The 61,269-nt window shown below is 38.9% G+C and overlaps 3 protein-coding genes across 5 annotated transcripts; 2 read left to right on the top strand and 1 right to left on the bottom strand.

Annotated features, from left to right (window-relative positions):
* The first annotated feature begins 18,171 nt into the window (after positions 1-18,171).
* Positions 18,172-20,085, top strand: LOC109133694 (uncharacterized). Its single transcript, XM_019247341.2, has one exon. It carries the CDS (start codon positions 18,172-18,174, stop codon positions 20,083-20,085), a length of 1,914 nt encoding a protein of 637 aa, XP_019102886.2.
* A 7,230-nt stretch (positions 20,086-27,315) lies between these two features.
* Positions 27,316-29,828, bottom strand: LOC104883312 (protein MAINTENANCE OF MERISTEMS). The gene is made up of 7 exons (XM_010667804.4): positions 29,545-29,828; positions 28,798-29,469; positions 28,561-28,716; positions 28,147-28,473; positions 27,931-28,074; positions 27,783-27,863; positions 27,316-27,704 (listed from the first exon to the last, which is right to left on the bottom strand). Exons 2-7 carry the CDS (start codon positions 29,383-29,385, stop codon positions 27,357-27,359), a joined length of 1,644 nt encoding a protein of 547 aa, XP_010666106.2. The 5' UTR covers positions 29,386-29,469; positions 29,545-29,828; the 3' UTR covers positions 27,316-27,356.
* A 22,151-nt stretch (positions 29,829-51,979) lies between these two features.
* LOC104883314 (uncharacterized) lies at positions 51,980-57,440 on the top strand. Of its 3 annotated transcripts, XM_010667806.4 has the most exons (8): positions 51,980-52,194; positions 52,259-52,366; positions 52,904-52,963; positions 53,585-53,638; positions 53,743-53,913; positions 54,813-54,947; positions 55,360-55,456; positions 55,671-57,440. In XM_010667806.4, the coding sequence occupies exons 4-8, from the start codon at positions 53,590-53,592 to the stop codon at positions 55,675-55,677; spliced, it is 459 nt and encodes a 152-aa protein (XP_010666108.1). In that variant the 5' UTR covers positions 51,980-52,194; positions 52,259-52,366; positions 52,904-52,963; positions 53,585-53,589; the 3' UTR covers positions 55,678-57,440. The 3 variants fall into 3 exon arrangements, with proteins under 3 accessions (XP_010666108.1, XP_048492506.1, XP_048492505.1); XM_048636549.2 differs by having other exon boundaries at positions 51,980-52,366; positions 54,828-54,947; XM_048636548.2 differs by having other exon boundaries at positions 51,980-52,366.
* The last annotated feature ends 3,829 nt before the right edge of the window (positions 57,441-61,269 follow it).

Genomic DNA, 61,269 nt, shown 5'->3' with positions numbered 1-61,269 from the left:
AAGGCTGGCGGAGGGTGTGAAGGGCTGGGGTGGGATGGGGGTGGCAGGGGTGGGATTTTTTTCAAAAAAAAAAAATTTAAGCAAGAAGGGCTACGCTTTTCTCAACAAGTGCAGCCTTCTAATCAAGAAGGGTTGCGCTTGTTGAGAAAAGCGCAGCCTTTCATGCTTAGAAGGGTTGCGCTTGTTGAAAAAAGTGCAGCCCTTCTTGCTTAGAAGGGCTGCACTTTTTGAAAAAGCGCAGCCCTTCAAAGTAGGAGGGCTCATGAAGGCTGCAGCCCTTCAAGCTTAGAAGGGTTGCGCTTGTTGAAAAAAGCGCAGCCCTTCATGCTTAGAAGGGTTGCGCTTGTTGAAAAAAGTGCAGCCCTTCTTGCTTAGAAGGGCTGCACTTTTTGAAAAAGCGCAGCCCTTCAAAGTAGGAGGGCTCATGAAGGCTGCAGCCCTTCAAGCTTAGAAGGGTTGCGCTTGTTGAAAAAAGCGCAGCCCTTCAAGCTTAGAAGGGTTGTGCTTTTACCTAAAAAACGCAGCCCTTCTAAGCTTGAAGGGCTGCACTTTTTAGGTAAAAGTGCGGCCCTTCGTTGTGAAGGGTTGCGTTTGAAAAGTGCAACCCTACTTAGAAAGTGAAAGGCTGCTATTGAAAGGGCTGCTGTCAAAAAGCGGAGCCCTAAGGGCCTTTTTTAGCGCAACCCTTCCTTATTTTTCCACTAGTGTATATATATATACATATATACATATATATATACATATATATACATATATATATATACATATACATATATATATATGTATATATATACATACATATATATGTATACATATATATGTATATATATATATGTATATATATGTATATATATATATGTATATATATATATATGTATATATATATATGTATATACATATGTATAGAGTCTAGCACCTTAAAACAGAGTTAGATCTTGGCATAGTCCATTCAAGTCCAGTTTGAGGGTAAAGACAGAGATCCCCGTGATAGGCTGAAGGAGGCAAGAAGTTAAACAAATCCTCCTACCTCCACATCCACATCCACAAAAGGCTCATGTCTCGTGATCCTTCACCGTCAACAAAAAAAAAGCCCAATCCTTTACCTTCTTGGCCCAACTGAAAAAGCATCCAACACCACCACCATCAAAGCCTCGTATCTAATCCACTTGCTACAACGTGAGTCACCCCAAGGCGCGGATCGTTGATCCGTGCGGTCTTCTATAGCTTTATTCATAGAGTCCTAGTCCTAGCTAATCTTTTCCTTTCTTTTTTGTTTTGAGTCTATGTCATCTAGGATGTAATGTCTTCCATTTCAATTTCAATAAAATAAGCCTTTTCATTTTCAATTTCAATAAAATAAGCCTTTTCATTTTCAATTTCAATTTCCCTTTTTTCTAATTCAATGATGAGACTCTTACCACTCAATGACCTCAAAAAAAAAAAAACAAAAAAAATCAAAATCAAAAATTCAAAAAATAAAATGGACATACTCGAGAGGCCCTCTTCCATAGCTCCACAAAATAAATCCCTTCCCTCCATTCACCTTAAACAAAAATAAAAAATCCATTGCAACCCCTTTGAGCTTATTGCCCATTTTTTTTACCCACATCAAAATACCCTTCAATGACAAGCGAAGTTCAAAGCGAATTCAAAGCCTCCAAAAGAAATGCCAAAGTCAACTTCAAAATCAAGTGAAATCAAAACCTCCAATTCAAAGTTCTAAAATCAAAAGCTTGTCAAAGTTCAATTCAAAATCAAAGTACAATTCAAGCCTCACACCCTCAAACCTTAGCCTACATTACAACCTCAAAAGTCCTCTCAAAATGAGCATTGTCCATCACCTTCACACACGACCTCAGGAACTACGATCCGTCTGATTCTGCAAGGATACGTAGGTAGCCTCACCTCGAGGTCCGACCAAATTAATAAAAACAAAACGAGGCTCAATGAGTGGCTTGATTCTCTTCTCAGTCTAGAACCCGACATAGACTCATACTTGAACCCGCATCATTAGCCAACCTCACATCTAGCCACATCTTTGACCCTTAGTCACAAATTTGACCCTTTTTATTTCTCGAACCATAGCCTATTCTTTGGCCACCTTCAAGGACTCATTGACTAAACCCCAAGAAGTAAAGCCACCCGACCTTTAGGGTTAGTACATCTCGTTGGGGGACTCATCCATGCAATCTACAAAAATGATCCACCTACCATTAGACTTGTCTCCTCCACATTGTCTCTAAGCCTTACCTTTTCAAAGAAATCAGCCAACTACACTATCTCCGAGTCTCGCTGGGGGGCTCGCCGTCATCATGGTCCCTTATTTTCCAGTTGGGGGCTTCTTGTCTCCTAAGGCCCTATTACGTGTTCAAGTCTGTCGAAACTCCACTTATGGACCTTATCTCTTTCAAGTCAAAGTCAATGACCCGTCAATGTCAAGTCAAGTCATGTTCAAATCAAGTCACGAGTCACGTCCGAGTCAATCCATAGCAATCCATGTCATCTTTCTACAGTCACTCCTCAATTAGCACATTTCCATAGGCCCGCTTCTATCAATACTCTTTACTAGGATTAGATCCCAGTATCGTCCTTTCACGTCTTGAACCAGACCTAGACAAGACCCCTTTCAAAATCAAAGACCCTTTCAAATTTCAGAGGTTCAAGCTTACAGAAGGAAATTCAAATTCAAAGACCCTTTCAAATTCCGGAGGTTCAGGCTTACCAAAGGAAATTCAAATTCAAAGACCCTTTCAAATTCCGGAGGTTCAGGCTTACCAAAGGAAATTCAAATTCAAGGACCCTTTCAAATTCCGGAGGTTTAGGCTTACCAAAGGAAATTCAAATTCAAAGACCCTTTCAAATTCAAAGACTCTTTCAAATTTCGGAGGTTCAGGCTTACCAAAGGAAATTCAAATTCAAAGACCCTTTCAAATTCAAAAACTCTTTCAAATTCCGGAGGTTCAGGCTTACCAAAGGAAATTCAAATTCAAAGACTCTTTCAAATTCCGGAGGTTCAGGCTTACCAAAGGGAATTCAAATTCAAAGACCCTTTCAAATTCCAGAGGTTCAGGCTTACCAAAGGAAATTCAAATTCAAAGACCCTTTCAAATTCAAAGACTCTTTCAAATTCCGGAGGTTCAGGCTTACCAAAGGAAATTCAAATTCAAAGACCCTTTCAAATTCCGGAAGTTCAGGCTTACGAAAGGAAATTCAAAGTTAAAGACTCTTTCAAATTCCGGAGGTTCAGGCTTACTAAAGAAAATTCAAAGACCCTTTCAAATTCAAATTCAAGATGCCGCTAGCATTAGGCCAGAACAATGCCCCTTTCAAATTCAAATTCAAGATGCCTCTAGCATTAGGCAAGAACAATGCCCCTTTTTCAATTTCAAAGTCACAAGTTACAAGTCAACATTGCATGCAAATCTCTCTAGGCATAAAAACAGACATATGCCGTTGTCAGAGTAGTCCTTAATCCCGAGTTAGGGCTATCATTTTCAAGTAACCATTCTTCCCGAAAAGCCAAGGCCAGCCGTTTGGAGAAAATCGCCCAAGGATCCAAGCACTTCCGAGGGAGCAAAACCGCATGGGGCGCGGTAACAGGTAAAACTAACCATTGTTTTGCAGGTACCGGCGTAAAAGGGTAACTTAAGTTCGCAGAACGTCTTGAGCTATCCTCCGTCCCGAATCGAATACTTTGACTTTCGTCTTACGAGAACAAAGCTTCTCTCCAGACTTAGCCAAAGTGGGGGCTTCTGTAGACACCTAAAAGTGTCTCCCCAAATTGAATAGCCGGTGATGAAAAGTACGACATTCCGAAATAGATGTTAATTCCGAAAGTTGCGACAAAATCCATAAACCACATCCATTTGCACAAGTTGAATTAAATTTGAGTTTGAAATCATACGCCGAGAGCCCAATAATAGGCGGAAAATATTTATTTTAATTATTTTTTATTTTTAGGCCATGTTTATTAGCAAAATGATTTTTTGTAATTATTTCTAAAGGTATTTTCTTAGATTTTTCATTCTCATCTTATTCCTCTCATTTTTCTGAGTTCGCCAATATTTTTAAATTATTTTTCTGATTTTTCTATGATTTTCTATGATTTTTAGAAGTTTGCGAAATAATTTTCAAAACAAATAAATTCTGAAAATCTAAGAGAAATCCAAAAAATTCGGGAATGATCCGGAATATTCTAGAAGGGTAGTCTTGATCTCCAAGGAAACCTAAATCCAGATCTAGGATATTCTCGTACCATAGGATAGATCTAGAAAATACAGATACAAATTCTCAAACAAAGATAGATAAAAGGGATAAAAGATATATCTGATAGGCAATAATAACTATCTATCTTTCTCATAAAGTATAACTATTTATCCTTCCCCAAAACGCCTATAAATACAGGCTCTCGGTGCTTATTTGATCATTAACTACAATCAACTACAATCAACAATCATCCACAACAGTACAAAAATCTCTCACACAAATAACTCACAAAATCCAAGGTTCTCGAGTTCGTCGCAACTTTCGGAGTCGTATCTTTGCGGATCCAGTTTTCTATATATTTTTGCTCTTAATTCTTGTGTATATTTTTATTCTCAATTATTGTATATAATATTCTTGATTTTTGTACATATGACTCTTTTAATTGCTTAAACAAGACCGGAATTTGCGTGAATCACATTAAAGTCACATTAATCATGGACAAACGGATTTTAGGCACCATATTAATTTGATTAATCCAAAGAGGTCACAAAATATAGGATAGGTAGTATTTCATGTATTAATAGCAACCTACTTTTTTTTAGTAATATTAGGTTAGTGCGCTTTCTAAGATCAAATCAATATGCTCTTTGAATTCAATTATTATGATTTATGGAACTACAATGAGACCGAGTAGAGGCCGCTACATGCGGGCGGATTGGGTCAAAGATCTAGTCCGTACCATGTCCCCGAACCCACGATATGGTTACTGGACCTAACAGTGGGGCCATTAGTTTGGCACCAACGTTTCGGGCGTCCGTGATTAACCTGTATAGGCACGGTGGCGATCCCCTCAATTCGACAACACACCCCAACGCATTCACATGCGGATTCCATGGCTCAAATCCATGACACTGAGACTGAGGCCAGCCCCTCCCTAGAGCGGGGGCGAAGCCTTACATATACACACGTACCGCGTTTCAGCAGCACAATAGCATCATGCATCAAAACTACGGATGGCCTGATTCCTTATGGGATAGGTAGGCAGCCTCGCCCTAAGGCTCGGCCACTATAACAAATACCCTACTTGTTTTGGATTTGCAAGTGAACAACAGTCAAGCGGCAATTGGACGAAGTTTTCTTTAACATGCTCAAAAGTAAAAAATGTATAAAAGTAATGAAAGTTTGTAATTTATTACTACTCGTAATTTAAATTGAGCAACCATTATACAAAAGGAAATTTCAAGCTCCAAGTTCACTTATTACAAGTAGAGGCGGCTCGCAGGCCAATCACTTTATTAACTCAAAAATAAACAAACATTAAATTAAACAAGAGTTGTGGAAAAAATCAATCACTCTTTCCCCTCCTCTTCTTGCTCCTTAACATCATCATTTTCTACACCCGAGCCCTAACCTTTAGGCTTCCTCACCCATTTGCGTCTCTTGGGTCTATCTTCCACTACAGCCTTCCCCTTTCCTTTCGCATCGCCTAACACCTCCTTAGGCCCAAGTCTTCTTTCAGCAACATTTGAGTCAATCCTCAAAGGAGGAAGTCTTTCAAGTCTACTCCAAACTGGCACCTTCTTAGGACCAAGTCTGTCCTTAGCGGAAACAACTCTAGACTTAGCAGCAGGGGTCTCAGTAGAGTCACAGTCCAGTCTTTTACTCCTAGCATGGTCCTTCTGCTTCGCACGTCTTGCCTTAGCACAACTCATCGTATCAGTGGCATTCATCCAGACACGGTATTCAGTAGAGATCTTGTGGTCACCTCGAGCAAGTGGGGTCACCTCAAGTGTAGAATGCCAGAATGCAAGCGCTTGTCCTCAGGCCGAACCGTGTCAATAACGGGAATAAGTTGAACTTTCCCAAATTGCCTCATCACCCTTGAAGGTAAATAGAAGGTCAACGTGGTCAAGCTAACCACACGCACATACGGAGACAAGTGAGTATGCACAATACTCCTACTACCCCACCAAGAGACGGTCCACCACACGAGAATGCCACAAGGATAAGAATCCACTCATGCTGAGATTTGTTGACATGGAACCTCTTACGGGAAAAGAATCCCTTAGCAGAATATTTGGCAGGATTCTGGGGCACCTCAACATGGCTCAAGCGCTCCATCAGCCAAATCTGTCAAAAATTGCAACATGTACAATATTTAGTCATCCTATTAATAAACAGGCAATAATATTTGTATAAATGCACTATATTGCAAATATTCAAGCACAAATATAGTACCTGCAGTAAAACGGGGCATTCGGACAAAGGCGGATGCGCATCCTTCTTAAGACGGTCAAGCGTCACAAATAACTCCCCCGTGCACAACGGCATAGGAGTATGGCTAGCCTCACATTGCTCAACAATAGAAATGATGCTAGCATGACCAACATTCAGCTTGCCATGAACAAATAGGAAGCGCGCAGACAAGCAAATCATAATTGCACGCCTACGGTAAATTCTACGGCAAGAAGAATCACTAGCAACATAGTCAACTAATGCAAGCAAGTCAATTTCCCGACCATGCACTATGCGTCGTGAAATAGTTGGACTAAGTCTCAAGTATCGCTCATATACGTCAACAAAGTAATCAGCGGTATTAGGAATACAAGAGAGACTTATAGCAGGCCAAGCAATAATAGCACCAAGTTCCCCAGGCAAAGGAACAATTTCCTTGTCCCGAAGGCGAAAACAATGCATCAACGGGTCCCACAGGCTAATAGCGGCATAGAGAAGGTTCGAGTTAAGGCTTACGTACCTTAAAGTCAAGAGAACATCGCAATTCAGCCTTGTAAGGTCCTCCTTCTTGCGAGCATCCAAGCCTCGAAGCAAGTCATTCAAAGCACTAGCAAAATCTCTCTCCATTTGATTTGTTGCAAAACTCTTTGTTGTAATGAATTAAATGAAAATTAAGCAATTTAAGAGAGGTTTTAATGCACTCTTGAGGTTGTAATAACAAATTAGGGTGAGCATGAAACTCTATTTATAAGCAATTCGGCCGCACAAACTTTCCAAAAGTCGAAAAATCGAGCAAATTGGCCAGATTCTGGGCGCAATTGCACCCAGCCTGGGCGTAATTATGCCCAGCTTTGGCCTGTTTTGCCCGATTTTGCTCCTATGCTTTGGTCCCATGCACTATGGCACGCAGTTCTTGGTTCATTCTTGGTCCTTCCCTGCATTTTCAAGGAGAAGTGAGCCAATATTTGCCTCAACAACGCAACGCAACACGCACAACAACGCAAAAGGATCAATGTCGTCATAGAAGTCTAAACACATGCATTAAGCATTGCATATAGCTAGCAAGTTGACTTTTGTAAGTCGTACTCCAAGCTCGGCACTACAAAATGAGCTATGTCTAGAGTCATACACAAATCTAGTCATATTTACACAAACACTCAAGTCTAGGCTAGAGTCGAGTCAAAGAGTCAGGTCAAGTAAGCAAAAGTCAACAAATAAGTCTAAGAGGGTCTAAACTAAGTTCTAAAATCAACCAATGCAAAGCTAGGGTCACCCCCTTCCCCTACAAGTTACAGGTACATCTACTTCTCGAGACATGTCGAAAAGTCGAGTGAAGCTAGCACTTGCAAAGCAGACTAATCTAGCAACTCGTCAAGGAAAGAAACTACGGAAGGGGTCCCTGGTACTGTGAACTTAGTCGAAGGTCTGGGCTGAGAACGAGAAGTCGAAGCACCGCTCGTGAACCTTGTGCCAGACAAGGTCGAAGACCTGCCCTGGTTGGGGGCTCGCCCCATCCTCGCATCACCATCATCATCAGCATCATCATCGTCGCTCTGACGAACCTGCAGAAGGGTTTCCAAGTGAGAACCGAGCTCCTATCCCCACAAAGGATTGAAATTACAGATTTCGTGCACTTACAGAGTCTATCAGCTGACAGTAGGAGTGTCTCCAAGCATCAATCACTCCTAGCAGTCTCACGACGCCTGCCCTAGACATCTATTTCACAAGTCAAGCAAGTCAGCACATGAGCAAACATTAGCGCGAAAAGGGTAAAGCCAAACATACAATGAATTCCCTACCTGACCAGCCCCAGGGGGAATCAAGTTCTGAGCATGCCTCGCAGCTAGAGGAGCAGGCTCAATGAACTCATCAGAGCCAGGAAAGATTCTCAAGTCAACAAAAGGAATCTCTCCGAGGTCATAGTCAGGTTGCACGAGCCAAGTCCAAGTTAGTGCACAACTGACTAAAGCAAATACAAAGAAAAGGGAATTAAGAAACAAGACTCATACCTCTGAGCAACTATGCTGCCTCACCACGCGCTCTCTAAGATACCAAACGGGCCCTTATGCCCCCTAGATGATGCATCATCTCTTGGTCAGCTCGGCCACGGCAGCAAGCCTCCTCGGCCTTGCATTTCCTACTCGCCTCCATGGGTGCCACTCAATTTACAAAGCAATGGAATTAGAGACACAAACTTCAAAAGCATACAAATGAAAAAGCAACGAAACTCACATCAGATTAGTTGGGTTCTCCTAGATTGTTGGACTGCGCCATTCCAGGTCGGAGTCTCTCGAGGGGTCCACCGCATCATTACAGGCCACTAAACAAGCTGCGCTTGAGGAGACAACCCGGGTATCAAGCCCATGCGTGGGAAGTACTCATACACCCAAGACTGCAATTAAAAAAGTCAGCCAACAGGAGGCGAATCAAATGCAAATAAAGCGGTAAAATACAAAAGTAAAATTACCTCAAGCACTCTCTAGCGCGGGAATTGTAGTGTCATCCATCTGACGACAACACTTCCTCATAGAATGTACCAAAGCACCATAGACTAATCCGTCCCAGTTAAAGGAGGAGACATCAGAAAGATCCTCCAGAGCAGGGAGGAAGCGTAGCTAAACTCTACCTCCCGTGCCCTTATCAAGACACAAAGCAGTATAGAGCATCACCAAAATGAAGATCCTAGTCGACTGCTCATCCGTGGTGCCCGCCAGCTCTAGACCACCCATGAGCACGCTTTGCAATGCCCTGTTTTCTATGCTCTCTACTCCTAGTTGAGGAACGATGAAGCCTAGCCAGTCATCCAATCAAGGATCGGTGATCTTAATCTCGTTATCCATAGGGACAAGCCTTTCCGTGAAGGAAAGTCCCGTAAGCATGGCAAAGTCATAGGGAGTCAAAGCCATTTCCCCCCATGGGAAGTGAAAGGTGTTTATGGTGTCCCAAAACCACTCCGTCAAGCCGAAGACCATGAGCTTAGGAACAAGTGAATACGACTGGCTGGTCATGCTAAAGATGAAATCATGAAAGCCACACTTGCCTAAGATGCTCCACACTCTAAGACGACGCTCGAAGAACTTGGAACGGAAGACGTCACCGACCGTATGAGAGGTTCCATATGACCGAATCTGGTAGTCACTCTGCACAAGAGATAACACGAGATTAGCAGGCAAATTACGATGAAGGCAACCAACAAAATGAGAGCAACATACCCATCCATCCTTCGGACGAATGGAGATGTGATATTCGGGGAAGCAGCGCAACTCCGAGCTATCCCAATCATTCACTTTCCATCTCTTGCGGGAACTAATCACTTTCCTCCCTCTCCGAATCGGCGTGCTATAGGCAAAACAAGGCAGAAGCTCTAAAAACAAACGGGCAGCATAACGGCTAAAAATGGACATCTCACATGCAAACAAAAGGCCCTAACGGGGCTCACACCTAGCCAACACAACCATGGTTAAGGGAAATGCACGATTTCCTAGTAATCGGAGCAATAGGCAAGCAACCAAAGGGTGAGAAAGAGCACTTCTTCTCCCCAGTGAATGCACATGGCTAATGGAATGCACAATTCCATTCATGAATTTTATATGCAACAAGGATTTCAAGAAGGTGTGTATATTCGCTTATGCACCATAATCCCCAATGAAGCAAGCAAATTACCATTAACAAGCATTTTTTTTCAAGCTTTAAGCTACTTACAATGGTGAAATCATACATGGGCATTCACGTTGTTGCAAATAGACATGGAAAAGCTTATTTTATCATCAACAAACAAGAATAAGCAAGGCATATGCACAATTCAACAAGACATGGGCATGGCAAGCTACTATTCATCATCTTCTTCATGGAGAAAGCTTACAATGACATAACTCATTCAAATTTGCACCAAAATTGATGAGACAAGTTGCAAAAGGCTCACAAAGACATAAGTAAGCAAAAGCATTCAACAATTTCAAGCATACACAAGCAAGGGAGAAAGCCCCAATTCAATTGGACAAATTGACAAGGCATATTCAAATGGCATGATTTTGTATAATAATTTGCAGCTTATAAGAGAATTTCAAGTTTAAAGTAGCATACTTACTTGAATTTGGAGTTTGATGAGCAAACAAAGCCTTTCCAAGCAATTCCCTTACGCAACAATGGAGTTTGGAGAGTATTTGAAAGAAGCAAAGCAAAGAACAAGTCACCAAATGAGGCAAAGTGGCCTTAAAAGGCCACAAATTCAGCCAAAAATGGTTGAATGCTGGGTGTAATTGCGCCCAGCTTCTGCCCATTTTAGCTCTTTCCGAGCCATTTTCCTTGGCCCACTTGTGTACGCGCGAAGCCCGTTGCATTCAAATGTCGTTGGTACTTCTCGGGAGCTCCAACCAACTTTCAAAGTCATGCACAATGACAAAAATGCCCCTAAGCAAGCAAAATGGGCCCGAAAGTCATCAAATCGCAACAAAAATGCACCTAAAAAGCAACAATAAGCCGTAAACGAATACAAAAGTCGAGACAAAGCAATAGCCACAATCAAGCGAAGGCCGAAAGCGGGTCAAATTCAAAGCACACATTCCCCGGTCGAAGCCACATCATCCTCAGCAAGCATACAAAGGCCAAGCGTTAGCCCGATTATGTTATACGCAATGCAAGCATCAACAAAAGACATTGCTATACGCAATCGTGGCTATACGCAACGTTACCTTCACTTCAATTCTCCCTGACGACTAGCCGAGATGAAATAGAGCAGATCAAGCAGGCACAAGCAGATTAAGCAGGAACCAGCAAAAAGACATTCGCTATACACGATCGTGGCTATATGCGGCGTTACCATCATTTTAATCTTCCCAGACGATAAGTCGAGATGGGATAAAGCAGATCAAGCAAGCACCAAGTCCAAACGGAGGCATCGATACAGACACTGACATAAGTTTCCCCCAGCAAGTCTAAACGGAGGCATCGATACGGACGCTCACAACATTTTCCCCAAGCAAGTCCAAACGGAGGCATCGATACGGACACTATTTCATCTTCCCCGGTGAGTCTAATCGGAGGCATCGATACAGACACCGCAACAGTTCCCCATGAAGTCCTAACGGAGGCATCGGAGTGGACATTGAAATAGAAATACCCTAGGGAGTCCTAACGGAGGCTTCAAGGCGGACAACCAAGATACCCTCACCAGTGGAATCAGAACCATAGGTGGAGACACTCACAAAAATCCCCAGTTGAATCAGAACCATAAGTGGAAGCACAACCAGTACTCACAAAAATCGCCAGTGGAATCAGAACCATAGGCGGAAGCACAATCGACCTCGCGAAAGCCCCGGTAGAATCAGAACCATAGGTGGTAACGCAAGCGAAAGCATTAGCAATAGAGACAAGCAAGCAAGCAACAGCAACCACAGGTGCAGGTAAAACTAACGCATTTGTTTTGCAGGTACCGGGTACTTTGGCTTTCGTTTTACGAGATTTTCTTCTCTACAAACTCAGCCAAAGTGGGAGCTTCTGTAGATACCTACATTTGTCCCTAGCCTAAGACGACCAATGATAAGACACCCCTTGCAACACATATGTCAAATTGAGAGAGCTAAGACCCTGACAGGCCCTAATAAAGGCAAATTTCCTTACACCGAGCATTTTTTCCAAGCACTTAGCACCTCAAAAAATAAGATTTAATTTCCAAACAATTTTAACTTATTTTTAAACATTTTTCTAGTTTTTTTCTGAATTTTTCTTAATTTTTCTAGGCATTTTTGCAATTTTTCTGAGTTTCCGACAATTTAATTAATTTCGCAATAATTAATTAAATTATCAACACAGCTGCAAAAATTACAAAATTTGAACAAAAAATACTACATTGTACAAGGAATTTTTACATATGTTTTCCATAATTTTTCAATTTATGGTTCAATATTTATGAATTTCTTAAGCAAAACACAAAACCGAGCGATACGGAAACTTCCGGAACCTCTCGGGGTCGTGGATTGCTGCCCAAGACAGTCCACATTCATCCCCCCAACCCCTCGTGCAAGTTAGCTTCCCGTGGAATTAACCGAGCTAAATAAGGAAAATTAGACCAGAAAAAGGGAGAAAAACATGGGCGTAATTACGCCCAGATTGGGCGCAATGACGCCCAGTTTTGGGCGTAATTACGCCCATTTTCCTTCCTTTTTTGGTCTTTTCCTATAAATACAAGCCTCCCTTGGCTCATTTCACAACTTTGGACGTTTGATGCACTTGCTATTCACTCTCTCACTCGTCCTCCTCTCTCCAAAACTCTCTCATACACTCACAAATACACATTCATACACTCAAATACACACAAACATTCATTCAAATACACACTTTTGCATTAGATCTAGGAGGTTCTAAGGGTTCTAATGCTCGATACGGGTTCCTAAGGGTCCAAAGCTACGTCATTGGTCTTCGACATCATGTTGCAAGGTAGGTTTGAGGCCAAAGTCTCAATTCTAAACACTCTTTTGCATGCTTGATTAGAAATTCAACTTTCTATGTAATTTTTCATGTAATATTGACTAACAAACTATTCGACATTCAAATTAAAAGCAACATTAAGGCATAACATTCAATTCCTCGTATGAGTGCTTGCATGCTTATCTCACACCATTAATATGCTGTAACAAAGACCAGCCAATTTCGTGTTTCACACCTAATAAGACAATTATGGACAACCGGCATTAAGCTCCTGGAATACGGAATTAACAACACATGCCATAACAAACTAGACACTATATGCATAGTATTCTGTTAAACAACCCGCCTAGTAACTTTGCATGCTTAGGGTTTAAAACGCAAATATGTTTGTTGTTGTCTTTTGGACAATGAACTCGTAACGACCGAGTAGAGGTCGCTAGATGCGGGGGGGGTGTTGTGCACTACTTCACCCTTACTCATGTCCCCTAATCAAGATCTGGTGCACTACCTAACATGGAGTCCTTCGCCATGCTTTATGCAATTATAGGCAAGGCTTAAACCGGGTTCCGCAGCTTCCCGAAAGAAGTGCGGTGGCGACTTCCTCTACTCGTTTCGAGTATAAACACACAACTGAAGGCATACTCACACTATGCAAAAGCAAGAATTCAATTCTGGCAAACAAACCGAGCCACCCATTAAATTGTACCCCCAGGAGTTGAGGGACCGGACTCGGTCCAGCTCGGTGACGCCCTGGCGCCCGTACATCTGTGTTCCCATCGCTTGAGGTCCCTCATAGGCATTACCCTGTGCATGTGACCCCTGCCCCCAGCGGTTACTCTGAGGAGGATGCATTTGGTAAGAATAAGCCTGGAGTTGATAACCCTAATTCCCAGTTTGTGGAAAGTGAGTGGGTTGTGGTGGTTCATGAGTAGCAGGATATGTACTTTGAGGAATAGGTCCATTAGTTGCAGTTTGAAAACCACCATTAGTGAGAAATACCCCTCCAGTTGCATAACTGTTTGCTCCAGTTGCATTCCCAGGTTGTTCCTGTGGGTGAAACGGTTCCCATTGACGTCGTCAAAGGGATTGAATTAGAAGCCAAAGGAACAGAAGAAGGTCCAGGATCACCATGACTATAGCCTGACTCATAGCCTAACCTTGGTCTTTCCTCTCTCCTCTGACTCCTTTTCCCTTCATTGGCATCTCGAAGAGGGATACTCCTTGATACTGTCTAGAAAGGCGGATGGACGTTAGTTCCCATCACAGTGCTTGTTCTAGGATAACCCAAGGGTGGTTCCTCCCTAGGATTTTCGACAGTTATTCCTGAACTTTTGGTGGTTAACAAATTCATCAACCGTTCATTCAGCTGATTATGCTTCTCCACTAAAGATTCCAACCGAGTAACTACCTCAGTAGCAACCGCCTTAGATAACGCCACGTTAGTAGCATTCAACGTCTCGTTGATATCCAATATAATCCTATCCACCTATTTGGTAGTGGGAGCCAACGTTCTGCAACTCGGCGGTTATCACCCTAGCAGTTTCATGTACCATACCTCGGTAGAGATTGTTGAACTGTTCCCTGTGGTTTTCCTTCAAATCTTCCAAAAGGCTTGTAATAATATCCACGTATCGTGTGTATATTGAATTGAGCAAACCCTTGGCTGAGGATAATTGATCTTCCCCCCTGTTTAGGTGCAAATCGTCCAGTCTTTGCGCTTGATGCTCGCTTTGCTCAAGAGGAACAAGATCTTCAACAAATTGTTGTTGCACAACAGTTTCTAAATTACCAAGATCTTCCAGTGGGTTTTCAAGATTTTTAATCGGATGAATTACCATCCTCTTGATTAGGTGTTAGTTTGGGTTGCAACCCGTTGAGTTAACTGAACTATTTTCAACCTGAATTGAAATAGCCTGAACTGAAAGTGACCCGTAACCTGAAAGTGACCTGAACTGTTTGTAACCTAAAAAATACTAACCTGAACTGAACTGAACCGAACCAAAATTAGCCTGAACTGAAGTTGACCTGTAGCCAAACCGCTAATACTATGAACAAACCTGAACTGAATCGAATTGTCACCAATAACCCATTGAAGAATTGAAAGTTAACTGAACCAAACTGTTATCAACCGGTTACATAATTAAACCCGAACTGAAATCAACCCAAACTATTTGAAACGTATTATCTAATTTTGTAATCACTTGCATAATTTGTCTAATTTACAATATATAGTTTATAACAATATAACCCTAAAATTAAACACTCAACAAACCAAACAATTCATATAGCTTCAATGTTAAAACATCTTATTAGATAAAGAGTTCTACCTTATGCTTCTAATCTTCACAACTAAGAACACGTTGTACTACAAGTAATAACCTACAAACTATTAAGTAAAGAAAATACCTAATACAAGAATATTAATAAATTAATATTTAATAAATTGAAATCATTCAAAAACATGATCAACATAGGAAAACGCGACAATATAATCAAGTTTGATAATAACCTGATTACAAACCGAGAGTAAACCGCTCGTCGGAGCTAACCGAACAACTCGATCTGTTTTCGAACTAAACTGATTTCGTCCCGACCGCTAACATCATGAGACCGAATTGAACTGCTCCCAAAAAAGAAGGAAACTGTTTGGCCCGTTACTGTAGACACCTAAAAATGTCTCCCCAAATTGAATAGCCAGTGAGGAAAAGTATGATACTTCGAATTAGAAGTCGACTTTGAAAGTTGCGACAAAATCCATAAACCACAAACCACGTCCATCAAACCATATCCATTTGCACCAGATGAATTAAAGTTGAGCTTGAAATTATACGCCGAGAGCATAAAAAAATAGGCGGAAATCACTTATTTTAATTATTTTCCATTTTTAGGCCTTTTTCTTTATTTTTAGGATTTTATATAATATTGTTCATAGGTCATTTTTCTGAGTCCGCCAGTATTTTTAGATTATTTTTCTGATTTTTCTATGATTTTTATAAGTTTGCGAAATGATTTTCAAAAATAAATAAAATTCAGAAATTCTAAGAAAAGTCTGAAAATACAAGAATAATCCGGAACATTCTAGAAAGCCAAAACTTAATCTCCAAGTAATTGGATTAAAAGATAAACCGGATAAAAGATAAATTCGAAACTGCATATTAGATCTAGGAAAAAACGAATAAAGAAAATGGAGGATAGATAGAACTTAATTAAGTATACGCTGAGTGACGTGGCAAGCCACGTCACTACCACCGTATATACGGTTGGTAGTGCCGTATATACGGCACATATGACCGTATATACGGTCATATGTACCGTATATACGGTTCTCCAAACTGTATATACGGTAATATACTGCTTATCTTTTTTTCAGTTTTATCTATCTTTCTTTCCCAAACGCCTATAAATACATGCTCTTGGTGCCTATTCGAGCATCAGTTTTCAATCAGCTTTTAATCAGTTACGATTCACAAGTTCTCCAAGGCTTAAGATAATTCAAAGCTCTCTTTAAACTCTCTCTCACACAAATTACTCACAAAAAACACAAATCGCTCGCGACATTCAAGCAAATCCAAGGTCCTCGAATCTATCGTAACTTACGGAGTCGCTTCCTTTGCGAATCTTGGTACACAATTCTGAGGCTATTCAATCAAACTCTCTCTTCCTTTATTTAAACTTTAATATTTTTATGCTTTTAAGTTTCAATCATATAAATATATTCGTTCGATATCGTTTTCGCTTTCCATAATTGATTTAATTGCAATTGTCAATGCTAACGATTTCTTTTGTTTTGATTAGTGACTCGATTGGAAGCATAGCTTTGAAATACTAACCTTTGTTTCTTTTGTGATTATAGCAATCCAAGGTAAGATTAATTTGGTAATTCGAGTTATCTAATATGACATATTGATCATTATTACGCATGTATTTCTGTTTATGCATGAGACACCTTTTGATTGCTTAAACAAGACTGGAAATTGTTAGATCACATTAAATTCAGATTAATCATAGAACGGATTTTAAGCGCCTTATTAATTTGATTAATTTGAAGTGATCACAACAATTAGGTTAGGTAGTGATATGTGCATAATAGAAACTCACATTTTGCTAGTAATTTAAGGTTAGAGCGCTACCTAAAGATGATATTGCTAAGTTGTTTGCATCCAATGATTATGATTGAATGGAATTACAATGAGACCAAGTAGAGGCCGCTACATGCGGGCGGATTGGGTCAAAGATTCTTTCCGTACCATGTCCTCGAACCCACGACTTGGTTAATGGATCAGACAGTGGGGCCATTGATTTGGCACCAATGTTTCGGGCGTCCGTGATTAACCTGTATAGGCACGGTGGCGATTCCCCACTCGACAACACTCCCCCAACGCACTCACGTGCGGGATTCGTGGCTTAAGCCCACGAACACACATCTCCGTGGACCCGGGCCCCGAGAGGGACCCGGACCGACGTCCACAAAATGGCGACTTCACTGGGGATAATCACCGTTAGGTGAAGTGGACAGACTTGAAAGTCTCATAATTCCATCATTATTTTCATTGGATTTTGCATGTTGTATGTGACCCTCTGAATAGGGTCGCGCCTTAGGTTCCTTGGTCTCAATATGGGCATGTTCTATGCTCGAGACTTCCTTAAAGGGGGATACTACCTTGGTTGCATGTGGTTAATGGATCACATGGCTAAGGCAAGTCATATCCCGCCCATGCCGCGTGTGCACGTGTTACTGGATGCGTGTACATAAGAGGTAACTCGGCCATACATCACTAATGGCTAGTGGTGAAATTGGACCCAGCTCTACCTTTAGGCATGGTATACTCTCAGACTTAACCAAGCCGACCGCTAGCACTATTAGGTCCGGACTTTAGGAGGACTTGAATTTGTGAATCATGATTGATATGTGCCTAGGACTTTTTAGCCTTGTACGTTAGGATTCATATGTATTGGACTTGACCCATCACACAAGCATATAGATCATGGCCATCTTTAGTTAGACATAGGATTGAACATGCATCATTCATATTTTGTAAAAGGCCATCATTTGCCACGAAAAAAAAGAGCGAAAAAAAAAAGAAAAAAAAGAAAAAAAACGAAAAAAAAGAGACGAAACAAAAGAAACGAAAAAAAAGAGACGAAAAAAAAAGACGAAAAAAAAAAGGAGAGAAAAAAATCGTGGAAAGGATGGCCATGCATTCATGTAGTTTTAATTCATGCATTTAGGAAGGTGGCCATGTTAGGACATCCATAGAGTCTTTCAGTCAAACGAAGCATCGTATTAATAGGAAGTCTTGCCGCATGACAGAGTTCAACATTGAGCGCCCTGCTTGGGTTCGTGACACAAATCAAAGGTTAGTTCGTAATCAAGTCGACCACTCAGACGATCTTCCTCCTCCTGAAGAAGAGTCAGAGACGACACTGTTCACCATGGATGACCCGAAACTCAAGGAACTCTACAAGACTGTTGAAAACCTAGCTACAATGGTCACCGACCTCTCTACTAAGGTCAACAATGGCGGAGGCGCTTCCTCTAGCGCTATGGTCAAAAGCATGGAAAAACGCATCAAGAAACACATGGATGGAGCTACTTACTATGAGAATCTGGACAATGAAATCTCGACTACAACTAAGCTTCCTGACAAGTTCTATGCAAATGATCTCTCGCAATTTCAGCCCACTGATGATCCACGCTTCCATCTCAAGGCCTTCAAGGCTACTCTGGGACTCAAAGGAATTGATTTAGCTCTGTACCAAAAGATCTTTCCGCTATCACTTGCTCCAATATGCCAAAAATGGTTCTTTTCCCTATCTGAAAAGGAAACCGAAACGTGGGAGGACGTAGCTATTGCTTTTATGAACCGTTACAAGGGAAACATTCGAACTCAAGCATCCATTCGTGAACTTGAAATTCTGAAGCAAGGAGAGAAAGAGGGGTTCACGGCTTTCCTCTCTAGATGGAGACAAGCAGCGGCACAACTAGTGCACACTCCACATGAATCAGAAATGGTTAAGATTTTCATATCAAATTTGCAACCAAGGTACAAGAATCACCTTCGATACATCGGCCTCGAGACTTTTGACAAGGTTTACCACATTGGCATAGCCATTGAGGATGACTTGTTGAAAGAAGGTGGTACCAATACCAAGCCCAAGTGGAGTAATAATAGGAAAGACAACTCTAATTCGTCAAATAATGTCTCCGCACTTCAGGCTTCCTCGGGCTACCCAAAGAATCAAAGCTTTAAGCGCCCAAGACGTGAGTACTATCCTTTGGGTATGACTTATGACCAAGCACTTGAACGTCTCCAAGGTCAGGGAAAAATCGCACCAATTGGCCCAACACCTGATCCAGAAAAACCATCGAAAAGATGGGATCCCTTGAAATATTGTAAGTATCACCGAGGAAGGGGTCACACAACTGAAGAATGCTACAAGTTAAGGGATCTAATCCAGGATATGATCGAAGATGGAAGGCTCCCACTTCCTCCTGGTGCAAAGAAGCCAAACATCACATCAAACCCTCTTACTACTCTCATGATTTCCCTTAATGAAGAGGAAGTGTTTGATCCTGCTACTCTCATTTGTCCAATAGGTCAAACAATTGATGTCCCATTGCTTCTCAATGACACTTTTGTTAATGGTCTATGGGGTGACGAAGATGAAGATGAATACCTTGAAAACGTCGCAACTCATCAAACCATGACAGGAGAAAATCTTGAAGAAGGATTAGGTGACCAAGACATCACTAAAACCCATGCTGATGTGCAGTTACTTACCAGAAGTGGGCGCGTACTCAACCCCACTCCGCAACCAAATGCTGATGACATTCCTATTATTCCACCACCAGAGGAGAATCCAATCATCAAGCAACTCAAGAAAACAAAGGCCGAATTGAATGTTTGGCAATTAATTGTCACTTATAGAAGTCATCGTGAAGCACTCCTCAAGGCACTTACTGATATTAATGTATCAAACGAAACAACTCCGGAAGAGTTAGTTAGCTTCGTGACTAGCCCCGCTGCTTCACCCTACTTAGTATTTTCTGATGATGATTTGCCTCCTGAAGGGCCCCACCACAACAAAGCCCTACACATTACTGTAACCTGCAGGCAATTCAACATACCCATGACTTTAGTAGACAATGGAGCCGCCGTCAATGTTTGTCCATTAAGGACTGCTCAAAAGCTCGGAATTTCGATCGAAGATCTTTAGGCGAATAGTTAAACCATCCGCGCTTACGACAATTCAAGGAGACAAGCATTGGGTCTCGTCTGGCTCAACATTGCTACCGGCCCAGTAGAGAAACGGACGAAATTCCATGTAATGGACATCAAGACCCCTTTCAATCTACTACTTGGACGTCCTTGGCTACACGAATTAGGAGCAGTTGCCTCAACCTATCATCAGAAGGTCAAATTTCTACTCCATGGCACTCCAGTAGTTATTGATGCTTCTCCTATGAAGATTCAAGCAATAGACAAGTCTACTTTACAAGTCCAACACGACAACGAAGAGGAAGAACTTTGGGGGTTTTCGGCTTCAATGATTGAAGAATCTTCTTATGATGCTAATCTTACTATCCATACTATACTCAGGAAACAAGGTTACTTCCCAGGAATGCCCTTAGGGTCCAACAAGAAATATCCTATCCTTCTCTTTGACTTGCCCCAAAAGAATGACAAGTTTGGATTGGGTTACTTACCCACCAAGGAAGAAATAAGGGAGCAAGCACTAAAATATGCCTCCTTAAAGAAGAATGAGCTAAATAATGAACCCTTGCTTCCCCCATATGAGCTCACTCTTAATGGACGTTTCGTGCGAGATGAGGAAAGGTTTCCAAGCTTTGGTTTCCCTGAACCTTTCCTAACTCTTGATGGAAAGAGGTATCCAGGACTCGAAATTTTTCAAGACTGTGATTTTATTGAAGACAGGGTTAACAATCCGGTCAAAAATACATCACCTGTCATCGATGGCATGGGAATGGGCGTACTTTTGGGCATGGAAAAGGAAGAAAATACAGATAACCAACAAGTGATGAGCTCGGGATCCTTCGACCAAATCAAGCTGATCACTCCAACTAGCAACGTTGTTAAAGGATGGCGCAAGACTCTGAAGATCACCACACCAGACGGCCGCAAGTTTCGATTCGTTGTAGGAGAAGGTCAAATGTACGATGAACATGAGTCTGAAAAAGAGTCTGAGTCTGAGTCTAGTCTTAAGCCTAGGGGGTCTAATGTTAGTAAGGTCAAGGACAGTCTTAGGTTTCCTATCGAGTCAAAAAATGCTCTCTCAGCCTCACCTGAGGCTTCTGTTTTTGATGCTATGATTTCTGAATATAATAAGACTATGCCTTTTGCTTACTCTTTTCCTTCTCTTGACTGCTTTAATTCCGAAACTATTGAAAATGAACAAAATGATAACGAACTCATAAATGCAATGGAAGAACATGAGCAAAGAAATCCCGTTATAGAAGACACCGAAGAGGTTGACATTTCAAACAACGGGGAACCACAAATGGTTAGAATAGGTCTCAGCCTTAGTGTTGTGGAAAGGACACAATTAATTGAGACGCTAAAAGAATACAGGGACGTGTTCGCGTGGTCTTACAAGGATATGCCGGGAATCGACCCAGAAATTGCCGAACACACCATACCACTAGTTCTAGGGGCAAAACCTGTCAAGCAAAAACTACGAAGAATGAAACCAGACATAGCGCTCAAGATCGAAGAAGAGGTAGTCAAGCAATTAGAAGCAGGCTTCATCAAAACCGTTCACTACCCGGAATGGATCGCCAATGTGGTGCCAGTTATGAAAAAGAATGGAAAAGTTCGAATGTGTGTAGATTTTTGCGATCTCAACAAAGCAAGCCCAAAGGATGACTACCCTTTGCCCCACATAGACATCCTGGTGGACAACACTGCCAATCACGCCTTGCTATCATTCATGGATGGGTACGCAGGGTACAATCAAGTAAAGATGGCCGAAAAAGACATGGAGAAAACGACCTTTATCACACCATGGGGAATATTTTGCTATACTGTCATACCTTTCGGTCTAAAGAATGCAGGAGCCACTTATCAACGCGCTGCTACTACCCTTTTGCATGACATGATGCACAAGGAAGTAGAAGTATATGTTGATGATATGATAGTAAAAGCAAAAGAACGAGAGGATCACGATGCTGTCCTAAGGAAATTCTTTGAAAGACTTCGAAAATATAAAGTGAGGCTCAATCCAAAGAAGTGCGCATTTGCAGTGACCTCAGGCAAGCTCCTTGGATATGTCATCAGCAGTAGGGGCATTGAGATCGATCCCTCAAAAATCCAAGCCATAATGTCTCTCAAGCCACCAGCCAATGAAAAGGAAATTCGTGGATTTTTGGGTCGCCTGCAGTACATTAGTCGGTTCATATCCAAACTCACTATGGTATGTGAACCCATCTTTCGCAAGCTCAAGAAAAACGAACCTACAGTATGGGATGATGATTGTCAACAAGCTTTTGACAAAGTGAAGGGGTACCTCTCAAACCCGCCTGTCCTCTTACCTCCTGTGCCAGATTTGCTGCTACGGCTCAACCTCACTGTCACACAAACTGCTGCAGGGGCTATGCTCGCTCAAGAAGTCGAAGGAAAGGAGAATGCAATATATTACTTGAGTAAGAAATTCCTAGAATATGAAACGAGATACTCAAGCACTGAAAAACTTTGTTTAGCACTGGTGTGGGCTATAAAGAAATTACGGCATTATCTTCTTACTCATACAGTTCACATTGTTTCAAAAGCCGATCCGTTGAAATATCTCTTGGAAAAACCCGCTATGAACGGACGATTATCTAGGTGGGTGGTGATGCTTTCAGAGTTCGATTTAAAGTATGTATCTCAAAAGGCCATCAAAGGAAGCATCGTTCCAGAATTTCTAGCTACCTCACCAGGCGAAGCAGAACCTGAAGACTTCGAATTTCCTGATGAAGATCTACTAATGACAGAAGACGGGGCATGGTCCTTATACTTTGATGGATCCTCCAATCAAAAAGGATGCGGCGTAGGCATACTTCTGGTATCACCAGAAGAAGAGCACACACCGATTTCCGTAAAGTTAGACTTCTATGTTACAAATAACGCTGCTGAATATGAAGCCTGTATAATACTAGAAGCAGCTGTAGCACTTGGAGTGGAAAAACTAAGAGTATACGGGGATTCATCTCTCATCATCAACCAAATTTCCGGAAAATGGAAAGTCAGGAGCGAAAGTTTGGCACCATACCAAGCACATCTAGAAACGATAGCTCAAAACATCAAGGAGGTAAAATATACATATCTTTGCCGAGAAGATAACCACTTCGCGGACGCTTTAGCTCGTTTAGCTTCAATGATTAGAATTCCGAGCTCATTAACTCACATGCCATTAGTCATCGAAAGACGACAAGCTCCAGCACACATTAATGCCATAGATGATGAAACGCAAAACCCTTCACCAACAGAAGAAGACAGGCCTTGATATTCACACATTTTAAAGTTCTTGCAAAATAATGAATACCCTCCCTACGCATCAAAGAAATCTCAAAAGGCCATAAGGCGCCTGGCCTCTCAGTTCGTTTTACAAGGAGGGGAACTATACAAGAAGGGCTATCATGGTCGCATGTTGACTTGCATCACACAATGGGACGCCAAAGCAGTCATGTTCCATGTACATGCAATAGTATGTGGCACACACATGAGCGGGAAAATGTTAGTAAGGAAGATCATCACACTTGGATACTTTTGGATGACAATGGAAAAAGATTGCCACGACTTCGTTAAACGATGTGACACTTGTCAAAAGAACGCGAACTTACAACATGTGCCACCGTAGCTACTTTACACCTTCACTTCTCCTTGGCCATTCTCAACTTGGGGAATTGACATAATTGGCAAGATCACACCTCCAGGGCAAGGTGGGCACGAGTTCATCCTAGTTGCCATTGACTACTTCACAAAATGGGTAGAAGCAGCCTCCTACGCAACACTACAGGCTAAACATGTGGCAAAATTCATTGAGACAAACATTATTTGTCGCTTTGGAGTACCACATGAAATCATTAGCGATAATGGCACACACTTCCAAAAAGAATGCGCCGATTTGCTCGCCAAGTATAAAATCCAACATCATAGGAGCCGTGGAAGCTGCAAACAAGAACAGAAAAACAATCATTGCAAAGATGACTGAGACTTACAAGGATTGGCCTCATAAGCTTCACTTCGCTCTTTGGGGATATCGAACTTCAATAAGGACTTCCACATGATATACCCCCTTCTCTTTGGTTTATGGAACCGAAGCTGTTCAAACAATTGAGCTAGAAATACCATCGCTTCGGGTCGTGTTGGAAAGCAAAGTCCCTGAAGCCGAATGGGCCCGCGCAAGGTATGATGAGTTGGTACTTTTGGACGAAAAACGTCTCTCTGCTTTGCATAATGTACACACATATCAACAGAGGATCACAAGACATTGCAATAAAGGCGTCAAACCTCGAAACATCAAAGCAGGCGATTTGGTCTTAAAAGCGTTAAGGAAGAATGTTCTAGATCCCCGCGGGAAATTTCGTCCGAATTGGGCCGGACCCTACATCGTCGAAAGTATCTTATCAGGAGGTGCAGTGCAATTGCAAGACATGAATGGCGATGAGTTTGCAAGCCTCACCAACTTAGATCAACTCAAGAAATACTACATCTAAGTGAATACCTAAGGGCGCCACAAAAAGGCTAGGCTTACTACTTTGCTAAAACGTTGTCTTAATGAACTACGAGAGGCCTGATTCCACATTGGATACGTAGGCAACTTCTTTGAAGTGCGGCCCCTTTAACAACAAAACCCCCATTTTCCCCTTTGGTTATATACACAAGATTTAATAGTTGTAATTATTTGCAAATTTGTAAATATTTATAAGGAAAAATTGACAATAGAGGTCTAAACTTTGGGCGATAATTTTTAAAAGGTTTGAACTATTGATTAACCTGTGTAGGTCCCAACTTTATGGGGTCTTAACTTTTAGCGGGCCTCGGTGACTTAAAACTAACGATTTTTTTTAAAATCTCACCTAGTTCCTACTTCCCTCCCTCAATTAACCCTTCTGGTGTGACCAAAGTTTTACAAGTTATAACCTATTAAGCCAGTTTCAAGTCACTACGGCCCGCTAAAAGTTAATACCCCCTAAAGTTGGGACCTACACAGGTTAATCAATAGTTCAGACCTTTTAAAAATTATCACCCAAAGTTGAGACCTCTATCGTCAATTTTTCCTATTTATAAATAATGGCAAATATATAAATGTTTATAAAGCAAATGAAATTCAACTACTCAATCTTAACAAATGAGTTCAAAGTAAAAACATGAATGATATGGCGCACAAACAATAAATTAAAGCAGTCAATCTTTCTTCTCCTTCTCACTTGAAACATCCTCATTCTTTTCAACATCACTTGCATTAGTCACTTTCTCATTTGAAGGAGTCTTCTTCACTCTCCACTTCTTCGACATGGTCTTCTTTGGCATAGTCTTCTTCGGTTTTTCCACATTAAGTAGACCCAATCGACTCCAAACGGGAGCAACCTTAGGACCGAGTCTGTCCTTGACTGTGCTAGCATTATTCCTTTCTGATCGCTTAGGGGTAGGTTCATATGAAGTTTCAGACTCTGAGGGTCGTTTTCTATTCAAGTCCTTTCTCTCCGCAACTCTGTACTCAGCACGAGCCGTTGCGTTGTTAGTTGACATCCACTTCTTGTAAAATCGAGAGGTCGTTGCATCGCAATCATCCAAGTCTAACACATCAAGCTTAGGTTGAGCCATCCAAAAGTCGCCCCATCGCTTCAGAGATCGGCTTACAATGGACTGATTGGCAGGTCTAATAGTATCACGATCCGGGATCACTTGCTTCCTACCATATTGTCTCATCAGTCTTGCAGGGAAGTAAGAAGTCAACGTCCATAATCCGCTAATCGTCAAGCCTTCTCGATCGTCAGAAGTCATCATTCTTTCAATGTGCCACCATGGGACGACCCAACGAATATGGAAATCTTTGTTCGCAAAGTATTGGGCCCATCCATCATCAGAGCGGGACGTATACAACCTTTTGCGAGTACAATAGCTCTTAGTGTTATAAGACTCCATGTTTTCGGGAGATGCAATCAAGGTCAAACGCTCCATCAACCATATCTGCCAATAACACGTAACACATTATAAAGCATATGAAAAACAGGAAATTACTACTTTAATTAACGAAATTAAAGAATGTGATATTACCTGCAATATATAAAGACAGCAAGTCATCGGAGCGCTCGGATCTTTCTTAAGATCGTCCAAAGCAAGCAACAATTCTCCGCAACAAAGCAAAGAAGGAGAACGCCCAACCTCACATTGTTCAACAATAGCAATAACAGGGGCGAAACCGTAATTTTCTGACTTGTGAGGGAAAAGATAATGACAAAACAAACAAAAGATGAGAGCCCTTCTCCTATGAGCCGAACTAATACGCCCCATCGTTCTGAAGTGGTTGATAAGTTTGAGTAAATTCACTTCATGGCCATGAACAAATTCAGAAATTTTACGGCTCTCAAGCCCCAAAAAGTTCTCAAAGAATTTAAAGAAAAATTCAGACAAGTTGGGGGAACATGGAGGAAGATCATTAGGCTAACCAATAATCGCACTAATCTCCTCGGGCAAAGGAGTAATTTCATTGTTATTAAAGCAAAAAGAGTGCGTTTGAGAATTCCAAAACTTTATTGCGGCGCACAAGAAGGACATGTCAAGCTGCACTAACCTTAAGTTCAAGAGGATACCGCAATGGTGATCACGAATCTCACCTTTGGAAGAGTTGGAGAGGTCGCGAATCCAAGAGTCAAGAGCAAAACTTACGTTACGAGCCATGACGAGTTTTAGAAGAAGCCTAGAGTGTTTATGCAAAGTGGGAAATAATCGCAAGGCTGCAAGTCTATTTATAAGAATAAAAAGTCGGTTTTTTGGACTTAAAAGATAGATATAAGCGGTTTGGAACAAAGATACGGAACAAGATAGATATAAACAGAGCAAGATAGGAAGCAGAGCAACCGTATATACGGATCAGTGGGTCGTATATACGGTTGCCCTTACCGTATATACGGCAGGCATAGCCGTATATACGGAAGGCCTAGCCGTATATACGGCTACTTCCCCTCTCTCCCACGTGTCAGATGACGTGGCTAGACAACTTGGCATTCTTTCGTCTGTTTTCTGCAGCAAATACGAGGGGTTTATACATGTTCCTACGCTCGTATACGCCATAACAAAAAGTGAGAATCTCATACGTCGCTCCAAACTACCAAGACAAGACCACGGCGGGTAGATTACAATGATACGATGCTACGTTTGACTCAAACTGTCGGTTGTGTTTCTTTGTTTTTTTTAGGGGAAGAGAGTCGATACCTCCTTTGCATCACAAAGTTCATTGCATAAAATTCACACGAAATCCATACATCACATAAAGTTTGCATACACATCACACACAACCCATAGAACTTTGTAAGTACAAGGCTGAAAAATGTCCAAAGAGTTCTCAGTCCCTTGATCACCACCAACACCTCCATGAGTACCGCCACCATAACCGTCCGGAGTCGGAAACATCGGCATCCACAGGTAATACATCGGCACGTGAGGCATCTGGCTAGTCGAAGCCCCGGAGGATGTGGGCATCATAGGAAATCCGGGAACGAACGGCTGAAAACCAGGATAAGGCGCAGGCGGAGACTGAAAGGAGGGCATGAACTGTGTCTGAGGTCGAGACTGAGGCACAGGTTGAGGCATGAACTGGGGCGCCGGTGTGAACTGTTCAAAATTCCAGATGAGAACAAGCAAACAAGAGTTCAAAACCATTCAAAATGAAGAACACAAAAGACTACTTACCGAACGAGCTCGCTGAGTACGAAGGTTCCATTTCAGAGAATCGACTAATCTGAGTATGCGCTCCGATCCAGCTCGGTTAAACTGAAAAATGACAAATGTTAATTCGGTAAAACGGACAAGTGTTGGGGTCAAGGCCAAAGAAACTTACTCCTGAGAAGTCTGGAGGCAAGGAACGGGTAGCATGCCATTCTGACTCCGGAGCCTCGTCCAAAAGCTCACGTACACGACCAGATGGACCCTCGTAACTGATCGTAAGGTCAGCAAAGGGAACCTCACCATCCGCAAAGTTGCTCTGCAGAAGACGTTCTGAGATACTTACTACAAGACAAAACATGTGGAAAATTCAAGTTGAGGAAGAGCATACCCTAGGACGGTCGACAAGCCTGACCGGTGGAACAAGGCGAGGGAGTAGCTCCTCCGCATAAGACGGGTCCTCAAGCAACAAGATCGCATAGCTAACAACCTCATATGAATCCTCGCCCAAGGCACTCTCAAGGTCTGAACTCATCATCAACGCAGGAGGATCCATAGGGACCACAAAGTAATCTCGAGCGTATTGCCTCACAACTCGCTCACCAAGATACAATACAGACGCGGCCGGAGTCTCGAACACTCGACGAGTGGCTGTCAACTCCCTCGCCCGGGCAATGCTGCGCGGAGCTTTGATGCCAGCAAAGGGACGAAAATGCACCTATGGTCAACAGACATGGGAAAGTCATAAAAAAAGGGGTCATACACAAAATCAAGTAAAGAACAATAAGCGCGTATGCAAGCTCACCTCAGCCTCTGTCATTTCCCTAATCTTTCTACGAGTTTTCGCCAGAGCATCTTGAGGCCTAAGATGAGCTCGAACATCCCAAAGCTTGGCAGCAGGATATTGTAGAGCCTTAGGAGGGCTGGGGGCTAAAGGACGCAAGTAAGAATAAGCCCACAGCTGCAGAAATGTTCCAAGAGAAGTCAGCAAGACAATCAATACAACCAAAAAATGCGAATTGAACATTGCATAAATGTATACCTCGATCACTCGCCACGGGCCCGAGATAGACACATTGACAGAATTGTCCAGCTGACGGCAAGTCTTCCTCATGCTCAAAAGCAACTGAGCATAACTCAAGCCTGCCCAGTTGTATTGCGCAGCCATGCCCAGGTCCGTCAAAGAAGCCAAATATCGAAGATGGCAACTAGTATCAACTCCGGCATCAGGGACTAGAAAGCTGTTCACCATCAACAAACAAATAATACGGGCTCGCTGCTCATCAGTCGTCTCAGGAATGCTAAACCCCTCCAACAAAGTACTAGGCCGAATAGTCTTAAGCCCTTTCGAAATGGTAGCAATAGGCCCTCTCAAGGCAATCAACTCCTCTGAACCTGTCACTAGGCTCTCATCAATAACGACAGGCTTATCGGTAAAGACTAATCCTGTCAACATTTGGAAGTCAAAGGGGGTAATGGTCATTTCACCCCAAGGGAAGTGAAACGTGTTGGTAGTATCCCAAAACCACTCCAACAGTGCCAAGACGAAGGGGTGAGGAGCCCTATCCCAAGTCAACGCCTTAAGAGCGTCCAAGAACCTGCCAAATCCGGCGCCCCTAACAAGTTTCATGAATCTTTCCTCCGACAAAACATCCTCGTCGAAGAAGTTTACCACCCCCTAGAGGTGACCGTACCCTCGCAACGTATAGTTGTCCTACGAAAACAAAGGAGTCTCGATAAACAACGTATATGCAAAACAGTTCAACAAAAACAAGAGAAAGACACTTACAATCCCAGAAAGAGGACGATTGGAGATATGGTTCTCCCTATAACACCATAATTGATCAGGAGACCAAGCAGGACATCTCCACTTGTTCCTACGTCTAGAGCAACGTGAAGCTTCCTCAGCTCCATGTACCATTGCAGGAGAATTCGACATCCTACAAGCATAAGGCCATTACATCAATGAGCCACACAAAGGTGTTAACAACAACCACGCAAGGCAAAAAGAGGGTGTCCATATCCCATTCTCATCCAAATACATTGCATAAATAACTTTAGAATAAAGTTCTAAGATTATTGTGTAATGAAAACCGATCAACAAAGGCATGCATAAACTCTCGAATTTAAGAAAGCTCAAAACATATACATTATGCATTTAGTTCTTGAACAAACTTTTTGAATTAAAGCATAGTGAAAATGTGCAAGACTAGAGCTTTGGCTTGAAGATGAACTTCTATCAATGGCTAAGAATCAATTCGACTCAAAGTAGGCATGATTATCATCCAAAGATACACTACTTTCAATCAAGGGCAAGCAAGAATCAAGCCAAAATCAAGCAAGGAAATTCGACATTCACCATCTCAAGCTAAGAGGAGTTGAGTTTCATGACAAAGGCTAGCATGAGCGCACAACAAGAACACAACAAACTCAAACAATAACAAGTGCAAACACAAGCCAATTCAACACAAATTTATCAAAAATCAAAAAGCCCCAAATTGACAAACCCTAGACCATATTTTCGCACAAATTGAGAGGGAATTAGAGATAAACATACCCAAATTGTGTGAGAAATCCTCAAGGGAATGAAAGAAAAAGCAAGGAAGTTGAATTCAAGAGAGATGTGGAGATGCTTGGATGAGAGGAATGCTCCAAAAAGCTTAACAATGCTCGCAACAAACAACAAATGAGCAAGGAGACTCGGCCAAGAGGAAATAAAGCACTCAAATACAGAGGATAAGCTACAAGAAGAGCCGTATATACGGCAAATTGAACCGTATATACGGACAATCAAACCGTATATACGGTTCAAGCAGTCGTATATACGAATGAAGCTGACTGGGCAGCCACGTCAGCTCAGCCTGAAACCACATCCTGCACCTCTCGCGCACGATTTCAACCTTCTAACGGCTATTCTATTTCGCGGGAATTCAAAACAAGCTTTTGAAATACTCACCAAATCGCCAAAACACCATTTTTCACAACAAAATTACCAAATTACCCCTTTCACACATACATGCCTATACGGCGTTCATCGCTATACGCGATTATTGCTATACACCACCATTTCTTTCACTCATACATGCCTATACGGCGTTCATCGCTATACGCAATTATTGCTATACACGATTATTGCTATACATTTTCACTCATACATGCCTATACGGCGTTCATCGCTATACGCAACTACTCATCATACACTCATACATGCCTATACGGCGTTCATCGCTATACGCGATTGTTGCTATACACAACTACTCATCATACACTCATACATGCCTATACGGCGTTCATCGCTATGCGCGATTGTTGCTATACGCGACTACTCATCGTACACTCATACATGCCTATACGGCGTTCATCGCTATGCGCGAATGTTGCTATACGCAACACTCTTCCCGACAAGCCAAGGTCAGCCATAGGGAAAGCCTCCTGAAGAACGACGCGCTTCTCAAGGAATCCACAAAGCCAAGATCAGCCAACGACGATTAGACCACAGCAGATGATCTTAACATGCAACAGTTGGACCGTTGCAGTCAACTTCAGCCCACAACAGTTAGACTGTTGTCAACAACCTCAACACGCAACAATTTGACCATTGAAGATAACCTTAACCTACAACGATTAGACCAACGTAGAAGATTTCCAGCTCACAACAGCTTGACCGTTGTGGACGACCATATTTCTCCTGAAAAGCCAAGGTCAGCCGTAAGGAGAAGATCGCCCGAGGATCCAAGCGCTTCCGAGGGAACACAACTGCATGGGGCGCGGTAACAGGTAAAACTAACCGTTGTTTTGCAGGTACCGGCGTAACAGGGTGATTCAAGATCGCAGAACGTCTTGAATTATCCTCCGTCACGAATCAAATATTTTGACTTTCGTCTATATGAGAACAAGTTTCTCTCCAGACTTAGTCAAAGTGGGGGCTTCTGTAGACACCTAAATATGTCTCCCCAAATTGAATAGCCAATGAGGAAAAGTACGATACTTCGAATTAGAAGTCGACTTTGAAAGTTGCGACAAAATCCATAAACCACGTCCATCAAACCATATCCATTTGCACCAGATGAATTAAAGTTGAGCTTGAAATTATACGCCGAGAGCATAAAAAAATAGGCGGAAATCACTTATTTTAATTATTTTCCATTTTTAGGCCTTTTTCTTTATTTTTAAGATTTTTTATAATATTGTTGATAGGTCATTTTTCTAATTTCCACCTTCCATCTTATTCATAGGTCATTTTTCTGAGTCCGCCAGTATTTTTAGATTATTTTTTCTGATTTTTCTATGATTTTCTATGATTTTTATAAGTTTGCGAAATGATTTTCAAAAATAAATAAAATTCAGAAATTCTAAGAAAAGTCTGAAAATACAAGAATAATCCGGAACATTCTAGAAAGCCAAAACTTAATCTCCAAGTAATTGGATTAAAAGATAAACCGGATAAAAGATAAATTCGAAACTACAGATTAGATCTAGGAAAAAACGGACAAAGAAAACGGAGGATAGATAGAACTTAATTAAGTATACGCTGAGTGACGTGGCAAGCCACGTTACTACCACCGTATATACGGTTGGTAGTGCCGTATATACGGCACATATGACCATATATACGGTCATATGTACCGTATATACGGTTCTCCAAACCGTATATACGGTAATATACTGCGTATCTTTTTTTCAGTTTTATCTATCTTTCTTTCCCAAATGCCTATAAATACATGCTCTCGGTGCCTATTCGAGCATCTGTTTTCAATCAGCTTTTAATCAGTTACGATTCACAAGTTCTCCAAGGCTTAAGATAATTCAAAGCTCTCTTTAAACTCTCTCTCACACAAATTACTCACAAAAAAACAAATCACTCGCGACATTCAAGCAAATCCAAGGTCCTCGAATCCATCGCAACTTACGGAGTCGCTTCCTTTGCAAATCTTGGTACACAATTCTGAGGCTATTCAATCAAACTCTCTCTTCCTTTATTTAAACTTTAATATTTTTATGCTTTTAAGTTTCAATCATATAAATATATTCATTCGATATCGTTTTCGCTTTCCATAATTGATTTAATTGCAATTGTCAATGCTAACGATTTCTTTTGTTGTGATTAGTGACTCGATTGGAAGCATAGCTTTGAAATACTAACCTTTGTTTCTTTTGTGATTATAGCAATCCAAGGTAAGATTAATTTGGTAATTCGAGTTATCTAATATGGCATATTGATCATTATTACGCATGTATTTCTGTTTATGCATGAGACACCTTTTGATTGCTTAAACAAGACTGGAAATTGTTAGATCACATTAAATTCAGATTAATCATATACGAACGGATTTTAAGCGCCTTATTAATTTGATTAATTTGAAGTGATCACAACAATTAGGTTAGGTAGTGATATGTGCATAATAGAAACTCACATTTTGCTAGTAATTTAAGGTTAGAGCGCTACCTAAGGATAATATTGCTAAGTTGTTTGCATCCAATGATTATGATTGAATGGAATTACAATGAGAACGAGTAGAGGCCGCTACATGCGGGCGGATTGGGTCAAAGATTCTTTCCGTACCATGTCCCCGAACCCACGACTTGGTTAATGGATCAAACAGTGGGGCCATTGATTTGGCACCAATGTTTCGGGCGTCCGTGATTAACCTGTATAGGCACGGTGGCGATTCCCCACTCGACAACACTCCCCCAACGCACTCACGTGCGAGATTCGTGGCTCAAGCCCACGAACACACATCTTCGTGGACCCGGGCCCCGAGAGGGACCCGGACCGACGTCCACTATTACCGAAATTGGCCAGAACTGAACTAAACTGGACTGTTCGACAAAAGCAACCCGCTGGAGCCTGAACTGAAATGAACCCAACGTGTTTGGGTTAACCCAAAACTGAACCGTTAACCCGATTTGACAACCCTACTCTTGATTACCCGACTTTCGAGTAGATCGCTTAGGGGCCATGGTTGAGAAGCAAATATGCTTTTGCAAACTTCTCTTCCACTGTGGTCGCCAAAAAACCTGCTGAGGTGATTTTTGCACTTCACCAATAAGTTAACCGGCCAATATTGTTCTTATTAGTTCGGTAGGGGGCTGCCCCTCTGGTTACTGATTATATTGATAACCTCGCTAACGTAAAATGGCTCCTAAACAATCAAAGTTAATCAAGAAGATGAAACATAAGGAGAACAACGAACTTGTTCTGGAACAAAGCTGAAGCTTAAAATAAACGAAAATGAAGAGAAACAAACACCATCCATTATAAATAGGGATCAGTATCAGACTACCATTATATTACAAGGAGGGATGATTACCTCCGTGTTCACACAAATGGGATGAAAATCTAACTACTTACTGATCCATTATAGAATGAACTACGCTACGCTATGCTAGACTAATCTAGGTTACGCTACTCTAAACTAACTTGGCTACTGAGCTAAGTGTGGCTAAAGGAAACTAAATGCGAAAAGAGATAGATTGATGTTGTTGTGTTGTTGTTGTTTGCTCGGTTCTGCTTCACCTATTTATAGGCCTTCAAGGATATAGATCGTGGGTGGAAGTTACTTCCTTTCAACGGTTTCTTGCCGCTTCTTTCATATTTCAACCCTTCGTAATTTCCCTCCAAGTCTCGTTGCCGCCTTAACTTCATGGGTCTGCTTTGGGCTATCTCTTGATGAGCCATTCTTACCATAATTCCCTTCTAACGCTATTGCTGCATCGCTAGACTGAAGCTATCTTAGGAATGCCATGTATCGCATGTCCTCCTGCCTTATTCATCGCTAGTTACTTACTGCTGGTCAAACTCTTGTAATTAAGTCAATAAAGTCAACTATGTATTTTTAATCCGTAACAGCGACCAACAAACAAAAGTTCATGTGTGGTAGTTTTGGACAAAAAAATTCTATTAAGTAATTTTTTCACAAAAACTCGTAAATGTTTGACAATTGTGGACATCTTTTACTAATTTCCTTTGGAAAAAAATTTGAAATGTAGTTTGGAAAAAGAAAACAAAGACAAATTAGCGTAAGACCTTGTTCTCGTCAACTTATTTAGATAAATTTCAGTAAAAATAAGTTCAGTTCAGTAGTAATTAGTTCAGTTCAGCAGTTCAGTTGTAATAAGTTCAATCAAGTAGTAAAAATAAGTTCATTTCAATAAAAATAAGTTCAATCCTTAGCACCAAAAAAATAAGTCCAATCCTTAAGAAATTTGTTAAAATTTCAGTAAAAATAAGTTCAATTCAGTAAAAATAACTTCAATTCAGTTCAGTAGAAATAAATTCAATTCAACCAAAGTTAGTTGGGGCTAAATTAAGGTTTCATGAAATTTGCACGGGGTTGTAGCAGAGGTCTTCAGTTGGACATTGCATTTCCCGCTCCTCTGCACAAACCACTTTTATTTTCTCTCTCTTCTCTCATAATTTTCATTCATTCTCTTTTCTTCAATATTTCTTGATTTTCTCTCTCTTCTTTCTTCCACTTTTCTACACTTTTTGTTTTTTCATCCGAATTTCTTGAGGTTTTCTCTTTTTTTTCCTTTCAAAAAACATCAAAAAATTTCTCTTCACTTATCTACTATTTTTGCGTGTTTTTTATCATCAAATTTTTTCAGTTTCACTATCTTCTGGATAAATTCTTTCATATCCTCTTTCATGGAGTTTGGTAACATCATGCCGTTTGTGCCTTGGATTTTCATCATTGCGTACTGTTAGATGTGCGATCAATGAGAGAACCGGATATCCACTCCAAGGCACGGAAACTACGCTTTCCAATTAGTTTAATTTCGCCCCTCTAGGATCACCGGGTTAACACGAAATAACTAATGAGATACAATGGAGAGAAACATTCCACTTAGATGATCTTCTAAGTGAATCAACAAGAACTTGTATTTTTGTGTTTGTGAAGAACACTCAAGAGAAGATTGCAAGGTTTCTCTTAAGCAAAGCAAGAAGTATTTGAGAGAATAGAAAATCTGATTTTCTTCTAACCCCTCACTCATAGGAATCCCAAGGTTTATATAGGAAGAATAAACCTTTCATTGACTAGAGTAGTTAATCCCATACACCCATTTTAATCACCCATCAAAGGCCTTTAATCTACTGATTTAAGGACCTTAAAGGTCATTAAAATGGGACCATAACATCACAACGGACATAAAACCGTCAAGGCATCTTTTCGCATTCCAAGGCAGAAGACACGTCGCAACTCGCGAAGAAGCTCGCGAGTCGCGAGGCACTGGTCGCGACCCGCGACGCCTGTCGCGACTCGCGACGGGCCACTGGTCACGACTCGCGACGGTTGTCGCGACTCGCGGCCAGTCTCTGTCTCCCTTGTTTATAATGCGTTTTGCCACTTGATGCACTCTAGCCTTTTGCATACTAGACTCCTCCTCTTCTAGTACATACCCTTATGAGTTTCAAACCCATTACCTATAAATGTTCCAACAATCCTCCTCCCATTTATAGGGTAATGTTGAAAAGTTTTTCAACTTGCTATAAATCGCAAACACACATGTTCATGCATCATGGAAATATCTAACGATTGAATTTCCATTTAGTAAAAGTAATCTTTACAATAATTTAGATCATAATGATAGACAAAGCTTTGAATCATATAACCATTACAAATTATTGAAGTTACTAATACACACAAACATAAACTAGGTTCTTAAAACCTCCGACACCTATGAAGCCTTGGTGTCCATATCCATTCATAAGCATTCCAAGTCAAGCCTTAGACTTGATGAAGCGGCCAAACTTCTAGCTTACATAGGTAAATCTTTCCGGACATGCTCCTACAATTGAGCACCTTATCAAAGATTTATTAAGAATAAAATTCAACCTCTTTATCATTGTAGCAACAAGCACTAACCTCGGGATGTATTAAACAAGTGCTCCCAACCTCTTAGAGAAGTACTATCCTCCTTGAATTTGAGATCTAACGTTGTATTAGACATCAAATAGAGTTTTCCTTCACCATAGGTTGATCAATAGGCTTAAGACCCATCCCTTTGTTCATTTTGTTCACTAGTTCCCTTGACAACGGTTTTGTAAACGTATCCGCCAAGTTCAAACTAGACCGAACAAAATTAATAGTTATACAACTATTCCTTATCATTTCCCGCACATAGCTATGTCTAACTCCAATGTGCCTTGACTTGCCATTGTAGACTTCACTATATGCTTTAGCTATGGTTGATGCACTATCACAATGGATAGCAAGAGGTGACATTGGTTTCACCCATAAGTCCACCTCACTCAACACATTCCTTAGCCATTCCGCTTCTTGGCAACAAGAAGCCAAAGCAATGAATTCCGATGCCATAGTGGAATCCGTTATACATGTTTGCTTCTTGGATGCCCATGAAATGGCACCTCCTCCAAGAAGAAACACCCAACCACTAGTGGATGAATAATCTTCCTTATTCGAAATCCAACTAGCATCCGAGTAACCTTCTAAGATAGAAGGTTCTCTATTGTATGTTATGACATAATCCAAGGTCTTATTCAAGTACCTTAACACTCTTCTCAATGCTTGCCAATGCAACATACTAGGATTACTAGTATACCTACTGAGCTTGCCAATAGCAAAGCTATATCCGGCCGAGTGCTAGTCATAGCATACATCAAGCTTCCAATTAAGCTTGCATACTCCAATTGTGAAATTGGAGTACCACTACTCGGAACCAAGTGAATACTAGGATCCATAGGAGTAGCAAAATGAGTCGAATTTGACTCATTATACCTCTTGACCACTTTCTCAATATAATGAGATTGTGATAAAGAAAACGACCCTTTCCCTCTTATTATTCTAATACCTAGAATAACATCCGCTTCACCCAAATCTTTCATGGAGAAGCTAGAGGAAAGGAAGACTTTGGTCTTTTCCACTTGTTCCAAATCAGTCCCAAAAATAACATATCATCAACATATAAGCAAATTATAACTCCTTTACCGTTATTATCAAATTTGCTATATACACACTTATCGGACTGATTTATTTTGAACCCACTAGACAACACAACTTCATCAAATTTTTGATGCCATTGCTTAGGTGCTTGTTTAAGACCATACAAAGATCTAACTAATTTGCAAACTTTAGTTTCTTGACCTTTGACCACAAACCCTTCAGGTTGATTCATGTACACTTCCTCCTCAATTCACCATTAAGAAAAGCAGTTTTTACATCCATTTGGTGAATTACTAGACCATGAATCGCAGCTAATGCTATCAATAGTCTAATAGTAGCTATTCTAGCTACTGGAGCATAAGTATCAAAGTAATCGATACCATATCTTTGCCTAAAACCTTGGACCACTAACCGGGCCTTATGTTTTAGTATGGTTCCATCGATTTTCTTTTTCCTTACAAAAATCCATTTACAACCTAGGGGTTTGCAACCGGGAGGTAAATTAGCTAAAATCCAAGTGTGATTACCCATTATAGAATCCATTTCATCATTCACTGCCTCTTTCCAGAAAGCAGAATCATGAGACTTCATAGCCTCATCAAAGGACCTAGGATCCTCCTCCATATTGTAACAATATGAAATTTGAGTCGAAATTGACTCCCTTGACCCTTCAACTAAATATAGTTGAAAATCCGGTCCAAAAGATTTCTCTTTTCTAATTCTTTTACTTTTCCTAATTTCCGGTGTTGTAGTATCATGATCATTAGAAAGTCATCTACAACATTGGAACTAGTACTAGGTATCATGTCCTTTGGTCGGTGAATCGATGAGAATCTAGTCTCATCAAATATTGCATCCCTTGACTCTATCACGGAGTGAATAGAGACAAAGTCATTGGGCTCAATGACATAAAACCTATAGGCTTTGCTATGTACCGCATAGCCTATAAAAATGCAATCAATTCCTTTTTCACCTAAAGTTTTCCTTTTAGGTTCCGTCAATTTGACAATTGCCCTACAACCCCATACCTTAAGGTAATTGAGATTAGGCTTTTTATTACACCAAAGTTCATAAGGGGTAGTCTTATTCCTTTTATTAGGAACTCGATTTAAAATGTAACATGCAGTTAAAATTGCATCACCCCAAAAAGCTCATTAAGACCCGAATTAGAAAGCATAGTGTTAACCATTTCTTTTAGGACCCTATTTTTCCTTTCCGCTATACCATTACTTTGAGGTGAGTATGGGGCGGTTGTTTCATGAATTACACCAATGGAACTAAAATAACTTGGATTATAATATTCACCACCCCTATCCTTCGAAGTCTTTTAATCTTTTGATTAAGTTGGAGTTCCACTTCGATTTTAAAGGTCTTAAACTTTTCTAGTGCTTCATTTAGTAAATAATAAATATATGTAACAAAACCTTGAAAAATCATCAATAAAAGTTACAACATATTCTTTATTTCCTAAAGAAGGTGAACTATGAAAGTCACACAAGTCACTATGCACCAATTCAAGCAATACCGTTTGTCTAGTCACACTAGGATAAGGATTTTTTGTAATTTTATTTAGCACGCAAGTGTGACACTTCTCTAACTTTAAATCGAAAGGAGGTATCAACCCCATTTTAGACATGTCATATAATCTACGATAATTCACATGACATAAACGATTGTGCCATAGAGAAGAAACATCAAGCATGTAAATAGAACTAGTACCAATTTTATTATCAATACTAAATTTAAACATTCCATTACAAAAGAAACCTTGTCCAACAAAAATACCACCCTTGGAAAGTACAAATTTATCCGACTCAAAAACAACTTTAAAACCATACTTATTCAAGAGACCTCCTGACACAAGATTCTTCCTAACTTCCGGTACATACAAACATCCGGAGAGTTAAAGTCTTTCCCGAGGTTAACAACAATTCTACTTGGCCTATGCCTCAGCCTTTACCGTAGAATCATTCCCCATATACAAGATTGGACCATCATCCAAATCTTTCAAAACTTGAAGAAATCCTTGTTATTGCACACATGTCTAGAGGCTCCCGAATCTATCCACAAGAATCATCAACCTGCACACACATAATTTCAGAAATCATAGCAACAAAATCATTTCTTCAATTACATTAACATGTGCATTGTTACCTTGGTTTTGAACAACACTAGGTTGTGTGTTCTTTGTCTTCTTCTTGTTGTTAGAAGGACAATCCCTCTTAAGATGAGGACCATTGCATATCCAACAAGAGAGGGTCTTCCTCTTCTTGTTTGCAACATTGGTTTTGTTATCACTACTACAAAAAAGGGCAAAGATAACTGTTAAATAAGGCTTTACATAACAGTTTTGAGGTGTTGTCCAAGTCAATGTAATGTAAAGTAAATATAACACCTGGCAAAAGTGTTATGTTTGCCAGAGAAAACATAACAGTCATTTATAATACACGTTATGTCATTGGATAACACATTTTGTAAATAAGTGTTATGTTTGCTATTTATATGACAATGAAAAAAAGGAAAATTTAACACTTAACTTGAATAACTGTTATGTTTTCCTATAATATATATAACATATATTACATATAACTGTTATCTATGATATGTTTTAAAAAATAGTCAAATTATCATTTTACGCATATATTGGCGGACGCAGCACAACAATGTCGTACAATACAATTTTTTTTTTACAGGATTGTACAATACCTGTATCTGTTGTATAATTAATACTCAACCCATAAGATCATACAACCAATAAATTGAATATGATATTCCAAACTTCCAAAATTCTTTATATCACAAAATAATTCAACTAATATTCATAATTCTAAACTTCTAAAAAAAACACCTATATATACATATCAATATTAATCTAAATAAAAAACAAGATCGAATCTAACCTATAGCCACATCCACATGATATTAATATCGAAATCCAAAAATATAATGTATGTCCAAAAGTGGATTAAGTTAAAAAAAATTAGGCGGAAAGTTAGAACTCATTCATCATTTGTGCTTTGTGTTGATCTCCGACGTATGTAATCCACCTCCGTGAGTTCATCAATTTTCTCCTGAGAATAGGTTGAACCAATGCCTTCATAGTACTACAATAAAGGTAATTACAAAATAAGTATTCATATATAAAAATTTGAAAAGTAAATAAACTTTATAACTACTCATGCGCAAATTAAAAGGAAACAAATGCAGGTGTCATGAATTTGTAGTAAATTTGCTGGTAGTATATCGCATTTATTGGTACATTAGTTAGCAATTTGTTGCTTGCTTTGTTGAGGAAATCTACTTTAAACTATGCTTAATTTTCATAACTGTTTTTATCGTAGTTGTAGCAAGATCATTCAGATATAAAATAATAATCAATTGTTTTCAACTAATTTACCCAAACTACTCTTCATCTCTAATATATCATATAGATACAAATCTACAATTTGAAAGATTCGTAATCATATAGAAATTAAAAAAACCAAATTATAACTAATGTTCAAGTACCTTATCTGGAATAACTAGTCGTCTCAATTGTACTAACTAGTCGTCTCAATTGTACCGTCTCAAGCATGTAGCGACACATATAATATCCACAGTCTAGAGTACCAAGCGGTTGGCGAGTGCACTATATACAAGAAATCACAAATAGTTTAATATATAGACAATGAAGAATATTTTTGTGTATCAAAATAATGAAATGAAAGTGATATACCTCTATTTGATTCCACCTAATTTCTGAAATTTTTTTACAACCAAACAGAGTCTACTTTCTCAATGGTTATATTCTGAGCTCAATTCCTATCTTACAAAGACAACTACACTACTAGGTTGTTGACTAACTTCATAATTTACTTGGGCTAATACAAATTTGATTAATAATATATCACAAAGCATAGAAAGCCATCTCAACCTAATCTCCTCAAATGTAGCCTCTGTTGTACGTATTAGCTTCCATCTGTTATCAATGTTCAGAGCTCCCATTATAGTTATAACGACAAAACATAACATCTATCCCACAATTTACCTCTAAGACCAGAAGTGCTAAATTAGCAAATACTCCTAGGAATATAAGAACAACCAATCTTGCTCGTTAAAACGAAAGACAACTGACAAAAACTATCAAGAATACAAATCAGCGAATACAAAAATTGAACAAGTTCATTGCAGCTGATTCAACTTTCTTACCCCACAAAGAAAAAAGCATTCTCGTGTTATTACCACCACTACACGACCAAATGGCGAGAATCTGGTAGATGCAAAAGATAGAAGCAATACTAAAAGAACTCAGAATACGAAAAAGCAAATTTAATTGAAGATTAAGCTCATTATATTGGTTGATCGCAAAACATGGCACATACTCATTTATCCAAGAGCCTCCGCATCTAATGGGCTATTGGGACATGGTAAAGGACTGCGATGAGTGTTGTCTCCAGCATACGTTCCATCAACCAGGGATTCCTCTGTAGTTTCTACAGAAAGTCAGCATCCACTTCACCATTTTCAATTTCTGTATAGATTGATGAACATAGTGTGGTATTTATAGATTTTTTCGTGGGCTTTGGGGGGGGTAGGGTGCAAATTAATTTGTCAAAGATTGGATTTTCGTGAAGATTTATAATTTCTGAAAATAAAATTGGGGGAATAATTAGGGTTTTTTGTGGGTCAAATTAGGTTTTTTTTCGGCAATTTGGGAGGGGCGATTTAATTTGCTGCATGTTGAAGGCTCTTGGAGAAGTTGATAAACAAATTTAATTGACGATTGAACGTTTGAATTTGATGATTATATCTTAGTATCTTTAGATTACGTTTAATTGCAGGCGATGATTTTCGGCGACGAAAAATTCGCGAACAAGCTTTCTGATTGAAAATTACAACTTGAAAATTAAGAATTACCTGTAATGAAATTGCGAATTGTGATGTAGTAGTCGGTTTTTCCCAAAACGATTTGCTAGGTAGATTGAAATTGTGATTGTGATGAATTTTCAACGTTGTCTGCTGCAATGGAATTGAGGGGTGATGGGCGGAACATCGTCGGAGATGAGACCCGGAGGTAGTAGGTGATGATGCTCGTTTTCCCGGTGGAATTTTGTCTGCCTGGAATTCCAGATAATTCAAAAATCGTTTGTATAAGGAAGAAGAAGGGTTTACGTACACAACCTAGAACTTGAAAACGTTTAGAGCCAAAATTCAAGATTACGTAGTTAGTGTTCCTAATTTTTAGCCATGACAGTTTTTTTTTTTAAATTTAATTATTTTGACAAATTTATTATTATTAAATAATAAAGCAAAGATAACCGCTTTATTAATTCTCATAAAAAAATTAAAGCATCACGCATGATATTTTTATAGCAAAGATAACACATATTAAGATAAGTGTTAAATGATATATTATCAATACAATCTAAGATAACAGTTCTACGGTTAAAACGTTAAATTTAGACTTTACATAACGATTGCTTAAATAAGAGTTAATTTAGGGGTGTTATGTTTGCCCTTTTTTGTAGTAGTGTATTGTTATTGTTGTTGTTGTTGTTGTTGTTGGATTTCTTGGTCTTACTAGACCCACCAACCTCTACCAAGTTAACGGTAGACTTAGGAATACTAGGAGTAGTATCCTTAACCCCATCTTGAGCCCAGATCCCCTCTTCAATACGAAGATGAGTTCCTAATTGCTTCATGGACATGTCTTCCTTTTTTATGTTTTAAAAGATGTTTTGTATCTTTCCAAGAATTTGGTAATTTGTCAATGATTGAGGCAACCGCAATTGCCTCATCCATCACCATACCATGTGATCTTATTTGGTTCAAAATATGATGAACCTCATGGAATTGCTCCATAATAGGCCGATCATTAGTCATTTTAAAAGAATTAAAATTACTAACAAGGAATTTCTTACTTGAAGCATCTTCCGAAATGTACTTGGCCTCAAGAGCATCCCAAAGTTCCTTTGCACTCTCCACATTTTGGTAGAGATCAAACAACGGGTCGGTGAGAGAGTTGAGAATATGACCACGACAAATGTAGTCATCATTCTCCCACTTTATCCTCTTCCTAGTAGTCTCAAGAGGCTCTTCCTCTCCATCTTCCGGGAGTGGTGGCATAGGAGTTGATAAAACATACACCACATTCAAGGCGGTCAACAAGAAGTGCATCTTCTTTTGCCACCTACGATAGCCCACCCCCTCAAACTTATCCAACTTTTGGAAGTTCATAGTCATGTCCTTGAGTGTTTGAGCCATATCCGAAAATGAGAAAATTAAACTAATAGATTGTTAGATGTGTGATCAATGAGAGAACCGGATATCCACTCCAAGGCACGGAAACTACGCTTTCCTATTAGTTTAATTTCGCCCCTCTAGGATCACCGGGTTAACACGAAATAACTAATGAGATACAATGGAGAGAAACAATCCACTTAGATGATCTTCTAAGTGAATCAACAAGAACTTGTGTTTTTGTGTTTGTGAAGAACACTCAACACAAGATTGCAAGGTTTCTCTTAAGCAAAGCAAGAAGTATTTGAGAGTATAGAAAATCTGATTTTCTTCTAACCCCTCACTCATAGGAATCCCAAGGTTTATATAGGAAGAATAAACCTTTCATTGACTAGTAGTTAATCCCATAACCCCCATTTTAATCACCCATCAAAGGCCTTTAATCTACTGATTTAAGGACCTTAAAGGTCATTAAAATGGGACCATAACATCACAACGGACATAAAACCGTCAAGGCATCTTTTCGCATTCCAAGACAGAAGACACGTCGCGACTCGCGAAGAAGCTCGCGAGTCGCGAGGCGCTGGTCGCGACCCGCGACGCCTGTCGCGACTCGCGACGGGCCACTGGTCGCGACTCGCGACGATTGTCGCGACTCGCGGCCAGTCTTCTGTCTCCCTTGGTTTATCAATGCGTTTTGCCACTTGATGCACTCTAGCCTTTTGCATACTAGACCTCCTCCTCTTCTAGTACATACCCTTATGAGTTTCAAACCCATTACCCTATAAATGTTCCAACACGTACTTCATCAAATCTTTGAAGTAAGTCACAAATTATTTCACTTATTTAACTATTTTTCAATGCTAAATTTTATGCATATTTTTCTGTAATTTTGGATATTATGCTTGAATATTCCGGAAATTTGATTTGTGGAATTGTGTTTAAGATGAAATTGAGCGATTACCACTACAAGAAATGTGATCAAAGAGGGCAATTTATTTGAATAAAATAGGGCAACTAGTTGATTGCCTTATTTAATAGTATCAAGGAAGACAAAAATATTTCCCCCTTTTTGATATTAACTAAGAAGACAATTATATTGTTTTGCCCTCTTTGCTATCACTTAATAAAACAATTTCAAATTTGCCCTATTTGATACCAACTAAGAAGACGATTTTTCAATTTCGCCCTCTTTGATATTAACCTAAAACAACAATTTAAAGTTTCACCCTTTTTAATATTAACCTGAAACAACAATTTTAACTCTTTTGCCCTCTTAAATACCTAAAATAACAATTTTAACTCTTTTGCCCTCTTTAATAATGAAGGAAAAAAATACAAAAAAGGATTAAAATGAAAAACTGTTCTATTCGATTCGATTTCCCGCAAACAACACAGTGTTCTTTCGAAAAAAAAGTGTTCTACAAAATCTTCAATCTCACTAACATGTTCTACAAAATCTTCAATATCACGTAACTCGGTGGCAGAAATCTTCGATCATAATCTTCAATGGAACATTGAAAGGGACTTTTCAAGCGTTCGACTTCGCAGATTTAAGGATTGGACGTTTCTCGCCTTCGAATTCAGTTTTTCAAGCCTTCGACCTCGCAGATTTAGGGATTGGACGTTTCTCGCCTTCGAATTCAGTTTTTCAAGCCTTCGACCTCGCAGATTTAGGGATTGGACGTTTCTCGCCTTCGAATTCTGTTTTTCAAGCCTTCGACCTCGGAGATTTAGGGATTGGACGTTTCTCACCTTCGAATTCAGTTTTCCAAGCCTTCGACCTCGCAGATTTAGGGATTGGACGTTTCTCGCCTTCGAATTCAGTTTTTCAAGCCTTCGACCTCGCAGATTTAGGGATTGGACGTTTCTCGCCTTCGAATTCAGTTTTTCAAGCCTTCGACCTCGCAGATTTAGGGATTGGACGTTTCTCACCTTCGAATTCGATCGTATCTTCAGGTAAATCATTCAATTTCGCTTTTTAAATTAGATGTATGGATGATTGTTTCAGCATTTTTGTCAATTAGGGTTGCTTAACTTTCTCCATAAAATCATACGAATTTAATTAGGTCTAGTGATTTGATAATGATTTTTATGAATTGAGTTCCTTGATTAAGCAACTGAGATGTTACAACAATCTTCTACAAACATAGTGTATCGTACTGCAGACATATACAGCCTTGCAATGTGTTAGAAGCCTTGTTCACCTTTCAGATGCCAAATGTCTGAACCTCTTTAGACCCTGCCTTAGCTGGATTATACTAAGTGGTTGCTGTTCCAAGTTGCAATTCTCTCTTTCTGGCTACATACTTCTTGCAAAACAACTTTTTGACAAATTATGGTGATTGTGGTTGAAAGTGTTTAACAAGTTGCTGGCAGATCTTCATAATATATTGTCCTATTTTTGGCCCAATGTATTTGAAATTGTGGAGAAAAACAAAACAGTAAGTTATTTCATCTTTCATATACTGTAGGTCAAATTTTTCTTTGTTTGATTGTTGTTTTTTTGGATGTGTTGATTGATTTTGGAACAATGTGTGATGATCTAACTCACTCACACCTGCAATAACTCACAAGCCACAAATATCCAGCAACCACACACAGCAAGTATAATATGGAAAACACAAAATAACACAAAGAAATGAGAGTTACAAATATCCACAAATATCTAGAACTAGCAAAGTTTCTGGCTCAAAGGGAACCAATCTTGGATTGATAAAGAAAAAGGGTGGGACAGTAACATAGGCTGATAAGCACGATTATCATTTTATGGTTGTTTTACTTTGACTAATGACTAACTAGCAAGAAGACAAAGGAATTGAAAGAAGAGGTAAGTAAAAGTCATGATATAGTGTGGTTGATATATTGTGGATTTTTTTTCCTCTTTTATGTTATATTGCTCAAATGTACTTGTTTAGTCCTATCTCCAATCATCCAATTCAATAAGATGCTTATTTGTGAACCGTGGATGTGTTTCATGCTTTGTCTTGCATCCCCTTTAGCTGTTGCAAATGTTCATACCTTTGTATTGCATTATGAATAGAGTCATATATGTAGGTTTTTTAGTTGTTAATTGATATAGGGTAATAACAAATTTGAAATCCGTAGGTTGGATGACTTGGCTCTGTTCGTTTAGTGGTAGTTTCCTCTACCCATTGCTGCCTCCATAGATTATTGATGATGCTAGTATTGCTTCTTTTGTTATTAATGCTTTTGTTGTGCGGTATGTAATCTGAAATTAATGGTGCAACATATGGGTCGCATTGTCTCACTATTATAATACCCATCAACACTCTCGCTGTCATTTTAAATTTTGTACATATTTTGAAATGCCTTTTTTCCCATCTTTTTATTTAAGTTTCATTATGCTCCTTTAAGAATTTCTGCCTCTTCTGAAAATATTAGGTTACTTGCCGACGTACAACAATGATCTTTTATGACAAAAATGAGAATTATAATTAGAGAATATCAGAAGACTATATTGAAACTATTGGGCACTGAGCAATGTCCCTGATTAGTAAGCTTTCCATGAGTTCTTCCAGGTTTTCCTACTTCCATGGAACACCTTGTGTGGGGATAAATATATGATAGATTATATCTTTTCGCGGAGGACTCATTCTCATATCTCTGGTATTTATGTGTACTTTTTGCTCTTCAATAAGATCATGGGTTGGTGCTGTCAAGAAAAAAAAAAGAATTTGGGCTGTTTAAACTAAGAGCCTAGAAGGTTGGGAAAGGTGAAGAGGATCTGCTTTCTGCTAAGGTGTGAGTTAGGGGAGTATTTTTAAACCTAATAGCCTGAGAGACTTGGTTTTGGTGGCTTCACATATAGGAGCATCTTCTTTGTAGGAAAACGACTTTAACAATTCCTATCAGACCTTGGTTCTCCTTATATATAGTGAGAAGAAGTAGATAAGTTCTTTATAGTAGAGATTGACACATCCTACAAAATCCTAGGGAAGGCTATCTCATAAGAGTCGCAATCTTTTTTCTTTTGATAAGTAGAAGGTAGGTAATAGAAACTTTTTCACTTTCAGGAGAATAATGGAACATCCTTTAATGTTCTCTGTTGTTTGTTCTCTATTCATGAAGCACATTTATTTTGCTTAAGGATTGGTGAGAAAAATCAATTGTGAACAACCACATCAGGATGAATCTGGGCAAGCATACTAAGCTGCTGGTTACTTTTGAGTTTCTTTTCATTGATACTACATAGCCTTTTTTGACGAGTACTACATAGCCTTAAAAAGTAAAGATAGTAGTTGTATTGACAAGATCAGTTTCGTAAAAGCAGATACTACATAGCCTTAAAAGTAAAGATAGTAGTTGTATTGATAAAACCAGAGTGCTTGAAAATTGCGCATTATCGTTTTGTCGCTTCATGTATAAACCAAATCCCAAATTAAATCACACTTTTACTTCTTTTTGAAATCAAAACAGTTTTTTTCTTTCTTTTTTTGCTAGATGACAGAAACTTAAAAATGAGCATGTTTGTTCAAGTATAAACAGTATGACGTTGTGCTTTACCTTTGCTTTGGTCATCATCCTTCCACCACCTTAACTTTACTGCTCTTCTTTTTTTATGTTCTGTCAATAGACATGTTATGTTCTGTTCTATCGCCATCTTTATATTTCAAATAATCCACTTTTTTACTATCGTCATGAATTTTTTGATGGATCACTCAAGGCATAAAGATGGTAGTTTTGATGATGAGGGTGAAGCAAAGTTCAACGAATTTAAAAAGTTACACGAAAAAATTCAAGAGAATGCATTGATAATCTTTCCATAGACGAGGCTTACATGAAGGTGCTTGGCCATTGTTCGGGTATGCCCGGGGCCTTGGTAAAGGACATCCGGTGGTGGACAAGGGTGGGAAGAAAGGCAAAGCAGAATTGGAGGCTGAGATTCAACAACTAAGAGGTAATAACAATGCAATGCAAGCTGAAAAATTTCCTAAAAGCTGAAAGTCAGAGAAAGGAAAAGGAGGCTAAAGAAAGAGAGGAGAGACTGGAAAAGAAGGTTGAGGTCATTATGACTTCACTTGGGCTTTGATCAGGTAATGTATCCAATTCATGAACTCTATTCTTGGCTGTTTTACTTTGACTAATCTGGGATTATCAGCTCGATTCTTTCACTCGGAATCTTTCTGATGAAAGTAGGCCTTCTGCTGTTACAACAGCAGACAGATTCTAGGAGCAGCTGATATTGCTTAAAGCTATGCATACTACCCTAAAATTATGAAACAAATTTTGCAGATTATATACTGGTGACTGAAGATCACAGCTGCAGTAGATTGTAGCAGTGGCATGTGTGCACAATCCTAAATTTGGTGGACAATCATGAAGCTCGATTGATTAACTTTACAGGCCTTGCTATTCTGCTTTTTAGCATTATAGTTGATTTTTCTTTTGCTTTTGCTCGTCATATGTAAAATAATTGTTTCCTTTTGATTCTTTTGAGTGCTCATATATTAACATATAAATTTTAAAGGTTGTGTATACTTGTTAAAATTTTAGTAAATCAGTATAATAATATTTCTTCCCTTCGTATTACCATGGTGTTATGTAGGATAATAGGTTTATCTCTCAACTTATATTAGATTGATTTTCGATGCATAATGGTTTTTAGATAATGACTAGCAGTGCTTGACAAAGTAAAAAGAGGGCAATATCTTATTTTTGCCCTGCTTGATAAAGTACAAAGAAGGCAATATCTTATTTTTGCCCCGCTTGATAAAGTACAAACATGGCAATATTTTATTTTTGCCATGTTTGTTGTAGACCAAATAAGACAATTGTGTTTGTCCTCCTTGTTTTTGAACAAAGAGGGCAAAAGTATTGCCCTTTCTGATTATCATAGAGGGCAACTTTATTTGCCTTAGTTGATGAAGCAAAGAGGGCAAAAATTTTTGCCCTTTTTTTATTGGATCAAAGAGGGCAAAAACATGAGTTTTGCCCTTGAAACCTAATACAACGGGGCTACAAGGGCAACGGAAGGGCAATTTTAAAATTGCCCTCGTAGCCTATGAAGGCAAATTTTGTATCAAAGAGGGCAATTTTAATTGCCCTCCTTGAAGATATTTTATAACAATCGGTTATGATGATCAATTGATATTCTTAGAGTACACTTTTGATGATTGATTGTTATTCAATATATAAGACGATTTCTTACCGATTGATTGGTGTACATTATAGTAGAACAGCACATGTATGTTGATCGATTGATATTTCATAAATAAATCTATATAGTAGATTAGTATGTCTAACACTATTAATTGATATTTTATATAGTATAATTAACAATATGACTTGGAGTAATGTGTGTTTTATGTAGGTAACATCTATAATGCCTTAGGGCACTCACAATAAGAGGTTCATCATGGGGTTTGTGTGTGAGTTGTAAGGTTTGATTTTCAAACCCCTTATTGTTGGGGGTAGTTGATGGGGTTTGAAAGTTGGGAGGGGTATGGAAATAGTAAGCGGTTTGTATGGGGTGAGGTGGAATTTAGGTAGGGTAAGGGGTGTGAAATAAAAAAGGAAAAAGAAATAATGTTAGGTAAAAGACAAATGAGAGTATATATATTAGGTCCCACCTACAAACCCCTACAAGGTTTGAACTATTGTTAGTGAAGGGTTTGTTTTGAGATAGGTTTGTATGAATATGATGTGGCATTAGTTCAAACCTCACTATTGTGGATGCCCTTAGTGTACAATTTTGATGATTGATCAATTTTCAATGTAGAAGATCATTTCATACCGATTGATTGGTGAAGTATACAATTGAATAGTATGTATATGTATGATTATTGGTTGATTTTATATTAATAAATTTATATTGTACCCTAGAATAGTATATATCTATAATGATTTTTTTTTTTAATTTTAATTCTAAATTTTTTATTATTATAGTATTGTTTTTAGCCATGATTTTAAAGTCGCATGGTAATGGCCTTTGTTTTCTAAGTTTTGACAATATCTTGTTTCAGAATGACTCCCGTCGAGCCCCTTGTGGATGATGTGTCCGAGCCCCTTGTGGATGATGTGTGGACTGTGATAGTTAAGCATATGGATGGGAGGTCTTTAGCACCGGTAGGGGTGATAATGAGCCTGACAAGCTCGCGAGCAGCTCGGGCTCGGCTCGGTCAAAGCTCGGTCAAAGCTCGGCTCGTTGAAGCTCGGCTCGAGCTCGGGCTCGGCTCGAGACTTAAACGAGCCGAGCCGAGCTAGGCAAAGCTCGGCTCGTAAAGCTCGTGAGCAGCTCGTTTATTATTTTATATTAAAAAAAAATATTCTTATCAAAAAAATATTTTATATTAAAAAATTTAATACTAATTTATATTTTAATTTAGATTACAAATTATATATTTTAATTTGTGATCCAACTTCACCTCTACTCCACTAGGCACTAAAGTCCCACATTGGTTAAGAAAACAAGGATCAACCTTATTTTCTTTATAAATAGCTACTATTCCTTACTTCAACTTAAAGTTTAATTTTGTATCTCCTTGGTTGGGAAACAAAAACTATACTTTATTTTCTTCATAGAGGGAATGAAGTATAATTTTAAATAGTTGATTATTTAATCCTCAAAATATTTGATAATTTTTTCTTTAAAAAACATGGAGTCCCACATTACATTAAATAAAACAAGGGTATAATGAGTTTGTTTTCTTAACAAAACATGGAGTCCCACATTGAAATTTTAGCAATGCTAAGAGGGATTCCAAGTTATATAAGCATATGTAGAATGGGGATAGTGAGTTTGTTTTTCTTTAACAAACCATGAAGTCCCACATTGAAATCTTAGCAATGCTAAGAGGGAAATCAAGTTATAAAAGCATATGATAGGTGAGTGAACAAGCTCACCTACTTCGAGCCAAGTCGAGCTCATTAGTCGAGCCTAAACGAGCTCGCGAGCCGAGCCTAAGCGAGCTCGCGAGCCGAGCCTAAACGAGCTCGCGAGCCGAGCTCGAGCCCCAAATTTCCATCACGAGCCGAGCTCGAGCTCGGTCTCCCAAGCTCGGCGAGCTCACGAGCCGAGCCGAGCCTGGGAAATTATAAACGAGCTCGAGCCGAGCCCAGTGCTATTCGGGCTCGGCTCGCTCGATAAGCACCCCTATTAGCACGTCTCAGCTGTACTTGTAGTCGCTTTCACAAATACAAGGAGTTGGCTGCTGTTTCTCTTGTCTGGCGATCCGCATTTCTGAGGGAATTGGATCTGCTTGATATCCCATTTTCAGGAGACCAGTCATCTAATTGGAAATTGATTTACACTTCATCTCTTAGACACACTGGAGAGAGGCTGCATCCTACAGGTTAATAATTTATGTTTAACATATGGCTTTTGATTTTCTCTTACATCTGTTTGTATCAATACAGCTTATAGCCGCATTGGTGCATTCATCATGGAGTCTACTACTGCTGTGTTGGCTAAAAGTGATAGGCGTGTAAAAATTCAAAATGTGAAGCAAGGCATATGGATTTTGGGTATGTTCAATTATGTTGTCAAATAAAGTTTACGTAATGACCTACTAGGCTACTATTCATCCAAATTGTTTTCAAGGCTACATGTAGAGTTCGTGATAATCAAAGCAGAATGCTGCCCTTTTTAATTTCTTGCTGTGTCCTGGTTCTGAATTCTGCAGTTATAGAGGATTCTTGTTGCTTGGTTTAATTTAAGTGTCATTGCTGTGTTAGGCTATTTATTTGCTGTAGATATGTTTGTCTCTGCATGCTGCATATGATGAGTAATAAGGACTCAACCCAATACAGCAGGGTGGGGGTTCTTGTTCCACTGATGTTGTGTGTTGCAGAGGTGGGTGGTAGATTTCTTTGTTGTTTTTGGTATTTCTTTGGTTTTGATGCTTAAGGATGTAGTGTTCTCTCCCTTGGTAATAAAAGTTCTTTATTTGCCAGAAAAATAAAAAATTACCCAATAATAAGAGTTAATGTGGTGATCAATGGTTCTTGTTGATCGATTCAATTTTAATATCATTGCTGTGTTGGGCTATTTATTGGTTGCAGATATTTTTGTCGCTGCTTGCTGCATATGATGAGTAATAAGGACTCAACCCTGCATAGCAGGTGGGGATTCTTGTTACAGTGATGCTGTGTGTTGCAGAGTTGGGTTTGTAGATTTCTTTGATGCCTTTGGTATCTCTTTGGTGTGAATGGCAGCTTTGGCTTTGATGGAATCTGCCTCAGCTTATTATATCAGATTGATTGAATACTTTAGTGTTAATCCTTTCAAATCTGCTAATTCACCTAAGTTATCATTAATTCTGTTGCTGTCAACCAATGATCCCTGTTATACTTAGTTTTATGACTGGAAATCTGGAATAAATCATCCAAAGCTGTTGCTGTCACTATACAAGCAATGAGCTATCAGCTATGTATTAACAGCTGGCAGCTTCAACAAACAAAGTACTAGCAGCTATTGGTACACTAGATCACAGTACCACCTGTAATGTCGAACAATAGCAACAAATCTGCTAATTCACTTCAAGCAATTTGAGGGCTCTTGCCTTGTAATATATCTTGTCTGCTTGAATGAAGCTCTTTTTTTATTTGCCAAATAATGACTTCTATGTTCTATTTATCTGTTGAACAAGTTTAATAAAATAATAATAATAATAAGAATAATAATAATAATAATAATAATAATAATAATAATAATAATAATAATAATAATAAATCCTTTTGCAGAATTGATGATGCTAAATCATGACACTCACAACAATGCATTGACCAATGAGTATGGTAAGCCTACAGATTTGATGGTTTAAAAAGGCATACATTTCCCCTCAAAATAATAATAAGGCATTCAGTTTGTTTAGTAATTGGTTTTATCTTATTGTTTGTAGGTGTTTCTTATTGCCGGCTCTTAGATGCCAGACATGCTGATGTTGTGCTTCCAGATCCTAGAGAGGAAAAATGGAATTGGCAGATACAGGGACAACATATTGTTCAGAGGCACACTGAGAAGAGTCGACTGTCAATGTATGATGCAAACTATAACTCATCAGAAACTGCAGGTATAATCACTTCATGGATACTCGAAAGTTATTTTAATCACTGAGTAAATTTATTGAAGTTTTAAAATTATCCTGTCCAAATCTGACCTTTTATTTGTTACAGTTACATGTGATTAACTTTAATACCTCAATATTCCAATCATCTACCAATGCTACCATATGAAGCTTTTATCGTCCAAAGTCATCAAACCCATCAACAACCCCCATTTATGTAACTTCTGATCATCCATGTACTACAAAAACCATGTAATATAAGGTTGATTGTCTTCTTGTTCATTACCCTCCATTACTCATTTTCTTGTCAAACAACAGCCACATCAATTCTACTTATATTTTTCTTTCTTGTTCATTACCCTCCATTACTCATTTTCTTGTTCATTACCCAACTACAATTTTTTTACCTTTCGACTAATGAAGGTTTTATGATTTTTCTCCTCCCATTTTTCTTGATAATTTCAATTCCCAAGTGATTTTCTATTAGGGTTCTTTTTTAATTTTCTTAATTATAATTAAACCAATATTTACAATATTTTATCTCCGACAAATTCAGCTTCTTTTTTTAAATAAAAAAATTTTTGTTGATGTTCTTTCAGATTCCTTCCTGCGTTCATGATTGATTTTTGCATTTCATTTTATGTCGCATCATCTTGTTAAATTATGTTGCTCGCAATATCTGTAGGATAACATGTTTGTCTGAATGTTCGGGTTGTGTTGGAATTGTGGAGGTTCTTTTGTTTGTTGCTTTTCCTATACTGATTGTGTACATTTTCACGGTTCTTTTTTTAGAGAATATAGACGTGTTTGTGTTTGTTATTTTATGTGGTGATTTTGATTGATTAATACTGTAGTGGATTAGGGGTTGTACCATTTCAATATAGTTTTCTTCTCTTTCCTAAAAGGTTTGGTTCAATCAGATGCTCTTTGGCCTATTTCTGAGTGCATGGGAAACTTTGAGCTGATGCAGGCAAGGAAATTGATAACTCTCCATGGAGCTTCTACAACAATAAGTAATGTCTTTCCGAGGAGCGTCCACAGTAAGTCCTAATTGCCTAATAGTTTGTATGTACAAATCCTGAAATCCCCAGTGGTCTCCCAATTTGATAAACTTGAGTAGAGTTTAGAATTTCATTTTTCATTTGTTTTCTCACCTTTTCATTTGTTATCACTGCACTTCTTCGATATAGAAAATATTTATTCATAATACATGAAAGAATAAGTCGGTCAATGTTGAGCTCATAGATTTAAGGAAACGATCATGAAATCGTGGGGCCTTTCGTCCTCACTTCCACTCTTCGAAATTCTGTCCATTTCATGACTTCATGAAAATCTTTCTTTATTAATTTGGCCTGTACATTTAATGATTGTTTTTCATATTTAGCGAAAATAGTAGATTCACTATGAGATATGTAATGTTCATTATTCCCAATTTTGTTATTAATAATGTAGGAATTATCTTCGAAGTCCTAGTTCGAAGATCTGAAGATGGCAATGCAATTGGCTTGAGAATAGTGGAGACTATGGATTTGGTACCAAAACATTCAATGTATGGTTTAATGAAGATTCATATTTTTATTTTTGAAATTTCATGATTTTTTCATTTCTAATCTGAGCTAGATTTGGATTTCTTATGTGGTTAGCTTCATTGTTGATTACCGAATTTCATTTGTTTAGTTTTTCTTTATTATATTTTAGTTAATTTCATGTTTGTTTAATTTCCAATAAACTTATATGGTTTTATTTTTTCCCATTTTGGCCAGGTTTTGAAGCTGCTGGATCATTGTGGAATGGGCTAACAACAAACTGTAAATGTTTTGCTGTATAGTGAAGTTTGGATATTCTTGTGAAAGTATCCTTCTTTTTTTTCCCTTTTTATCAGCCTGCACAGAAAAGAAAAACTAAGACCTTTGCATTAGAGGCAACAGACAAGACAGTGTTCTCTCCTGACTGCATAGTAGATACTTGGAAGAGCATAGTATGTTATATCCTAAATCTAGATCGTGTATCTTCTAGGAAGCTCCTCTCATTGGATCTGCTATGATCATTTCTTGACTATATATGATGTGACGATCCTAACTAAATCTGTTTCACCTTGCATAGCTTTAAGAGCATGTTGGCTTGCAAGAGTAATGGTCTTGGTTTTCCTCCTTTGTCATGAATCCTGCACCCACCTTTAAAGGAAGTACTTCGCACTTGGTAGTATTCTTTCATGAGTTTGTACCATCAAAACTTCCATAAGGGTTAACGGACGGGTGTAGTTGCTTTATATTGTATTGTATATTGCTGTTGCCTTTTGTTCCTTGGTAGTTTCTAGTTCAGAAATTCCTCTTTCCTTGCCAAATTCTTGAACCCACCTTGTCTTTGCATTTATTATCATCACCATGATTGGTGTTGCTCCCTAGACTTTCTCTTAACAAAAAAGATGCAACACTTTTTAAATCATTCTTAGGCAATAGGGGCCTAGGAAATATGAGTACTTCCTCCGTTTTCTAATACATGCAACAAAGGGGAATATTTGTGAGAGATAAAAAATTCATTTGTTGCAAGTATTAGAAAATGGAGGAAGTATTTTATTTGGTGTATTAGAGGTGTAGATAGTTGTGTTATTGTTTTGTGTAGGACCTAGTTGAAGTTCATTAATGCTTTGTTTGAATAAAATGAAAATGAAGGAAAGGAAGTGAAAAGCCAAATTGTAGAGTGGGTTCTCGAATCCTTCGTGACACGTTCGTTTTCATAACTAATAGCCAAATTGCCAATTTAGTTTGGGAAATAGCTAAGAGGTTTGATTTTTCTATCTAAAGTGCCAACTTGCGTTAAACAAACACTAATTTGTTAACTTAGACAACACTAAAATTCGTTATTTTTCAGTTGCGCCTATTTGAAGTAAATAGTTTTTCTTATACAAAAAAAAAAAAAAAAAAAAAAAAAAAAAAGCCTTAATTCATTTTTTTGGTTGATATAGGCTTTTTTGAAAATGAGAAATGAGAGAAAATCATTAAATAATAAGTTGAATTAAGGCCTTTTTTGGTTGGGCAAAGAAATTAAGTCATTTATAGTTTCAACTGAAATATGACAAGTTTAAAATTACTCGTGTTAGTAAATTAGCATTTGTTTAACATCACGTGACATTTTAGATAGAAAAATCAAATCTATGTGGCATTTAAGATGTTTTCCCAAAATAGGAGTGACAATTTGGCTATCAGGCCAAACCTTTTTCATAACTTTTACATTTTACAATAAGTTAATTTCTTGGAACTATAATTTTTTAGATGTTATGATTTGACTCATCGAGTGGAATTGTATTAAGTGTTTTTGCTCTTTTATGTGTTTTTTTTCCCAATATGGTACATTTTGATTTAAATTTTGTCATTTTATATGGATTAGTTAATTTTGCTCTCTATTGTATAAGGGAAAGGGAGCAACAATGTCCACCTGTAAAGACATATTTCCTATGGTATCATTGTAGTATGAGCTTTTCCATTTGGTACCCAATTTTCTTTTGTATTCTATGGTGCCTTTGAACATTAAGTTTATTCTCAACCATCACTACTACATTTAACAAAATGTTAGTTGTATGTTAATAGGCTTAGGGGTTTACCTAGTCTTGCATTGTTAAGGATTTCGAAGTGACATTTTTCCTCAATGACAATATTTGAGTTCAAAATCTTTTAACCCTAAAAAAAGGTAAGGATTTTTCTATTCAATCACTTGAGCTTTCACAATACCACTTCTCTATAAATACTCCCGTCTCCCGTGCTTTTTTCTCCTTTTCCTTTTGGCAATCCCCCCCCCCCTCTCACTCTCTCTCTCTCTCGGTTGTTGATGAGTAAGAGATTGTAAGGGTTTCTGTTATTTTTTGTGATTTTTCGAATTGGGAGTTTTAAAATTTTGCTCAATTATGCTTAATTGGTTATTTTTTGTAAGGGCCATTTAGATGTTATATCCCCTATCGGAAGTTGAGGAGAATATAGATTTTTATATAGGGAGGGTTGGTACCTCAACCTAGTAAATGGCCTTTTGGGTGAGACGATGTCAAACCAAAGCAAAGTTTTGCGAACTAGGGCCATGAGAGGACAATATTTACTCGCGAGCTCCTGCTCATTTAAGGGGTGTTACAGTTATTTACAAATCACTATGTTAAATACATATGCTAAATACATGGTCTTGCATCTACTCCTAGAGGCACATTTGTATCAGTATTAAGATTTGTCAATTTACCTCGCCATGGGATTGCTTGGCTGGTAACTTTTTGATGATTATATCACTCTTCATGTTTTCTTGAAGTATTTGTTATTTTAGTGAACGAATGAGGTGTTTCATCTATTCATGCTTTATTGCTTGTCAACAATCATGTTGTAATGATGGCTTGATATATGAGTACCCCTATTAAGTGTTTACTTCTTTTTCTAAGAGCAAATTTGATTCTAAAAGAGTCATCTCCTGATATATGTGAGGACAGGTTATAATGCTATGTTCACTTCATTTTCATTCTTCTAGCATGTTCCTCTCTTTTTCTTACCTCGATTTTTGGAATTTTTCTGAGAAGTTTATAAGCTATTGTAATTTTCTTTTCTTACTAAGAACTTTTGTACTGACTACTGAGATGGCAGATTATGCGCGTCAGCTTACTGCAGGCAATCGCTTTTTGGCTGATTGAATCACAGTGACTATTTTGGATTTTTTGTTTACAATGGGTTTTAACTGTGAAATTATATATGCCCATGATCTAAAACTGTTTATATTTACAGGTTGTCAAAGGCAAAGTCAAAGAAGTCGAGCTGCCTGAGAAAGAAATATGCTGATATTTGAATCAATGGGTAACTTTCTATTCTACTGTATTATTTTGTGCATCTGTCTCCCTTCGGGTAAATCAAAATCTTGAGAATTTTGAAAGCTCTTTGGCTGGATCATGTGCTTATTGGTATTTTGCAGGGTTCATGCCACGAGATGAAGCCATTAATAGAACAGCAATAAGGATTGTTGATTTTTGAACAGGATGAAAGTAACTAAAAATGCTAGGGAGGGTGATCTTTCTTCATCATCAGGACCCATGGAATTTATTAGTCAACAAACAGTTGATAATGATATCGTTGTCGAGTCATTAAAATGTCAGTAGACTCCACATTCATTGGCACTGATAATTCTTGATGTATTTATTCTTCAAGAATCAAATACTTGTGCGGAAGCTAAGTAAAACAATCAAATAATAATGAAACTCAAACAAGTAATTCGAACCAAAGTAACCAGGATAGATCTTAGGCTATTCAATGATAAAGACTATGTCACCACAAAGAATAAACACTAAGGGTTTTGAATGCATAAAGGCTAAGCCACCAACACTCAAGAGGGTTTGTAAACAATCAATGTTTAACAAAAGCACAAAGCTCACGAAATTCTATTATAATCTGTGAAGAATTCGAACTACATAGCTTTGTATTTATACTACTTCTAAAAACATAAACCTAGTAGGATTAGGACAATTCCCTAATTCCTAGACTCCTTAGACTCCTTGAATCATGTAAAATCCATCGTTTTAAGAACGTAGGCAAAACCATGATTCCTACTTCAATCTTAATTAGGAAAGCAATTAAAGATATGAATCCTAATAGAATTAGGATCCTCATAGACATGTTAGAAACACACGCCTATCCACTACCTAAGTTAGTTAGCAAACATGCTACTACCTTAGTAGTCATTCCCATGAAGAGTCCTCCATGTACATCAATTGAGCCAAGGTTTAAGGAGATACTCTTGTATGCAAGTGCTAGAAATGCTCCTGCATCATCCTCCTCTTCTTTAGAAACAATTGCCCTCAATTGAGCCATATCATCATCATGGACATATGGTGCCAAATCTCCCACATTCACAGTGGCACTTACATTGTAGTCTCCAGGCAACTCCAACTTGAATGCATTATCATTCACTTTGCTTATGATCTTAAAGGACCATCTGAACGTGGCATAAGCTTATTCTTTCTAAGCCCTGGAAACCTTTCCTTTCTTAATGTAACCAAACCAAATCACCAACCTTGAAAGAATGTTGCACTCGATTTTTATTAGCTAGTTGTTGATATTTGGTGTTCACTTTTCAATCCTTGCTTTAACTTGTGCATGAAGTTTAAGCATAGCTTGCGCCTTCTCCTTTGCATCTACATGATAAACTTCATCACTTGGAAAAGGAATTAGATCAATAGGTACCTTAGGGTTAGCTCCATAAACAATCTCAAATGGAGAACAATTTGTAGCATAAGTAGGTGACCTATTGTAAGCAAATTCAGCATGTGCAAGCTTGATATCCCAATCCTTGGTACTCTTACTTACCAACCCTCTAAGTAAAGCGCCCAAAGTCCTGTTGGTGACTTCAGTTTGTCCATCAGTTTGAGGATGATGGGAAGTACTAAAGCATAACTTAGTACCAAGAAGCTTCCATAAGGTCTTCCAAAAGTAACTCATGAACTTAGTATCCCTATCACTTACAATAGTAGAAAATATAGTAGAGCCATGCAATTCATCAAGTAGATCATCCAACCTAGGAATAGGAAAACGATACTTAATGGTTATGTTGTTAACTGCCCTACTATCAATGCACATGCGCCAAGTACCATCTTTCTTAGGCACCAACAAGGCTGGTACTGCACATGGACTCATGCTTTCACGCACATATCCCCTAGACATTAGCTCTTCAATTTGCCTTTGCAACTCTTGTGTCTCTTGAGGATTGCACCTATAAGCAGCTTTGTTTGGTAAAGAAGCACCTGGAACTAAGTCAATTTGGTGCTCAATGCCACGCATAGGGGGTAAACCTGGAGGTAAATCTTGAGGAAAGACATCACTGTATTCATCAAGTACATGTTCAAGGTGCTTAGGAACCTTGTATGGTTGCGCCTCCCCTTCAATTTCTTTTGCCATCAAAAGATAGCCTTCATGTTCCTCCTCTAATTCCCTTTCAATCTCCTTAGCACTTACTAGTAGGGTACCTTTCTTTGGAATAGGGGAAGGGAGAGGTTTCAAAGCAGTTCTCTTACCTCCAATTGTAGCAATGCACACATTAGTTCGACCATCATACTTCACATGCCTATCAAACTGCCATGGTCGTCCCAAAAGGATGTGACAAGCATCCATATTGCATACATCACACAAGACTTCATCTTTAAATTTACCAATTTCGAACACTATCAAGGCCTGCTTAGTCACCTTGATTCCATTGTCATCACTAAGCCAATTAAGCTTGTAAGGGTGTGGATGATTTGTAGTAGGCCACTTCAATTTGTCTATAAGAGTAGTAGACACAACATTAGCACAACTACCATTATCAATGATTAGATCACATACCCTTTGTTTCACTAAGCAACGAGTGAAA

This window comes from Beta vulgaris, chromosome 9 (assembly GCF_026745355.1).
Source record: "Beta vulgaris subsp. vulgaris cultivar EL10 chromosome 9, EL10.2, whole genome shotgun sequence".
NCBI classification, from domain to species: Eukaryota; Viridiplantae; Streptophyta; class Magnoliopsida; order Caryophyllales; family Amaranthaceae; genus Beta; species Beta vulgaris.
This window is presented reverse-complemented; position numbering and strand designations above follow the sequence as displayed.

Coding starts and splice junctions, on each gene's coding strand:
- LOC104883312 (XM_010667804.4), bottom strand. CDS start 29,385: ATGAAACTTGTTAGGGGCGCCGGATTTGGCAGGTTCTTGGACGCTCTT. Junction 28,717..28,797: donor GCCCGTGGCGAGTGATCGAG/GTATACATTTAT, acceptor ACATTTCTGCAG/CTGTGGGCTTATTCTTACTT. Junction 27,705..27,782: donor GTACTCAGCGAGCTCGTTCG/GTAAGTAGTCTT, acceptor AATTTTGAACAG/TTCACACCGGCGCCCCAGTT.
- LOC104883314 (XM_010667806.4), top strand. CDS start 53,590: ATGATGCTAAATCATGACACTCACAACAATGCATTGACCAATGAGTAT. Junction 53,639..53,742: donor TGCATTGACCAATGAGTATG/GTAAGCCTACAG, acceptor TATTGTTTGTAG/GTGTTTCTTATTGCCGGCTC. Junction 53,914..54,812: donor TAACTCATCAGAAACTGCAG/GTATAATCACTT, acceptor CTTTCCTAAAAG/GTTTGGTTCAATCAGATGCT.
- LOC109133694 (XM_019247341.2), top strand. CDS start 18,172: ATGACAGAGTTCAACATTGAGCGCCCTGCTTGGGTTCGTGACACAAAT.